Source organism: Desmodus rotundus, chromosome X (genome assembly GCF_022682495.2).
Source record: "Desmodus rotundus isolate HL8 chromosome X, HLdesRot8A.1, whole genome shotgun sequence".
Taxonomy (NCBI): domain Eukaryota; kingdom Metazoa; phylum Chordata; class Mammalia; order Chiroptera; family Phyllostomidae; genus Desmodus; species Desmodus rotundus.
This window is the reverse complement of record NC_071400.1, coordinates 39,074,472-39,146,560: the sequence shown is the minus strand read 5'-3', so window position 1 is coordinate 39,146,560 and position 72,089 is coordinate 39,074,472. Positions and strand designations below refer to the sequence as shown.

At 38.1% G+C, this 72,089-nt stretch overlaps 1 non-coding gene across 1 annotated transcript; it reads left to right on the top strand.

Moving 5' to 3' along the window:
• Positions 1-26,829: 26,829 nt before the first annotated feature.
• On the top strand, positions 26,830-26,955 carry LOC112321384 (U6atac minor spliceosomal RNA). The gene has a single exon (XR_002976529.1). It is a non-coding gene; the product is annotated as a U6atac minor spliceosomal RNA (small nuclear RNA).
• Positions 26,956-72,089: the final 45,134 nt, after the last annotated feature.

Here is a 72,089-nt window from a genome sequence, read left to right as displayed (position 1 = left end):
GGTACAATATTCACAAATCAATAAATGTAATACATCACATAAACAAAAGGAAAGACAAACATTACATGATCATGTCTAAAGATGCAGAAAAAAGCATTTGATTAGGTACAGCACCCATCTGTGATTGAAACACTCAGCAAAGTGAAATAGAGGGAACATTCCTCAACATAATGAAGGCCATGTATGAGAGACCTACAGCCAACATCATACTCAATGGACAAAAACTAAAACTTCCCCACTAAGATCAGGAACAAGACAAGGGTGCCCACTCTCACCACTTCTATTCAACATAGTATTGGAAGTCCTAGCCACTGCAATCAGATAAGAAAGGGAAGTAAAAGGCATCCAAGTTGGAAAGGAGGAAAGGAAACTGTCATTGTTTTCAGATGACATGATAGTGTACATACAAAAATTTATTAAGTGGAACAAAAAATGCTCGAACTTCTAAATGAATTTGATAAAACAGCAGGATACAAAGTCAATATTCAGATGTCAAAGGCATTCTTGTACACCAACAATGAATATTAGAAACAGAAATCAGGGAAAAAATCCCATTTGATGTAGCAATAGGAAAAATAAAATACCTAGGAATAAACCTAAAGGTAAAAGATCTGTATTCAGATAATTACACAACACTGAAGAAAGAAATTAACTATGACACAAACAAATGGAAGCATATTCTGTGTTTATATATTGGAAGAATTAACACCATCAAAATGTCCATACCATACAAAGCAATTTATAGATACAACAAAATCCCTATTAAAATACAAAAGACATATTTCACAGATATAGAACAAACACTTCAAAAATTTATGTGGATCCATAAATGACCCCAAATAACTGAGGCAATTTTGAGAAAGAAGAAGAAGGTAGGAGGGATCACAATAACTGATATCAAAATGTAATGCATGGCTACTATAATAAAAGCAGCCTGGTACTGGCATAAGAACAGACACATAGACCAATAGAACAGAATAGAGAGCTCAGAAATAAATCCAAGTCTCTACAGTGAATTAATATTTTACAAAGAGGGTAGCAGTATAAAATGGAATAAAAATATCATCTTCCAAGAAATGGTGCTGGGCGATCAGGATAGCTACATGCAAAAAAATGACTTGATCACCAACTTACACCATACACAAAAATAAATTCAAGGTGGATAAAGAACTTAAATATAAGTCATGGCACTATAAAAGTCCTTCAGGAGAACATAGGCAGGGAATTTTGACCTGGCAATTCGAGTGGTCAGATTATATCCTAAAAACCCTGAAACACCAATACAAAAGAACCTACGCACCCCAAATGTTCATAGCAGCAAAATTTGCAATAGCCAAGAGCTGGAAGCAACAGAAGTTCCCATCAGTAAATGAATAGATGAAAAACTGTGGTACATTTACGCAATGGAATACCATGCAGGAGAAAGAAAGAAAGAGCTCCTACCCTTTGTGACAGCATGGATGGAACTGGAGAGCATTATGCTAAGTGAAATAAGCCAGGCAGTGAAAGATAAATACCGTATGGTCTCACCTTTAAGTGGAACCTAATCAACAAAACCAAACAAGCAAGCAAAATATCACCAAAGACATTGAAATTAAGAACAAACTGACAGTAACTAGAGGGGAGTTGGCAGGGGATAATGGGGGGGAAAGAGTGAATGGTTTTCAGGAACAACTATAAAGGACACATGGATAAAAGCAAGGGGGAGTGGAATAAGGGGAGGGAAGAGGGGATGGCTGATGTGTGGTGAATAGGTAGGAGGAAAAGGCAGACAACTGTACTTTAACAACAATAAAATAAAAATAAAAAAATAAATGTTAAAGTGTATTATTTATAAAGAAAAAAGAAAAAAGGATCATAGTATCAATTAATAAAATGGCAATAAATAGGTACCTATCAATAACCATTTTAAATTTAAATTGCTTAAGCACTCCAGTCAAAAGAAATAGGGTAGCCCTGGCTGGTGTGGCTGAGTGGATTGAGTGCTGACTTGTGAACCAAAGGGTCACTGGTTCAATTCCCAGTGGGGGCACATGCCTGGCTAGCAGGCCAGGTCCACAGTAGGGGGCACATGAGAAACAACCACAGATTGATATTTTTCTTTCTTTCTTCCTCCCCTCCCATCTCTCTAAAAATAAATAAAATAATTAAAAAAAAGAAATAGAATAGCTGAACCAATAAGAAAAAAGTCCCATACATATGCTATCTCCATGAGACCCACCACAAAACCAAAGACACACATGTTGAAAGTAAAGGGATGGAAAAAGATATTTCATGCAAATGGACTTGTAGGGAAAATCATGTAGTAATACTAATTTTCATAAAAATAGACTTTAAAACCAAAGCTATCATAAGAGATAAATAATCCCTGACAAAATATTAGCAAACCATATGCAGCAATATAATAAAAAGATCATACAGCGTGATCAAGTAGGATTTATTGCTGGGACACGCGGTTGGTGAAATGTCTGTAAATCAATTAGCATGATACATCATATAAACAAAATCAAGGTTAAAAACATTTAATAATAACATTAAATGCATAAAAAGCTTTGGACACAATCAACATACATTTATGATAAAAAAAACTTTCAGAAAAGTGGAAATAGAAAGACATATCTCAATGTGAGAAAGGACATATATGACAAATGCACAGCTAACAAAACACTAAATGCTGGAAAAAATGCAAGGGTTTTCCTTAATAGCAGGAAGAAGATGGATATCCACTTTCACCACTCTTAGTCAATATATTACTGGAAGTCCTAGCCATAGCAATTAGATAAGAAGAAGAAATAAAAAGCATCCAGATTGTATAAGAATAAGTAAAACTATCATTAATTGCAGATGATATGATACTTCATATAGAGAACCCTAAAGATTCCACAAAAAAACTACTGGAACTGAGAAATAAATGTTTAAAAATAGCAGGATACTAAATAAATACAGAAATTGGTTGAAATGTTATATACCAATAATGAAGTAACAGAAAGGGAAAGTAAGAAAATAATCCCATAGACAATTGCATCAAAAAAGTCCTAGGAATACATTTAAATAAGAAGGTAAAGGAACTGTTCGCCAAAAATTATAACACAATGGGGAAAGAAATTGAAGACAATACAAATACATGAAAGCATATATTGCATTTATCGATAAGAAGAATTAACATTGTTAAAGTGTCCATATTGTCAAAAGCAATTTATTGATTCAACATAATTCTTTTTTAAAATTTTTATTGTTATTAAATTACAGTTGTATGCCTTTTCTCCCCATCCCTCCACCCCACCGCAGCTGAACCCACCTCCCTCCCCCACCTCCATCTTCCCCCTTGATTTTGTCTATGTGTCCTTTATAGTAGTTCCTGTAATCCCCTCTCCTCACTGTCCCCGGGCCACTCCCCACTGACTATTGTAAGATTATTCTTAACTTCAATGTCTCTGGTTATATTTAGTTTGCTTTTTTCTTCTGTTGATTAGGTTCGAGTTAAAGGTGAGATCATATGGTATTTGTCCCTCACCCCCTGGCTTATTTCACTTAGCATAATGCTCTCCAGTTCCATCCATGCTGTTGCAAAGGGTATAAGCTTCTTTCTCTCTGTTGCATAGAATTCCATTGTGTAAATATACCACAGTTTTTTTATCCACTCAGGTTGCTTCCAGTACTTGGCTATTGTAAATTGTGCTGCTATGAACATTAGGGTGCACAGGTTCTTTTGGATTGGTATTTCAAGGTTCTAAGGGTATAACCCAGCAGCGGAATTGCTGGGTTAAAGGGCAGTTCCATTTTTAGTTTTCTGAGGAAATTCCATACTGTTTTCCACAGTGGCCTCACAAGTCTGCATTCCCACCAACAGTGCACTAGGGTTCCCTTTTCTCCATATCCCCTCAAAAATTTGTTTCTTGATTTGTTTATGTTGGCCACTCTAACCGGTGTGAGATGGTACCTCATTGTGGTTTTAATTCCATCTCTCTGATGGCTAGTGATGCTGACAATCTTTTCATATGTCTCTGAAACCTCTGTATGTCATCCTTGGAGAAGTGTCTGTTCAAGTCCTTTGCCCATCTTTGAACTTGGTAGTTTGTCTTCCTGGAGTGCAGTCCTATGAGTTCTTTATATATTTTGGAGATGAGACCCTTGTCTGAGGTATCATTGGCAAATATGTTTTCCAATACTGTGGGTTCTCTTTGTATTTTAATGCTGTTTTCTTTAGCCCTGCAGAACGTTTTTTTTTTTTTTGATGAGGTCCCATTTGTTTATTCTTTCCTTTATGTCCTTGCATAAGGGGATGTGTCTGTGACGATGTTGCTGCATGGAATCTCTGATATTTTCCTGCCAATGATTTCCTCAAGGACTTTGATGGTGTTACGGCTTATATTTAAGTATTTTATCCATCTTGAATTTATTTTCGTGTATGGCATAAGTTGGTGATTGATTTTCATTTCTTTGCACATAGCTGTCCATATCTCCCAACACCATCTGTTGAAGAGGCTGTTTTTGCTCCATTTTATGGTCCTGTCTCCTTTGTCAAATATTAGTTGACCATCAAGACTTGAGTTTATTTCTGGGCTCTCTGTTCTGTTCCATTGGTCTATGTGCCTGTTTTTATGCCAGTACCAGGCTGTTTTGATTACAGTGGCCTTGTAATACAGTTTGATAAAAAGTGTTGTGATCCCTCCTGCTTTGTTCTTCCTTCTCAAAATTGCCGTAACTATTCGGGGTCATTTATGGTACCATATAAATTTCTGAAATGTTTGTTCTCTATCTGTGAAATATGTCATGGGTACTCTAATAGGGATTGCAGTGAACCTATAAATTGCTTTGGGTAGTATGGCCATTTTCATGATATTAATTCTTCCAATCCATGAGCATGATACATACTTCCAATTGTTTGTGTCTTCCTTAATTTCTTTCTTCAGTGTTGTGTAGTTTTCTGAGTACAGGTTTTTTACCTCCTTGGTTAAGTTTATTCCTAGGTGCTTAATTTTTCTTGTTACTATATCAAATGGGATTTCTTTCCCGATTTCTGTTTCTGCAGTTTTGTTGTTGGTACACAGGAATGCCTTTGATTTCTGAGTATTGACTTTCTATCCAGCTGTTTTACCAAATTCATTTATTAGGTCGAGTAGTTTTTTGGTGGAGTGTATAGGATTTTCCATGTACACTATCATGTCATCTGCAAACAGTGACAGTTTCATTTCCACCTTTCAAATTTGTATGCCTTTTATTTCTTTTTATTGTCTCATTGCTGTGGATAGGATTTCCAATACTATGTTAAATGAGAGTGGTGAGAGAGGGCATCCTTGTCTTGTTCCTAATCTTAGTTTGAAAGCTCTACGTTTTTGTCCATTGAGTATGATGTTGGCCGTAGGTCTCCCATATATGGCCTTTATTATGTTGAGGAATGCTCCCTTTATTCCCACTTTGCTGAGTGTTTGTATCAGAAATGGATGCTGTATCTTATTAAATGCTTTTTCTGCATCTATTGATATGATCATGTGATTTTTGTCTTTGCTGTTGTTTATGTGACGTATTATGTTTATTGATTTGCGAATATTGTACCATCGTTGCATACCGCGGATGAATCCCACTTGGTTATGGTGTATGATCTTTTGAAAATATTGTTAGATGCGGTTTGCCAATATTTTGTTGATAATTTTATTGCCTATGTTCATCAGCGATATTGGCCTGAAGTCTTCTTTCTTCATTGTGTCTTTATCTGGTTTTGGGATTAGGATGATGCTCATTTCATAAAACGAGCTTGGGATTTTTTAATCAGTTTAGATTTTTTCGAATAGTCTGTCAAGGATAGGGGTTTGCTTATCCATAAATGCTTTGTAGAATTCTCCTTTAAAACTATCTGGTCCAGGGCTTTTGTGTGTTGGGCGTTTTTTAAATTACGGCTTCAATTTCATCTGCTATTATTGGTCTGATCTGGTTTTCTGCTTCTTCTTCATTCAGTTTTGGAAGATTATATTTTTCTATAAATGTGTCCATTTCACCTAGGTTTTCACATTTCTTGACATTAAGTTCTTTGTAGTAATTTCTTACAATCTTTGTATTTCTGTGGCATCAGTTGTAATGTCTCCTCTTTCATTTCTAATTGTGTTTATTTCGATCCTCTCTCTTTTTTTCTTGATGAGCCTACTTAGAGGTTTGTCGATTTTGTTTATCGTTTCAAACAAACAGCTTCTGGATTCATTGATCCTTACAATTGGTCTTTTAGTGTCTATATCTTTTAACTCTGCTCTGATCTTGGTTATTTCTTTCCTTCTACTTTATCTGGGATGTTTTTGTTGTTGTTCCTCGAGTTCTTGCAGGTGTAGGGTTAGGCTGTTTGTTTGAAATGTTTCTATCTTTTCAAGGTAGGCCTGTATTGCTATGAACTTCCCTCTCAGGACTGCCTTTAGTTTGTCCCATAGGTTTTGGGTTGTTGTGAGTTCATTTTCATTTGTTTCTAGAAAGTTGTTTGATTCTTCCGTAATCTTGTTATTGACCCATTTATTGTTTAATAGCATGCTATTCAGTCTCCATGATTTGGAGAGGTTTTTTTTTTTTCCTTTGGGGTTGGTTTCTAGTTTCAGTCCCTTGTGGTCATAGAAAAATGCTTGATATGATTTGAATTCTCTTGAATTTGTTGAGGCTTGCTTTGTGTCCTATCATGTGGTCTATCTTTGAAAATGTTCCATGTACACTTGAAAAGAATGTGTATTTTGCTTCTTTGGGATGAAAATCTCTCTATATATCAGTGATGTACATTTCATCTAGGGTATTGTTAAGTGACACAATATCCTTGTTGATATTTTGTTTGGAAGTCCTGTCCATTTTTGACAGTGTGGTGTTAAAGTCCCCTAGTACAATTGTGTTGCTGTCAATATCTTTCCTGCAGTCCTCTAAGATTTTCTTTGTGTATTTGGGTGCTCCTATGTTGGTTGCATGTATATTTAGAATGTTTATGTCTTCTTGGGTGATTCTTCATTAAGTACTGTGAAGTGACCTTCTGGGTTTCTCTTCATGGCCCTTTTTTGAAGTCTACTTTGTCTGATATGATTATTGCTACCCCTGCTTTTTTTTCCTGTCTGTTTGCTTGGAAAATTTGTTTCCAGTCCTTGACTTTCTGTCTGTGAGATCTTTTGCCCTGAGATGGGTCTCTTGTGGCAGCATATGTGTGGGTCATGCTGTCTTATCCATTCAGCTATTCTATGACTTTTGATTGGAGCATTTGATCCATTTACCTTTAAAGTTATTATCGATAGGTATTTATTCATTGCCATTTTTTCCTACCTGTGTTCTTCTCTCTTTTTCTTTTCCTTCCTTTCCTTAAAGCTGTCCCTTTAGTATCTCTTGCACAGCTGGTTTGGTGGATGTTTATTCTTTTAGACTTGTTTTGTCTAGGAAACTCTTTATTTAGCCTTGTATCTTGATTGAGAGCCTTGCTGAGTAAAGTAGCCTTCATTGCAGGCCTCTGGTTCTCATTACTTGGAATATTTTGTGCCATTCTCTTCTGCCTTGGACTGTTTCCATTGAGCAGTCAGTTGCTAACCTTGTTGTGGCTCCCTTGTATGTTACTTCCTGTTTTTCCCTTATTGCCTTAAGATCCTTTCTTTGTCTTGGAATTTTGCCATTTTAATTATGATGTGTCTTGCAGTGGGCCTCTTTGTGTTCCTCTTGCTTGGGACTCTCTGTGTTTCCTGGATTTGGGTGACTTTTTCTCTCATCAGATTAGGGAAATTTTCCATCATTATTTTTTTCCAACAGGTTTTCTATTCCTTGCTCATCTTCTTCTCCTTCTGGTATTCCTATTATACGGATATTATTACGTTTCATGTTGTTCTGCATTTCCCTTATTGCCTCTTCATTCTTTCTGAGCCTCTTTTCCTTTTCTTGCTCTTTCTGGGTGTTTTTTTCTACTTTGTCCTCCAGCTCGCTGATCCGATCCTCTGCTTCATCAAGTCTGCTTTTCATTCCTTCTACTGTGTTCTTCCTTTCAGATATTGTATTCTTCATTTCCTCTTGGTCTTGTTGATAGTTTCTATTTCCTTTTTCATGTTGATATAGTTTGCAGTAACTTCCTTGTAGTTTTCCTGTAGTTTCTGGTAGTTCTCTGTGAGCTCAGTGAACTTCCTGATAACTATTCTTGAACTCAGTATCTGATAGTTGACTTGCCTCTTTTTCAGTTAGCATTCTTTCTGAGGCCTCCTCCTTTCCTTTCATTTCATTTGGGGATTGTTTCTTTGTCTTCCCATTGTTTTTGAGACTCTTCTTGTTAGCTTCTGCCTCTTAAATTGATCTATTCTGACTCCCTGTGTTTATGGTATGAACTTCTATGGTAGAATGCCAATGGGATTCAGTCGTGCTGTCTCCTTAATCTCCTGACCTCACTGGTCTTGAGCTGATATTTATCGGTCTCACATGGTCTAACTCTGGTCTTTTCAGGTCTCCTTGTTTTATTCTTTCACCTGTTGGAAAAGGAGAAATAAGGGGAAAAAAAGGAGATTGGAAGGAAGGAATAGGGAATAGAAAAAGAATGGAAGGAATGAAGGTAGGAAGGAAGGAAGAAGGAAAAAAACAGATCAGAGGAAAGATAAGAAGGAATTTTAACAAAAATTAAAATAAAATAAAAGAGGGCAGGAAGAAGAATAGAAAAGGTAAAGGATGGAAGGAAGAAGGAATAAAGAAAGAAAGAAGGACAGAAAGGAAGAAGGAATTTAGGGAGAAAGGCGAAAAAAAGAGAGAAAAGAAAAAACAAGTCTTCTGCTGGCTTTAAACTGGTGAGGTTAGTTCTGTTGGTCTTCCTGTGTGTAAAATGGGAGGGGGTGGTTGGAGGGATTGCTTTCATTTTTCTCCCTTCCTGAGCTACACTCTTTGCTGTTGTTCAGCCTCCAATCTAGTTCCTCAGGGTCCTTCTTCTTCCCCCTAGGCCTTTAGTTCACCACTTTTTCTGTCCTTGAGTTGCACCCATTAGGGGCAACTCACACTCCCCCTTCTTGGTCTTTGCTGTCTTAGATGCTAGGGGCTGTTGGTGCTCCTTCGGGGTAGTTCAGCCCCCTACTGGGTCACGTCTTTCTGGGGACTGCAGTCTCCCCTATCCCTGCAGTTCCCCTCTGCTGGGGGTTCTACCTTCCTCCTAGAGAGTCAGTATGTCCTGCAGGGCTCTATGTGCAGGGGCTAGGTGGGAGTTGTTTACAACCAGTGCTTTTAGGTGTGGTCACCTGCAGGCAGCTAGGCTGTTAATCGGGTTGCATGGCGGATCCCTGGCTTTGGGCCTGTGGCGGGGGGGGCAGCCAGCTGCTGATCTGGGTGCTCACCCACATGAGGTTTCAGGTGTGGGCACCCAGGGCGCTGATCGAGTTGCCGGCCCACCCAGGCACTTTGGGTCTGTTTGCCCAGGCAGCCAATCAGGTTATCATGGTGCGTGCCCACCCGGGGTTTCAGTTGTGGGGCCTCAGTCATCTGATCTGGGTGCGCGCCAACTGGGCTTCAGGTGTGCTGGGGCTGCTTATCTGGTGTTCACAGTCCAGGGGCTGAAGGGGGAGTGGCACAAGAGGCCACAGCTGCTGCAGAGAGTTCTCTAACTAGCCGCTGAGTACCTCTATTTTCTCTTTTTCTTTTCGCGAAATTCTTCCTATCGAAGCCACCCTGGTCCAAACAAGCACCTGGCCTCTCACACAGCCCAGCCTGGCTCTCTCCCAAGAATCCTGCAGCAGACCCTGCACCCCAGGGGGGATCTTCAGCCGCCCTGGCCCCGTGCTGGTCCCAAGGACCTTATTTTCCTTAAGCACTCTTCTTAGCATCAGATCTTTCAATGTCCTCTATCTTTGGTCTCCGATCTTCATATATGCTGGAATACCGTTGGCTGTTCACTCTGTTCCTCAGATCAGCTAGTTGTTTCACTGGTGCCAAGGGGAAGTGGACTCTGTTCCCACTTATCTCGCCGCCATCTTCCAATCTCGATTCAACACAATTCTTATCAAACTACCAATGGCATATTTCACAGAAATAGAACAAATAATTTAAAAATGTATATGAAATGACAAAAGCACCTGAATGTTGACAGCAACCTCGACAAAGATGAATAGAGTCAGAGGAATCGTGCTACCTGATGACAAACTATGCTACAAGGTCATAGTAATCAATACAACATGGTACTGGCATAAAACTAGACATATAAATCATTGGAATGGGATAGAGAGCTCAGAAATAGACCTACACCAACATGGTCAATTTATATTTGGCAAAAGGGATGAAAACATACAATCATGTAAAGATCGTCTATTTTTAATGGCGTTGAGAAAATTAGCAGAAATATGCAAAAAATGATACTAGACCACCTTTGTATACCATACACAAGCATAAACACAAAATGGATCAAACTTAAATGTAGGACTCGATACAACAAAATTATAAATGTAAAAAATAGGCAGTAAATTCTCAGACATTTCTCTAAACAATATTATTTTTTTCTTTGTTTTTGCTCCTTGAAATTAAAAAAATATTTTATTGTTTATGCTATTACAGTTGTCCCAATTTTTACCCCTTTACCCACCTCAACCCAGCCTTCCCTTTTTGCCATAGTCAATGCCCACACCATTGTTCATGTCCATGTGTCCATAATATACGTACTTTTACTAATCCCTTTACCTTCTTTCAAACAGGGTCCACCTTCCCCCTCCCCTCTTACTACTGTTAGACTGTTCCATGTTCTATGCCTCTGGTTCTATTTGGCTCATTAGTTTATGTTACTCATTAGATTCTTCTTTTAAGTGAAATCATATGACATTTGTCATTTACCAACTGGCTCATTTTACTTAGCATAATAGTCTCCAGTTCCATCCATGCTGTTGCAAAAGATAGGAATTCCTTCTGTCTTTCTGCTGCATAGTATTCCATTGTGTAAATGTATCACAGTTATTTTTTTCTATCCACTCATCTACTCATGGACTCAGGCTGTTTCCAAATCTTGGTTATTGTAAATAACTCTGCTATGAACATGGGGGTGCATAAACTCTTTTGAATTACTGTTTTAGGATTCTTCCTATATATGCCCAGGTGTGCAACCACTGGGTCAAAAGGTAGTTCCATTGTTAGTTTTTTGACGAAATTCCATATTGTTTTTCACAGTGGCTGCACCAGTCTGCATTCGCACCTACAGAGCAGGAGAGTTCCATTTTCTACACACCCTCCCGAGCACTTGTTGTTTGTTGATTTAATAATGATATCCATTTTGGTAGGTGTGAGGTGATATCTCATTGTGATTTTAATTTGCATCTTTCTGATGACTTACTGATGTTGAGCATTTTTTCGTACATCTAAAGGCCATCTGTATGTCTTCCTTGGAGAAGTGTCTATTCAGATCCTTTGCCCATTTTTTAATTGGATTGTTTGTCTTCCTGCTGTTGAGTTGTATAAAATTCTTTTAATATATCTTGGATATTAAAACATTGTCTGATGTATCATTAACAAATATGTTCTCCCATACAGTCAGTTCCCTTGTCATTTTGATGATGGTTTCTTTAACTGTGCAGAAGCTTTTTCCTTTTGCAGATATAACCTCTAGGGCAAGGGAAATAAAGGGAAAAAAGATAAGCAAATGGGACTACAACAAAATTGAAAAATATCTCTTAGTAATATTTTTTTTCTGATATATCTTCTCAAGCAAGGGAAACAAAGGAGGAAAAAGTCATTAAATTGGAGTATATCAAACTAAAATGTTTTTGCACTTCAAAGGAAACCATCAACAAAATTAAATGATGACCCACTGAATGGGAGAACATATTTAGCAATGATACATTTTATAAGGGGTTAATATCCATGCTTTATAAAAACTCAAACAACTGAACAGTGAAAAAACAAACAATTCAATTAAAAAATATGCTAAGGACCTAAGTAGATGCTTCCCTAAAACAAACATACAGATAGCCAAACATACATATGAAAAAATGGGCAATGCCACTAAGAATTAGAGAAATGCAAAGTAAAACCACAGTGAGATATCACATCATACCTATTAGAATGGCTATCATAGATAAATCAATAAATAACAAATGCTGGTGGAGATGTGGATCAAGGGGAATCCTCTTGCACTGTTGGTGGGAATGTAGATTTGTGTTATCACTATGAAAAATTGTATGGAGTGTCCTTAAAAATTGAAAATGGAACTGTCTTATTATGGTGCAGCAATTCCACTTCTGGGTATATATCTGATGAATCCCAAAACACTAATTCAAAACAATATATGGTCCTTTTGTTTATTGTAGCACTTATATTTTTGTTTATTAGCTAACCTATGGAAGCAACCCAAGTACCCGTCAATAGACAAGTGGATAAAAAGCAATGGTAAATATATATTACTTGGCCATAAAAAATGAATGATGTTTTTCCATTTGTGCTAACATGGATGGACCTAGAGGGTATTATGGTCAGTGAAATAGGTCAGTCAGAGAAAGGCAAATACCATATGATTTCACTTATACATGGAATTAAAAAGAAAACAATGTAAACAAACAAAATAGAAACTGACTTATAGATATAGAGAACAGAATGATGGTTCCCAGAGGAGCAGGGGTTGGAGCACTGGATGTAAGATTGAAGGGATTGAGAAGTACAGATTGGTAGTTACAGAATAGTCATAGAATGTAAAATACAGCATAGGAAATAGAGTCAGTAATATTGTAATAACTATGCATGGTGCCAGTTGGGTACTGGAAATAATAGGGTGAACACTTTGTAAAGTATATGCTTGTCTACTATGCTGTTCAATTGCAACTAATACAAAATAATACTGAATGTAAACTCTAACCGAAAAAGGAAAATAAAACATAAATAAATATTATGTTATATTATTTTTTTTGCTTTGAAATAGAATAATTTTTTACTTCTCCATTGTCTATGGGAAGTATGTACATGAATTATGAGCACACAGGGAAATGGTGAATTGTTGTGCCCTCTTCTTTTAAGAAAGTCAGATAGTGTGCGAGATCATTGAGGCTTTTAAAAATTCTATTTACCTTAAAATAAGTAAGTCTGTGTCATCCAGTGTGACAACGAACCACTTATCTTTTACGAGAATTTCAGTATGTATTGTGCTTTTACTCTTGGTATATTGAAACAAATTTCATCATTATTGCTGTTTCTAAATCAGGTGGTTTGAACAATGTACCTAATTTCCATCACTGCACATTTAAATGTATCCTCTAAGTCCCTAAGAAGCAGATGAGTTATATGTTTTGGGTATGTGAGAGCTGCTAGATCTTTGAAAACAATCCCTTTTCCTTTCTCCTTTCCAGTCAAAAAAGGATTTTCTTTTAACAAGTTACTTTTATGGCCCATGAAATCTAGTGATAAAAAGGAGACTATTATTAAGCTCATTCTAAAAGGAGATATAAGACATTTGCTATTATTTTATATAGAAGCAATGATTTTTTGGCTGAAATCATCATAATTATCAATGTACTCATCTTCCCACTCCTTATAAACCATATTCCCTCAAGCCACAGTCAAGTACTGGAGAATAATAATTTTCATAAATGAAGTTGGTGGTTTTATGTGAATGAATATCATTTAGGTAATTTCCCTAAAAATCAACCTGTCCTCAGCCTGATAAATGACCTTGTTGTCAAATGGTATTAACGAACTCCTTAGAGGTAACATTGGTAACAGAAATTATAGATTTTTTCTTTCTGCAAATTTTGTCATAAAGTCCCACAATTTTGCCTGCACAATGTTCAATATAATATTCTTTTGTTCAGTCTAGATAATTATTTTTCCATAGCTGGCTCCAGGTACATGTTAACATTTTTTGTCTATATTCACAAATTGTCTTATCTGTAAATGAAGCCAAGGGTCTTATCCTAATATGATGAAATATCAGGGACTATTTAAATCTTTCATCACAGTTGGTTTTAATTTCAGATAAGCAGGCCAAAGAACCCCTTACTCCAAAAACAAAATCATCTACTGTTTTGATTTCTCTAGTGAACTTGGAAAAAGTTCTCAAATTTTAGTTATCTAAGGTGTCATTGAATGTGTTGCATCGTGTTGTTCAACATTCCTAATAACCTCAACTCTGCATTATTAGTAGGCCATTTTAACAAGTATTGACATTCAAGTTGTTACTGGGTTAATAATTTTCTACATTTCAGCTGGACTCCCTGAAAATAAGCTAGTTTCCTCAAAGGGGCTTTTGGTAGTGACTGCAGACTTAACTCTCACCTTAGTAATTAATGACTCTAATGTCCTTTTCCCCTGCTTCTCACATACTTATCTCTTTTTGTGTGTGTGAGAACGTTTATGTTCTTCTCTCTTAGAAAATTTCAATTATATAATACAGTGTTATCAACTACAGTTACCATGTTTTTATATTAGATCCTCAGATCTTAGTCCTCTTATAAGTGAAAAGTTTACACCCTTTTACCAAACTCTCTGTGTTCACCACCCCCAACTCCTGGCAACCAATATCTTAAAAAAGAAATATATTCTGTATGAGCCTATCTACCTCATTGAACTGTGTTAGTGATTAACATGAGAATGTCCTGGCATATGATGAGTAGTTATTAATTGGTAGGCATTATTTTTATTATTGTAGCTTCAAACTGGCCTCACACAAAATACTTACCATTAGTTCTACTACATGAAAGATAAAAGCAGGTATTTTTTTATTCCTGGAAAATTGGAAGGGCTAAGGTGTTCAGCATGCAGAATTAATAAAACTCTTCACTGGGTTTCATATCACAGAAGGAGTACTGCAGCTCCTCAGTAAGACAGACACCCATATCCTCGGCCCACCAACACAAAGCAATAAAGCTAACAGGACTGTGTGACTATAGGTTGAGCACATCAAGTGAATCATGCTTTTTACTCATTACTAATTTCAAATGCATGGAGTATTTTGTTTTGTTGGTTGTAAAGTCGTGGCTCAGAAAGAAATAAAATAAAATAAAAATGAAAGCAAATCCCCTACAAATCCATTAAAATACTGCAAGTAGTAGTGATGGCTAGCAGTGTCTAATAATCCATTATAGGGTCCTACCTATCAGCCTTAAAACTGTCATCATTAAAAGGTTATTATTAGCACACAAATGTGGTAAATTGTTTACAGTACTGTGTTAAAGTACTCTCAGGACTGGAGTATTTGGGAAGCACACACAAATAAGATGTCCTGTTCATACTAATGGGGTAAGGCATTTTCATAGGACTTTGAGTATTGTTATAACTTGAGAAAATAAAACAAACGTGTGTGTGTAAGAGAGATTGATTTTCAATGAAAAAAATCAAAATATGAGGATTGATCATGTAAGAGACCTCTAAAGGCTAGGGGCAGAGTCTTATTAACTGTTTTATTTTCCATCATATTACTAGAACCAAGCTCAGTGCTCAGTTCATAGTAGATAGGTAATATGGGTCAAGTTGAATTTTATAGAAAGCCTGACTAATACACACACACAATGTTTCCTTTTGTCCAGGCTGTGGGACAGAGACATAAACAGAACTCTTCCTACTGACATCTTTGGAATGTATATTTCCTTACTAGTCTTCTGTCCCATGGGAGGGATCAACACTGCAGTTGTTTGACAAGTCATGTCCACTATCAGCATTTTGTAGGTCTTAAAATTCACAACTTTTACCCTGACTGGTGTGGCTCAGTTGGTTGGGCATCAGCCTGCAAAGCAAAAGTTTGCCAGTTCTATTCCTAGTCAGGGCACATGCCTGGGTTGTGGGTTTGGTCCCTGTTCCAGGTGCATACTAGAGGCAACCAATCAATGTTTCTCTCACATATTGATGTTTGTTTTCCTCTCTTTCTCCCTCTCTTCCCCTCTTTCTAAATATGAATAAATAACTTTTTTAAATAAATAAAATTCACAACTTTTAAAAATTATATTTTATTGATTATGCTATTACAGTTATCCCAATTTTCCCCCTTTCACCTCTTCACCCAGCAGCACCCCTTACTCCTTCAGGCATTTCCCCACTGTTGTTCATGTCCATGGGTCATGCATATAAGTTCTTTGGCTATTCCATTTCCTATACTGTACTTGACATCACCATGGCTATTCTGTAACTACATATTTATACTTCTTAATCACCTCACCTCTCATCCCCTCTCCTCCTCTCCCCTCCCATCTGGTAACTATCTGGTAACTAACTTCTTTTCTCTTGCTGCTTTTAAGAGTCTCTCTTTATCTTTAACCTGTGACCTTTTAATTATGATGTGTCTTGGATGGGGCCTCTTTGTGTACATTTTGTTTGGGACTCTCTGGACTTCCAGGACTTGCATGTCTATTTCCTTTGCCAAATTAGGGAAGTTTTCTTTCACTATTTTTTCAAATAAATTTCCAATTTCTTGCTCTTTCTCTTCTCCTTTTGGCACCCCTATGATGTGAATGTCAGACCCCTTGAAGTTTTCCCAGAGGCTGTTTATACTATCATCATTTTTTGGATTCTTTTTTTCTTCTTCTTGTTCTGATTGGTTGTTTTTTTTTTTTGCTTACTTATGTTCCAAATCATTTCTTTGATTCTAGGCATCATCTACTCTACTGCTGTTTCCCTGTAAATTGTTCTTTATCTCAATTAGTGTCTTTTTCATTTCTGACTGGGTCTTTTCTATGCCGCTGAGGTCCTCACTAAGTTCCTTGAGTATCCTTATAACCAGTTTTTTGAACTCTGCATCTGATAGATTGCTTGTCTCCATTTCATTTAACTCTTTTTCTGGAGTTTTGATCTGTTCCTTCATTTGGGCCATGTTTCTTTGTCTACTAGTTATAACAGCCTCTCTGTTTGTTTCTATGTACTAGGTAGAGCTGCTTTGACTCTGTGTCTTGGTAGTGTGCTCTAATGTAATAGGTGTCCTGTAGGGTCTAGTGGCACAGCCTCCCCTATCACTCAAGCTGGGTAATAGAGGTTTGCCTTCTGTGTGGGCTGAGTACACCCTTATCTTGTAGTCGAGGCTTGGTTGCTTTTGGCAGATCAATAGGAGGAATTTAACCAGGCAAGTCAGCTGCAAGGGCTGGCTGTGACCACTGACCACCAACCTCTGCCCTCCATGAAGGATCAGTTGTGTGGGGGCAGGGTGATGGTGCTCCAATATGTCCTGTAGCTGTCTACTGGGTGTGCTTGCCCTGGGGTTTCCCAGGTGGTGCAGGCCAAGGTCAGCACCCACATGTGTTTTTCCTGGGGCACCATTCCTGACCTATAAATCAATCTGAGATGGCTGAGACTTTTACTGGGCTTGGAGATTCACACAGTGAAGCCAAGCTGTGACTCTAATCTGGCTTTAGCTAGGGCTCACTGAAGCAAGCTGTTGCTTGTTTGACAGGATTTAGGAGCCAAGACCAGCCATTCTTATGGAAGGCAGCTTGGGTGGGCCCATAAATTGGGTGGGCAGAGCCTCTGGTGATCCCCAAGGTGGGTCAAACAGTATTAGCCATGTTGATAGAGTCTGAGATATGACACCAGCTTACTGGCTCTGTAGGGGGAGGGTTTAGAAAAGGGACAATGGCCTCTGCTTGCCTTGATTCTATATACTACAGTTTCTCTCTGTATACCACTAGTGCTTTTCAAGCTGCCACCCCAGTGCTGGAGCTCAGAGGGAGTGAGTCTGAGTAGGTGAGTCCATGTGTGGGTTCTTTAAGAGATACTGCTTTGGGCTCTAGAAGTTTCTTCCACCAATTTAATCTCTGCTGGTTTTTGTAACCAGAATTATAAAGACTTATCTTCCTGGCACTGGAGTCCTGGGCTGGGAGGCCTGGTGAGGATCTGTGACTCCTTACTCCTGAGATGTCCTTCCTGAATTTTTATCCACATGGATGTGGGACCATCTCATTCTGGGTCTGTGCCCCTCCTACCAATCTGGGTGAATGTGGTTTCTTTAATTCTGTAGTTGTCAGACTTCCATTCAGCTAAATTTCTGATGTTCCTGAGCGAGGGTTTTTCTACATTTTAGCTGCAATTTTGATGCAGTAATGCAAAGAGATGAGCCATGTCTGCCTATGCCACCATCTTGACCAGATGTACCAAATTCAAAACTTTAAATATCAGAAAAAGAAAAGAAAAAGAAGCTAAAATCTGAGATAGAAGCTCTTCCATACACATTTTATAGATGCAATATTTAGTGTTTTAAATTAAACATGCCAAAAATCTTATTCCAGAGAGGCTTTTGCAAGCATCCTGCTTACAGAGCTCTAACCTTGGAACAGAATCTGCATATAAATCAAGGTCAGCCTGTTAGAATTTCTCTAACCAAAGTCCAAATTTGAAATCTCAACCTCAGGGAAATAGCAGGGGCTTTGGTAGAAGGTGGGAGTAGGGAACACCAGGGGAATGACACTTAGGGGACTAGTGCAAAATCTGTATAATATTTGGAGTTGATAAATTATTGTTCCTTCTATCCTGGATTTTTTAAAATTCAAATCAGGCCATTGTAAATTAAAAATAATCATTTTTAGATGCTGCTGAACAAAGTGAATCAAAACTTAACCTGCATTCATATACATATAGTGTCCATTTTAAATAAATTCATGGTCTTACTCTGAAGTTGGTCAGCTTATATTTTTAGTGTAGTGTTCTGTTCTAGGTATCATATTTTATGTGGTGTATTTATCAAGAAGTATGTATTCTGATGAGGGGGACCAGGATGAGGATGGGTTTGGAAATTAGAGGAACTATTAGGCATAACAAAAATCATTCACTGTGTTAACACTTTTAAATGTTTTTTATTGTATTTAGATAAAGATCAAAATAAAAATCTCACTAGTCCTTAAATGTAGAAAAGAAAGAAAACAAAAATGCAAGTTTTTTTTTTCCTAACAAGGCATTTCTCTTCCACTGTCCTACCTACTTTTATTCGCACATTCCTCACCCAATGCCACACCCTACATGCAGTCTGCTTGGCAAACTTAGAATGCAAATCAATGTGATACAATACAATACAATACAATACAATACAATACAATACAATACAATATAAACTTACCTTTGCATGATCTATTTCCTTTGCTAATCTCTTTCCAGTCACTCTCTCATATGTTTTAGTCACACTGTTTCTGTCCTTTCCATGTATCAAGCTTTTACTTGCCTCAGGAGAAAGGTTTTTATTATTGTCTCTAGAATGTTCATTTGGAAGTCAGCTGTCAGGAGCAATATTTGCTCTTGTGAACTCAATAATGTTCTTCCTCCCTCTCCCCTTCTTTGGCTGCTTTTACTCCTTTCTATTTGTCACTGCTTTTTTTTTTAATTAAACATTTTTTTATTGTTGTTCAATTACAGTTGCCTGCATTTTCTACCCACCCCTCCACCCCACCCCAGCCAAACCAACCTCCTTCCCCCGCCCCCACCCCCCTTGGTTTTGTCCATGTGTACTTTGTAGTAGTTCCTGAAAACCCCTCTCCCCACTAACCCCTCTCCATTTCCCTCTTGTTATTGTTTAGATTGCTCTTAACTTCAATGTCTCTGGTAATATTTTGTTTGTTTTTTTCTTTTGTTGATTATGTTCCAGTTAAAGGTGAAATCATATGGTATTTGTCCCTCACCGCCTGGATTATTTCACTTAGCATAATGCTCTCCAGTTCCATCCATGCTGTTGCAAAGGGTATTTACTATTACTTTATAATGCTTAGGTGTGGTTTTCTTTGTATTTATACTTTTGGGATTCAATGAGCTTCTGAATCTGTGAATAGTTTACCAGCTTCCGAAAAATTTTAGCGAAATTTTTCTGTCTGACTTTTCCTTTCATCCCCTTTTTGGGCCTCCTAGCCTCATGTTATACAATTTGCTCTGGAAAACTCAGACTCCATTTTTGTCTTCCCAGCACATGAGATCACCAAAAGTCTTTGTTGGCATCTTTGACTCTTACCCACGGTTTTCTGCTCAGCTTATCACTCTCTTGTCTTTTATGAAAAATTGCCAAATGCCCTTATGAGGAAAACAGTGTACAAGAGTGGGCCCCATCTTGGTGAGCTTTCTTTCTGGGATGTTAACACTTATTTACTGATTTAATTGCTTAAAACTGAACTTTGCCTAAAAAAAATTTGTTTTGATGTTTTATCCTGTTTATTTTTCTATAGCTTGTAAAGTTTTTGTTCATTTGTTTGTTTGTTTTGCAGGTGTGTTGGTTGGCAAAATGTTTCTCCTGAAATTCATAGCTGAAAATAGAATCATATTGTTATTATTGGTATTATTATTAGTTTAGATTTAATTTTTGCTGGCATAATGGATCAATATATGTGCATTTTAAGTAGGTTGAAGGATTCTAAAAGTTTTACTGCCTTAATATATTTTCTTTGTGACAGGTGCCATGATATTGTTATGGTGCCTGAAATCTTCCAGGATGAGAACATTCCTTTAGTTTTAATTCACTATGATTTCAGTTTTTCCTTTTTTGTTGTTGTTTTATATATTTTGAAAATACTTTTAATTACAGTTTATATTTAATATAATTTTGTGTTAGTTTCAGGTATATAGCATAGTGGTTGGACAATCACATACTTTACAAAATATTACCTCTGATATTTCCAGTACCCAATTGATACCATACATAGTTATTACAATATTATTGACTATAATTCCTATGCTGTACTTTACATCCCCGTTTTTTTATAGCTAGTGAGGTTGAGAACCTTTTCATATATCTGTTGACCATCTGTATCTATTCCTTGGAAAAAAATGTATATTTAGGTCCTCCACTCATTTTTAATCAGATTGCTTTTTTCTTGTTGAGTTGTATGCATTATTTATATATTTTGGGTATTAGCTTATTACCGGAAATATCATTTGTAAATATTTCTCCCACTTAGCTGTTTGTCTTTTTGTTTTGTCAATAGTTTTGTCTGCTGTACACAAAGAAGCTTTTTAGTTTGATGTCATCCCATTCATGTATTCTTTGCTTTTCTTTCCCTTGCCTTTGGAGTCAAGTTCATATGGTATTTGTCCCTCACCCCCTGGCTTATTTCACTTAGCATAATGCTCTCCAGCTCCATCCATAAGATTAATAATGTCCATAAGATTAGTGCCTATGTTTTCTTCTATTTTATAATTTCATGTCTTAAATTCAGGGATGAAATAGAGACAAGTGTACTTGGACAATAATAAAAAAAGAGCAAGGGAAAAATTAATTAAAAATTCAAAAATTTATCTATTTTGAGTTAATTTTGTGTATGGTGTAAGATAGTTGTGTACCTTTATTCTTTTGCATTTAGCTGTTCAGTTTTCCCAACACCATTTATTGACTTTCTTTTCTCCATTGTGTATTCTTGGCTCCTTTATTGAAAATTAGTTGCCCACATATGTGTGGGTTTATTTCCGGGCTCTCAATTGTGTTCTATTGGTCAGTGTGTCTAGTTTTCTAACAATATCATACTTTCTTGATTACTATAGCTTTGTAGTACAGTTTGAAGTCAAGGAATGTGATACCTCTAGCTTTGTTCTTTTATTCCTCAGGATTGCTCTGGCAACCTTTTGTGGTTCCATACAAATCTAAAGTTTTTTTTGTTCTATTTCTCTGAAAAATGTCCTTGGGATATTTGATGGGGATTGTATTAAATCAATGGATTGCTTCAGATAAAATGAACATTTTAACAATATTGATTCTTCCAATACATACACATAGAGTATATTTCCATTTCTTTGTATCTTGAATTTTTTTCAAAAGTGTCTTTTAGTTTTCAGTGTACAGGTCCTTCACTTATTTTATTAAGCTTATTCCTAGGTATTTTATTCTTTTGTTGTGATTGAAAATGGGGTCATTTTCTTTGTTTCTCATTCTGATAGTTTGTTGTCAATGTATAGTAACATAAAAGATTTCTGTAAATTGATTTGTACTCTAAAACTTTATGACATTTGTTTATTGTTTCTAGTAGTTTTTGGTTGGAGTATTTAAGGTTTTCTATATATAAAAGCACGTCACCTTAAAAAAGGGACAGTTTAATTTGTGTGTTAATTTTTTGTATTGATTTGTAAATGTTCTTCCAGTCTAAAATATTAACTTCTATGTTACAAAATTTATCCACATTTTCCTTTCCCTTTTAGATTTATTTAACCTGATTTAAAATGTGCAGTTATCTGTACTATAAATTTTGTAAAACATGTTATACTTCTTTTAAAGATTCTGTACTTTTGTAAAATGTGCTTAGATAGCTTTCAAACTCTGAATTCAAATGACATTGATCTAATAGTTTTTTTAGTAAAAATTTCCCAAATAATGAACTAAATTTATGGAACAATCTACATGTTACTAATGTTTGGGGATGGAAATACGGGGTTGCTTACAAATGCGTGGGTAACTGGATGTAAAAATGGAACTATTCTTTTTTTCTAAAATGAGCTTTTATATCATGTATACAGGACTTTTTAAAAAGACTTTATTTTATTTATTTTTAGAAAGAGGGAAAGGAAGGGAGAGAGGAAGAGAAGCATCAATGTGTTCTTGCCTCTCATGTGCCCCCCATTGGGGACTTGGCCCACAACCCAGGGATGTGCCTTGATTAGGAATTGAACTGGTGACTCTTTGGTTCACAGGCCAGCACTCAATCCACTGAGCCACACCAGTGGAGGCATGTATCATGTATAGAGGACTTTTAATGGTGCTATCTTGAACTTGATTGCATTATCACTTAGCTCTTCACTTAATTGTACATAAGTGTTAAAGTTGATAAAGTTAGAAAAGTTAGGAATTGGAGGATTTCTTCAGAGTTTTGTCAGTGTGCAAAGGGGTAAGTAGGAATAATGGCTGGTGCACAGTGTGTGATACTATATATGAGTAATTATTCCTGTTGTTTTCTTAAGAGTTGGACCTTGGTAGGCAATACATTTTTTTTTTTACTTTAAGCTCGGTGGGACAATCTCCAACTATACTACTCAAAATGCTTGATAAGCATCCTATGTCACTTGAAGGAACAGAGGGTACTGACAACTGTTTGATACCTGAGAAATCTAAATGGTGAAATATTGGCAGAAGAGACTATGCCAGAAGAGTTGAGATATGCAAATTGGGAAATAACTGCACTCCTGAAAAAATAAAATAGAAAGTCTATATGTTAGTGGACAAGATATGAAACATGTATGAGAAAAACCCACAAACACAAGGACCTCCAATGCCAATTTAATATAGTATCATTCATATGATATATCCTGCACCCTTACCTCTTTACTGTTCAAAGACTTAAGCACTTAGTACCAGAGTTAATAAGTTGTGAGAGAAAATTTTGGAGCTCAAAACATTAGAATGAGGGAAAACCAATAATATGTCCGCATTGGTCAAACTAAGCCAACTTGTTTTAAACAATCCCTAAAACTCAGTTGATTAATACAATCAAACTTTGTTTCTCAATAACACAAAGTCTGATGAAGATGTTTTTGGTTTGGGTGTTCTGGTCCCCTCTCCTTCAGGAAGGTATCTTAAAGATTAAGTTCCTTCAACCTTATTGTTCTGCCATCTGAAATCCCTTTGTTTACAGGCTTGGAAATGGCATATATCACTTGTACCTGCATTTCAATGGCTTCCAGTCAGATGATTGCACCCATATAAAAAAAGGGTAGTGATTGAATAACAATAAAAATTTTTTAAAAATTAAAAAAAATAAAAAAATACTTTAAAAAAGGGTAGTGATAAATGAAGTTTACTAAGGGCAAAGGAGTACATTGAAATGATTTGTGAACATATGGCATCATCACTACAGGAACTTTCTTTTCCACTGCAGCTACTATTTGGTAGAGGGGAGAACATTCAGGTTTAAAGTAATTTTGGAGTTTAGAAAATTACATTTAACTAAACATATAAATTAAATGAGACTTTTGATGAGAGGAACTAAGGTGATCAGAGGACTTAACCTTGGGGAGTGACCCCAAAATGTTTGACTCATCCTCTTGAGATTTTAAGTACAGGGCAGAGAAAATATCAAAATCATTATATTAAATAATAATAATAATATTAATAAAATAATATTAAATAGAATAATATTGTTTTCTTTTACAGCCATTGAGTCCTGCTCTTTCAAACACTGTGTGTATGTCTTTCTAGTGATCACCCTGTACCACTATCACACTGTTCTAAATGCTTGCCTTGTCTTGTTACTACATTTTAATAGGTGACAGTGAACATTCTCCATCATAAAGACATTTTTATAAAAATGTCTATAACTACTCTCACTTGTCCTTTTACACACAGTTTAGAATATACTTTTTGTTTTAAAAATGCCATTGAATTTTTATTAAAATCACATTTATTCATGTATTAAGTTGGAAATAACTGGCATTTTCTATAATAATTATTTCAATTTTATATAGGCATTTTTAATCAAGTTTTTTGTTGTTCAGTTAATATTTTCTTCATTTAGTACTGAACATTTTTAATTAAATAAATTCTTAGATATTTTAAATTATTAATGTAAATAGTATTTACAGGATAGTATTTAGTTTCAGCTGTTCTCTGAACTATAGGAATGGTATCTGTATATTTATTATACAATCACCATTTTTGTGTTAATTTTTTCAGTTCATTTTCTGTTTTTTTTATTCTAAATAATGAATGCTTCATTAGTTTTTTTTTCTCATAGATCTTTAAAAGAATACTATTTCAACTTGTAGTTTTAGGACTTGTTCATATGCTTACTTAAACTTTTAGTATTACTTTATGGTTTTATTGTACTGTAGTGAAAATATGTGACCTCAAAATATCTGCTTCCTAAGTTTTTGTATACTTTATTTTCAACTTATAACATAATTAGTTTTTGGAACTACTTTATGAAAACTTAACCAAAAGAAGGTAATTCTTGAAAGATTGTTATTGGAGTGGAAACATAGATTTTAGATCTTCCTGAATCCTAGCATGAAAACAAACAACAAAAAAACCCAAATACCAATATAGAACATCCATGGGTGATATTACAAGTAAACTGTGTGAAAATCTTTTCCCTCTAATTCTGAAGTTCAGGTTGTTAAGAGAAAAACCACCAACAAACTTGAAAACTTAATATTATCAGTAATATGTAGGAAGCAGTAGAAAGAAACAGAATGTCTTCCAACAAACTTGGAATAGAAAAATTCAAGCACAGCCAAGAGAGACATTAGCTGAGTATTCTAGTGGGCTATTTTGAAAATAGAAGTATTAATTGCCAGGAATTTTTGCCTACTCAAATAATGGTTATGTGCAAGAATCCTATGGTAATTTCTGAGGAGCAACAACAATCTAATCCCCTATACTCTTAGGCCAATGAACAAAATAGAAAAAGAGGAATGGGTACATGGAACACAATGACAGCTGTCCGAGGGGAGGTTGGAGGGGACACTAAATGAAAGAAGTGGAGAGATTAATCAAAGAGCATATATGCATAACCCATGGACACAGATAACAGTATGGTGAGGACTAGAGGGAGAGAAGGGAAGGGGTTGGGTGGAGGTGGACAAGTGGGAGAAATAGGAGGAAATCTGTAATAGTGTCAACAATATAAACAAACAAAAAAACAAACAAATAAATAAAATAAACAGGTCTGCCACATCTCCCTTCCATGGACGGCTATCTACTGAGGAAAAACGGCTGGAAATGAAACTAAAATTCATCCAGAAAATCACAACAAAGACAAAGAAAATAGAAGGTCCAGATAAAATGGAAGAGAGGAACAAAGGCAGTCAGTGTTTCAATAGAAGTATACATGTTTTTAACACTTCACAAAATCAACAAAAGCATTGTTTTTGCAGTGTTGGAAAAACTATTGTCAACCATGTTTCCTTCTATAGGTTTAGGAAAACTGTATTTAAATAAGAAACAGTAAAGTCATAATATCAAATACTATACAAAATTTTTACTTAATAAAATAGAAAAATAATCTCATATTTATATAATGTCCCCATTTTCTGGATGATGTAGACCCCAGGCATCTATATCAAAAGGAAGCGCAGAAATAAGGGTCTTGTTACATTCTTGCAGGTGGGTTATATTTTTCGAGGTTAATCTTTGATATATGACTCACATGATAATGGTGTATGATCGTCTATCAGTATCTTAACACTTATTTTAATGGTAGTATACAATGCATCTTTCAAGGGCTATTGCACACTAAAAGAAGTAACACTTTAGATTAGTTATTTAAGGCACAGGAGAAGTAGAATTTTTTTTAATTATGCAAAGGTTTTTAATGAAATTCATCCAGTCAACTAGTCAGTTTCCATCTTCCTTAATGTCAATTCTTATAAACTAATCAAAAGTTATATGTTTAACAAATGGGTTCAAGATCCACTGAAGCTCTCTTTTGGAAAAAAAATAAATAGGTTAGAAACTGTTTCTAAGTTTTCTTTTCTATTTTAATTTTTTATTGTTATTCAATTATAGTTGTGTGCCTTTTCTCCCCATCCTTCCACCCCACCCCAGCCAAACCCCCCTCCCTCCCCAACCTCCACCCTCCCCCTTGATTTTGTCCATTTGTCCTTTATAGTACTTCCTGTAATCCCCTCTCCTCACTGTCCCCTCCCTACTCCCCCCTGTCCATTGTTAGATTGTTCTTAACTTCAATGTCTCTGGTTATATTTTGTTTCCTTTTTTTTTCCTATTTATTATGTTCCAGTTAAAGGTGAGATCATATGGTATTTGTCCCTCACCATCTGGCTTATTTCACTTAACATAATGCTCTCCAGTTCCATCCATGCTGTTGCAAAGGGAACCCTGAAACACCAATCCAAAAGAACCTGTGCACCCCAATGTTCATAGCAGCACAATTTACGATAGCCAAGTACTGGAAGCAACCTAAGTGCCCATCGGCAAACAAGTGGATCCGAAAACTATGGTATATTTACACAATGGAATTCTATGCAGCAGAGAGAAAGAAAGGAGGAGAAGTAGAATTTAAGCTCATGGTTTTGTATGAAAGGAGAGAAGGTTAAAGCTCCCCTTGACAAGGATGAAAGAGGCCCTTCAACCTAAGAACATGCACACAGTTAAGGCATTGACAACTACTTCAAGTCATCTAACCATTATTTTAGAGATGCTAAACAAACTGCTTTAAGGAAAAGAGATACAAAGAGAGAGGAACACAGGTACAAAGAGAAAAATAGCAATAAATAAGTACCTATCAAAATAACCTTTTTTAAATTATATTTTATTGATTATGCTATTATATTTTTCCGAATTTTCCCCCTTTATCTCCCTTCCACCCTGCAACCCCCAACCCTCCAGCTTTCTTCCCCTTAGTTCAAGTCCACGGGTTGTACACATAAGTTCTTTGTGTTCTGTATCCTATACCATTTTTGACCTCTCCCCATCTATTTAATGCCTACCAATTATGCTTCTTCCCTGTACCTTTCCCTCCTATTCCTCCCCTCCCCCTCTCCACTGCAAACCCTCCATGTGATATCCATTTCTCTGATTCTGTTCCTGTTCTAGTTGTTTGCTTAGTTTTTGTTGTTTTCTTTCTTTTATTTTTTTAGGATCATTGTTGATAGCTGTGAGTTTGTTGTCATTTTACTGTTCATGTTTTTCATCTTCCTTTTCTTAGATAAGTCCCTTTAACATTTCATATCATAATGGCTTCATGATGATGAACTCCTTTAACTTGACCTTATCTGAGAAGCACTTTATCTGCTCTTCTATTCTAAATAATAGCTTTGCTGGATAGAGTAATCTTGGATGTAGATCCTTGCCTTTCATGACTTTGACTACTTCTTTCTAGTCCCTTCTTGCCTGCAAGCTTTCTTTCGAGAAATCAGCTGATAGCCTTATGGGCAGTCCTTTATAGGTAACTCTTTCCTTTCCACTTGCTGCTTTTAAGATTATATTTTTGTCATTAATCTTGGGTAACTTAATGATGATGTGCCTTGGTGTGTCCAACTTCTTTGGGACTCTATGGGCTTCCTGGACTTCCTGGAAGTGTATTTCTTTTGCCAGATTGGGGAAGTTTTCTTTCATTATTTGTTCAAATAAGTGAACAAATTTTCAATTTCCTGCTGTTGTTCTTCTCCTTCTGGCACCCTTATAATTAGGATATTGGAAAGTCTCAGGTTGTCCCAGAGGTTTGTACGACTCTCTTCACTTTTTTAAATTCTTGTTTCTTCATTATGTTCCAGTTGTATTATTATGTCTTCCTTTTGTTCCAAATCATTGATTTGAGTCCTGGTTTCTTTCCTGTCACTGTTGCTTTCCTGAATGTTTTGCTCTATTTCATTTTGGGTATCTTTCATTTGTTCTTTCATTTGGTGACCAAGCTCAATCAGTTCTGTGAGCATTTTGATTACCAGGGCTTTAAATTCTCCATCAGATAGGTTGGCAATCTCCTCATCACTTAGTTCTGAAGTTTTGCTCTGTTCTTTCATTTGGGCCATATTCTTTGTCTTGGCACAGCTGACAACCTGTAAGGGGGCGGAGCCTTAGGTATTCACCTGGGTAGGGTTACCCTCTTTGCTGTGCTGTGGCTCTGCCAGTGGAGGAGGGGCCAGAAAGGGAACAATGCAACTCATTTGCTTGTCTCTAGCACAGTTTTTGAAGGACTCTCTTGTGAGACTGAGAGTTTCTCCCACTGTGGTAACTGCCATAGTCCAGAGCCACCTCTGAGTCTCAGCTTCCCCTAAGTCAGCCCCTCTTGTGCAGTCTGCTGCCTTGCCACAACCATCCCCACCCCACAGTCCACTGCCTCACCTCAATTTCTCTCTGTCCATTGCCTTACTGGTCTGCTTGTTCTGTATGACTTCTTTAATTCTGTGGTTGTCGGAGTTCCATGCAGTTTGATTTTATGGCAGTTCTGGTTGTTTATTGACTTTAGATTGGTTGTTATCCTCCTTTTGGTTGTGCAAGGAAGTGAAGGGTTTCTACCTATGCCTCCATCTTGGCCAGAATTCTATCAAAAATAATCTTACATGTAAATAAATTAAATGCCCCAATCAAAAGATATAGAGTAGCTGAATGGATAAGAAACATGACCTGACTATATGCTGTCTACAAAAGACGGACCTCAGAACAAAAGATTTACACAGACTGAAAGTGAAAGGATGGAAAAAAATATCCCATGTAAATGGACATGAAATAAAAACCTGGGGTGGCAATATTTATATCAGACAAAATAGACTTCAACCCAAAGGTCACTATAAAAAGAAACACAGAAGGTCACTACATAATACTTAAGAGAGTAGTCCAACAAGAGAAGAATATAGCCATTGTAAACACATATACAGTCAATATAGGAGCACATAAATATATAAAGAATATCTTGGAGGATTTTAGAAAAGGGATTCACAGCAATACACTCATTGTAGGAGATTTTAATACCCCATTTCCAACAATGAACAAGTTTTCCACTCAAAAACTCAACAAGGATATTGCAGCACTAAACGACACTCTAGATCAAATGGACTTAATTAATATTCGCAAAACATTCTGCCCCAAAGAAGTGAAATATACATTCTTTTTAAATGCATATGGATCATTTTCAAAGATAGACCATATGGTAGGACACAAAACAAGCCTTAATAAATCCAAGAAATTTAAAATCATATCAAGCATTTTCTCAGATCATAATTACTTGAAATTAGAAACCAACACCAAGGAGGGAGCAAGATGGTGAAGGAGTGAATGGAAGCCACACTAAACTTCTCCCAGGACCAATCTGGAATTACAATTACATCGTGGATAAATCACATGGAACAAACAACTGAGCATAGAGAGAAGCATTATAACCTTGGTCAGACAGAAGAATGAGCCTCAACACAACCTGACTTGTGAAGAGTGTGGTGGAGACTCTAGAATGCAGGCTAGGCACCCACAGGGGGCAGCACCAGATGGATAATTAAGCAACCGGTTGGAGCCCCAAAAAGGCTAACAGCAGACTTCCCAATGGAAGCACTATAAGCCTGAAGGGAATGGAAATAAATATTCGAAGTGATGAAAAACAAAGGCCTTCAAACAAGATTACTCTAACCAGCAAGGCTCTCAATTAAAATGAAAGGCAATATAAGGAGATTCCCAGACCAAAGAGGGCTAAAAGAATACACATCCACCAAACCACACTGCAAGAAATGTTAACAGGAGTGCTTTAAGAAGAGGAAGAGACCTACATCCAAGATTACTGTATCCAGCAAAGCTATCAGTTAGAATGGAAGGGAAGATAAAGTGCTTCTCAGATAAGGTCAAGTTAAAGAAGTTCATCATCACCAAGCCCTTATTATATGAAATGTTAAAGGGACTTACCTAAGAAAAAGAAGATTAAAAATGACAGCAAACTCACAGTTATTAACAACCACACCTAAAACAAAAACAAGAGCAAACTAGGCAAACAACTAGAACAGGAACAGAACCATAGAGATGGAGATCACATGGAGGGTTGTCAATAGGGGAGTGGGAGGGGGAGAGAGGAGGGAAAGGTACAGAGAATAAGTAGCATAGATGATAGGTGGAAAATAAACAGGGGGAGGGTAAGAATAGTGTAGGAAATTTAGAAGCCAAAGAACTTATAAGTATGACCCATGGACATGAACTATAAGGGGGGAATGTGGGAGGGAGGGGGTGGGCAGGATGGAGTGGAGTGAGGGGGGCGGGAAATGGGACAACTGTAATAGCATAATCAATAAATATATTAAAAAATATGTTTGCCACAAGCAAAAAAAAAAGAAGAGGAAGAAAAAGAGTGAAACAGAGAGGAACACAAGTATAAATGGGGTAAAATGGCAATGAATAAGTACCTACCAGTGGTAACCTTAAATGTAAATGGATTAAATGCTCCAATCAAATGAGATAGTGTAGCTGAATGAATTAGGAAATATGATCCAAACATATGCTGCCTACAAGACACCCACTTCAGAAAAAAAGACCTACACAGACTGAAAGTGAAGGTTGGGAAAAATATTCCAAGCAAATGGACAGGAAAAAAAGTGGGGGTAGCCCTGGCTGTTGTGGCTCAGTGGACTGAGCACCATACTGAAGCAAAGGGATGCTGGTTTGATTCCCAGTCAGGGGACATGCCTAGGTTGCAAGCCTGGTCCCTGGTGGGTGGCATGTAAGAGGAAACCACACATTGATATTTCTCTCACTCTCTTTCTCCCTCCCTTCCCGTCTCTAAAAGTAAATAAATAAAATCTTTTTTAAAAAGTTAAGGTAGCAATATTTATATCAAAGTAGACTTCAAACCAAAGACCATAAAAACAGACACAAAAGGCCATTTCATAAAGCTCAAGGGAAGAATATTTTAAGAAGACATGAACATTATAACCACATATGTGCACAAAATGGGATCATGGAAATATATAAGGAAAACCTTGGAGGACTTTAAGAAAGAGATATACAGCAACACACTTATACTAGGAGATTTTAACACCCCACTGTCAAAATACCCTTTGCAACAGCATGGATGGAACTGGAGAGCATTATGCTAAGTGAAATAAGCCAGATGGTGAGGGGCAAATGCTATATGATCTCACCTTTAACTGGAACCTAATCAACAAAAGAAAAAAGGAAACAAAATATAACCAGAGACATTGAAGTTAAAAACAATCTCACAATAGCCAGAGGGTAGTGGGGAGGGGGTAGTGGGGAGATGGGTTTTCAGAAACTACTATAAAGAACACATGGACAAAACCAAGGGGGAGGAGGGAAGCAGGGGAGGGAGGTGGATTTGGCTGGGGTGGAGTGGACAGGTGGGGAGAAAATGCAGACAAATGTAATTGAACAACAATAAAAAATGGATAAATCTTCCAAACACACATCAACAAGGATATAATGATATTGAGTCTTTAAACAATGTCCTAGATCAAATATACTTAACAGATTATATATACATATACATATATATGTTAAATATATATCTATCAATCTGTTAAATGTCTCTGTGTGTATAAGCGTGTGTATATATATATATATATATACACATACTTTTCTCCCACAGAAGCATAATACATATTCTTTTCAAATGTACATGAAACATTTTCAAAGGTAGACCACATGATAGGACAAAAAACATACCTCAAGAAATTTAAGAAAATTGAAATCATATCATGCGTTATCTCAGACCACAAGGGCTTGAAACTAAAAACCAACCTCAAGGAAAAAACTCAAAAACCCTCACTCATAGAGATAGAAGAGGATGTGTTTAAACAATGAATGGATTAATAATGAGATCAAAGACAAAAAAAATTCTGGAAACAAATGAAAATCAACACACAACAGTCCAAAACTTATGGGACACAGCAAAAGCAGTCCTGAGAAGGAAGTTCATAGTGGTACAGGCCTACCTAAAAAACATAGAAACATTTCAAATAAACAACCTCACCCTACAACTACAAGAACTGGAGAAAAAACAACAAAGCCCAGAGCAAATAAAGGAAAGGAAATAATCAAGATAAGAGCAGAATTAAATGATAAAAAGAATAAAAGAACAATTCAAAGAATCAACATACCCAGGAGATAAGTCTTTGAAAAGATAAACAGAATTGACTAGGTGTTAACCAGATTCATGAATACGAAAATGAGAAAGGAACCAAATAAATAAAATCAGAAATGAAAATGGAGATATTATAACTGATACCATACATATACAAAGGATTGTAAGAAATTATTATGAACAACAATATGCCAAGAAATTTGAAAACCTGGGTGAAATTAATAAATATATAGAAAAATATAATCTTCCAAAACTAAGTCAAGAAGAAGCAGAAACCCTGAACAGAACAATAACAGCTCATGAAATCGAAGCAGTGATCAAAGAGATCCTGGCATACAAATGCCCTAGACTGGATGGTTTCAAGGAGAATTTCAGAAAACATTGAAGGAAGAGCTAACCCCTATACTTCTCATCCCTTTCCAAAAAATCCAAGAAGAGGGAAGACTTCCAAACTCTTTTTATGAAGCAAGCATCACCATAAACCCCAAACCACATAAAGGCATAATGAAGAAAGAAAACTTCAGGCCAATATCGCTGATGAACATAGATGCTAATTCCTCATCAAAATATTGGCAAACCGCATCCATAAATACATTAAAAAGATCATAAAACATAATCAAGTGGAATTCATGGTGAGAATCAAAGATAGATTAAAATTCACAAATCAATAAATGTAATACATCACATTAACCAAAGTAAAGACAAAAATCACATGATCATATCAACAGATGTGGAAAAAGCATTTGATAAAGCACAATGCCCATTTCTGATAGACATGCTCAGCAAAGTGGGAGTAGAGGTAGCATACATGAACATAATAAAGGCCACATATAAGAAACATTCAGCAAACATCATACCCAAAGGGCAAAAATTAAAAACTTTCCCACTAATATTAGGAACAATACAAGGATCAATAAAAGTGTTGCTTTCACCACTTCTTTTCAACATAGTATTGGAAGTTCTAGCCATAGCTATGAGACAAGCAAAAGAAATGAAAGGCATCCAAATTGGAAATGAGGAAGTAAATCTACCACTGTTTGCATGTGACATGATAATGGACAAAGGAAACCCTATAGACCACCAAAATATGCTTGACCTAATAAGAGAATTTGGCAAAACAGCTTGATACAAAGTCAATATTCAGAAATCAAAAGCATTTTGAACACCAACCAAATATCAGAAACAGAACTCATGAAAAATTCTGTTTGCAAAATATAACCAGAGACATTGAAGTTAAGAACAATCTAACAATAGCCAGGGCGGGGGTGGGGGGTGGGGGCGGGGATAGTGGGAAGAGGGTATTACAGGAACTACTATAAAGGACACATGGACAAAACCAAGGGGGAGGGTGGAGAGGGGGGAGGGAGGTGGGTTCACCTGGGGTGGGGTAGAGGGATGGGGAGAAAAGGCATACAACTGTAATTGCATAACAATAAAAAAAATTAAAAAAAAAACAAACAAACAAACAAAAAAAATATGAAGGATCAGATAAGAAAAAAAAAAAAATTCTGTTTGCTATAGAACCAAGAATAATAAAGTACCTAGGAATAAGCCTAACCAAGGAGGTAATAGAAATTACTTTACTCAGAAAACTCGACAACACTGAGGAAAGAAATTAAGGAAGACACAAATAAATGAAAGTATATATTGTGTTCATGGATTGGAAGAATTAACATCATCAGAATGTCCATACTACCTCAACCAATTTATAGATTCAACACAATACTGATTAAAATACCAATGACATATTTCACAGATATAGAACATATATTTCAAAAAATTTTATGGAACCAGTGAATACCTTCAGCAATTTTGAGAAAGAAGAACAAAGTAGGACGCATCACAGTACCTGATATCAAACTATATTACAAGGCCACAGTAATCAAAACAGTCTGGTAGTGGCATAAGAACTGACACATAAACCAATGTAACAAAACATAGAGCCAAGAAATAAACCCAAACCTCTACGGTCAATTGACAAAGTGGCCAATAGCATAAAGTGTAGTAAAAATAAGCCCTTCAACAAATGGTTCTGGGATACCTGGACAGCTACATAAAGAAATATGAAACATGACAACCAACTTACAGCATACACAAAAATAAACTCAAGGAGGATAAAGGACTTAAACTTAAGTCGCAACACCATAAATGTTGTAGAGGAGAACTTAAGCAGGAAAATCTCAGATATTCCACACAACAATATTTTCACTGATATGTTCCCTAGAGCAAGGGACATAAAGGAAAGAATAAACATATGGGACTTCATCAAAATAAAAATGCTTCTGCATGGCTAAAGAAAACATGAACAAAATGAAAAGGGAACCAAACATATAGTAAAATATATTTTCAAATGATATCTCAGACAGATGTTTGATCTCTAAAATATATAAAGAATGTGCACAACTACACACCAGGAAGACAAACAACACAATTAAGGAAATGGGCAAAGGATCTGAACAGACACTTCTCCAAAGAGGACATACAAAGGGTCTAGAGACATATGAAAAGATGCTCAGTGTTAGTATTTATCAAAGAGTTGCAAATTAAAACCATAATGAGATACCACTTTACACTGGTCAGAATGGCCATCATAACCAAATCAAAAAACAACTGCTGATGAGGATGTGGAGAAAAGGGAACCTAGTACACTGGTAGTGGGAATGCAGACTGGTGCAGACACTCTGGAAAACAACGTGGAATTTCCTCAAAAAACTAAAAGTGGAACTGCCTTTTGACCCAGCAATTCCACTGCTGGGATTATATCCTATGAATCCTGAAACACCAATTCTAAAGAACCCATGCACCCCAATGTTCATAGCAGCACAATTTACAATAGCCAAGTGCTGGAAGCAACGTAAGTGCCTATCAGTAAATGAATAGATCAACAAACTTTGCTACCTTTACACAATGGAATACTATGTAGCAGAAATAATGAAGGAGCACTTACCTTTCAGAATAGCATGGATGGATCTGGAGAGCATTATGCTAAGTGAAATGACAGGTGGTAAAAGAAAAATACCTTATGATCTCACTTATATGTGGAACCTAATCAACAAAAAGAATAAGCAAACAAAATGAATAAGCATACAAAATGAATAAGCATACAAAACATAACCAGAGACATTGAAATAAAGAACAAACTGACAGTAACCATATGGTTTGTGGAAAATGCATAATGGAGGAAAATAAGGGAATGGTGATCAAGGAAGATATATAAAGGACACATGGACCAAGCCAAAGGGGGTAGGATCAAAGGTGGGAGGTGGGGTGGGTGTGACAGGGTGTATGGTGGGAGGAAATGGAGACAACTGTAGTTGAACAACAATAAAATGTAAAATAAAATAAAATATTAACTTCAAAAAAAAAAGAAAATTTCCCTAATTTCATGAAGGAAATAGTCATGCAAGTCCAGGAAGCACTGAGAGTTGCAATCAAGTTGGATCCAAAGACAACCACACCAAGACATATTGTAATTAAAATGCGTTAAAGATCAAGAGAGAATCTTACAAGTAACAAGAGAAAAGCAGAGAGTTCCCTACAGAGTTCCCATAAGACTGACAGTTGATATCTCATCAAAAACTTTGCAGGCAAGAACAGGCTGGCAAGAAGTATTCCAAGTGATGAAAAGGAAGGCCCTACAACCAAGATTACTCTATCCAGCAGAGCTATCATGTAGAATGGAAAGGCAGATAAAGTACTTCTAGACAAGGTAAAACTAAATAAATTCATCATCACAAAAACATTATTACATGAAATGCTAAAGGGACTTATTTAAGAAAAAGAAGATCAAAACTATTAACTTTAAGTGACAACAAACTCGCAACTATCTACAACTGAATATTAAAAAAAAAAAACAAAAAAAAAAACAAAAAAAACCACCCCACAAGAACAGGAACAGAATTAAAGGTACGGGGATCATTTGGAGGGTTACCAGTTGGGAGGGGGGAGGGGGAGAATGGAGAAAAGGTCTAGGGATTTGGAAACATAATTGGTAGGAACAAAATACAGAGGAGGATATTAAGAATAGTATAGGAAAGGGAGAAGTCAAAGAACTTACACATACAACCCATGGACATGAATTAAGTGGGCAAGTTGCTGGAGGGAAGGGGGATAACAGTCAGAGAAATCGAAGGTAAAAGAGAAAATTGGGACAACTCTAACTGCATAATCAATAAAATATACTAAGAAAATAATAGTACTTCTGAAGTGGAAAAGGACAAAAATTTTTTAACACTAAAGAAGTCCATTTTCTAAAAAAACACAAAACTGAGGTCATATCATACCATTTAAAGAGACCCTTATGAAGTAAAATATAAAAATTTTGTTGTAGAAATTAGAAATGTGGTCATCATTTAACTTTTAAAGAATAACAATAGTGTAGATGAATAGGAGAAAGATTCAACCAAAATGTGTAAAGATATGTAGAAAATAAAATAGAAGTGCATTATCCAGAATGCACTAAAAAGGATGAGTGCGAGAAAAGAACAGCTTTTTAAAAATTAATTAATTTTAAATTAATTAATTTTTATTCAGTTACAATTGTCTGCATTTTCTCCCCTTCCCTCCACTACACCCCAGCTAGTAACACCTCTCCCTCTCTTCTACCCTCCCCCTTGATTTTGTCCTTGTGTCCTTTATAGTAGCTCCAACAGACCCCGCTCCCAACTATTCCCTCCCCACTACCCTGTGGCTATTGTTACAATGTTCTTAATTTCAATGTCTCTGGTTATATTTTGTTTCCTTTTTTCTGTTGTTGATTATGTTCCAGTTAAAGGTGATATCATATGGTATTTGCCCCTCACCGCCTGGCTTATTTCACTTAGCATAATGCTCTCCAGTTCTATCCATGCCATTGCAGAGGGTATAAGCTCCTTCTTTCTCTCTGCTGCATAGAATTCCATTGTGTAAATGTACCATAATTTTTTGATCCACTCATTTACTGATGGGCACTTTGGTTGCTTCCAGTATTTGGCTATTGTAATTGTGCTGCTATGAACATTGGGGTGCATAGGTTCTATTGCACTGGTGTTTCAGGGCTCTTAGGGTATAATCCCAGCAGCGGAATTGCTGGGTAAAAGGGCAGTTCAATTTTTAGTTTTCTGAGGAAATTCCATACTGTTTTCCACAGTGGCCTCACCAGTCTGCATTCCCACCAACAGTGCACTAGGGTTCCCTTTTCTCCGCATCCTCTCCAACATTTGTTTGTGGATTTGTTTATGTTGGCCACTCTAACCAGCATGAGATGGTATCTCATTGTGGTTTCAATTTGCATCTCTCTGATGGATAGTGATGCTGAACAACTTTTCATATGCCTCTGAGCCCTCTGTATATCTTCCTTGGAGAAGTGTCTGTTCAAGTCCTTTGCCCATTTTTTAATTGGGTTGTTTGTCTTCCTGGAGTGCAGTCCTGTGAGTTCTTTATATATTTTGGAGATCAGGCCCTTGTCTGAGGTATCATTGGCAAATATGTTTTCCCATACTGTTGGTTCTCCTTGTATTTAAATGCTGTTTTCTTTAGCCCTGCAGAAGCTTTTTATTTTGATGAGGTCCCATTTGTTTATTCTTTCCTTTATGTCCCTTACTTTATGGGACATGTCTGTGAGGATGTTGCTGCATGGAATGTCTGAGATCATACTGCCAATGGTTTCCTCTAGGACTTTTATGGTGTTATGACTTATATGTAAATCTTTTATCCACCTTGAATTTATTTTTGTGTATGGCGTAAGTTGGTGATCGAGTTTCATTTATTTGCATGTAGCTTCCCAGATCTCCCAACACCATCTGTGGAAGAGGCTGTTTTTGCTCCATTTTATGCTCCTGCCTCCTTGGTCCAATATTAATTGACCATAAATACTTGGGTTTATTTCTGGGCTCTCTGTTCTGTTCCATTGGTCAATGTGCCTGTTTTTATGCCAGTACCAGGCTGTTTTGATGACAGTGGCCTTGTAATACAGTTTGATATCAGGTATTCTGATCCCTCCTGCTTTGTTCTTTTTCTCAAAATTGCTGCAGCTGTTCAGGGTCGTTTATGGTTCCATATAATTTTCTGAAATGTTTGTTCTCTATCTTTGAAATATGTCATAGGTATTTTAATAGGGATTGCATTGAATCTATATATCGCTTTGGGTAGTATGGCCATTTTGATAATGTTAATTTTTCCAATCCAGGAGCATGGTACATGCTTCCATTTGTTTGTGTCTTCCTTAATTTCTTTATTCAGTGTTGTGTAGTGTTCTGAGTACAGGTCTTTTACCTCCTTGGTTAGGTTTATTCCTAGGTACATAATTGTTCTTTTTGCTATATCAAATAGGATTTCTTTCCTGATTTATATTTCTGCAGTTTCATTGTTGGTATACAGGAATGCCTTTGATTTCTTAGTATTGACTTTGTATCCAGCTGTTTTGCCAAATTCATTGATTAGGGCAAGTAGTTTCTTGGTGGAGTCTATAGGATTTTTCATGTACACTATCATGTCATCTGCAAACAGTGAGAGTTTCATTTCCTCCTTTCCAATTTGGATGCCTTTTATTTCTTTTTCTTGTCGATTGTTGTGGCTAGGACTTCCAGTACTGTGTTGAATAGGAGTGGTGAGAGAGAGCATCCTTGTCTTGTTCCTAATCTTAGTGGGAAAGCTCTAAGTTTTTGTCCATTGAGTATGATGTTGGCTGTACGTCTTTAAGATATGGCCTTTATGATGTTGAGGAATGCTCCCTCTATTCCCAATTTGTTGAGGGTTTTTATCATAAATGGTAGTGTACCTTATCAAATGCTTTTTCTGCATCTATTTGTATGATCAAGTGGTTTTTGTCTTTGCTTTTGTTTATGTGGTGTCTTACATTTATTGATTTGCGAATATTGTACTATCCTTGCAACCCTGGGATGAATCCCACTTGTTCATGGTCTATGATCTTTTTAATGTATTGCTGGATGCGGTTTGCCAATATTTTGTTGAGGATTTTAGCATCTATGTTCATCTGTGATATTGGCCTGAAGTTTTCTTTCTTTATTATGTCTTTATCTGGTTTTGGGATTAGGATGATGTTGGCTTCGTAAAATGAGTTTGGGAGTCTTCCATCTTCTTGAATTTTTTGAAATAATCTGTAGAGGATGGGTGTTAGCTCCCCCTTAAATTCTCTGTAGAATTCTCCTGTGAAACCATCTGGTTCAAGGCTTTTGTGTGTTGGAAGCTTTTTGATTACTGTTTCAATTTCATCAGGCATTACTGTTCTGTTCATGCTTTGTGCTTCTTCCTCATTGAGTTTTGGAAGGTTATATTTTTCTATAAATTTGTCCATTTCATCTAGGTTTTCAAATTTTCTGGCATACAGTTCTTCATAGTAGTTTCTTACAATCCTTTATATCTCGGTGGTATCCGCTGTAGTCTTTCTTCTTTCATTTCTGATTGTGCTTATTTGGGTCCTCTTTCTTTTTTTCTTGATGAGCCTGCTTAAGGGCTTGTCGATTTTGTTTATCTTTTCAAAGAACCAGCTTCCTGATTCGTTGATCCTTACAATTGTGCTTTTAGTCTGTATATCATTTAATTCTGCTCTGATCTTGGTTATTTCCTTCCTTCTCCTTGCTCTGAGTTGTCTTTGTTGTTGTTACTTGAGTTCTTGTAGGTGTATGGTTAGGTTTTTTATTTGAGCTCTTTCTTTTCTTTTTAGGTAGGCCTGTATTGCTATAAACTTCCCTCTCAGGACTGCCTTTGCTGTGTCCCATACCTTTTGGATTGTTGTGATTTCATTTTCGTTTGTTTCCAGAATCTTTTTGAGATCTTCTCTGATCTCATTTTTTCACCCATTCATTGTTTAATAGCATGCTATTCACTTTCCATTTTTTTGAGCCTTTTGGGGTTTTTTTCCTTGAGATTTTTTTCTAGTTTCAGTCCCTTATGGTCAGAGAAAATGCTTGATATGATTTCAATTCTTGAATTTGTTGATGCTTGTTTGGTGTCCTATCATGTGGTCTATCTTTGAAAATCTTCCATGTGCATTTGAAAAGAAAGTGTATTTTGCTTCTTTCGGATGAAAGTCTCTATATATACCAGTTAAGTCCATTTCACCCACGGTCTTGTTCAGTGCCACAATATCTTTGATGATGTTTTGTTTAGAAGATCTGTCATCTTTGACAGTGGTGTGTTAAAATCCCCTACTATACTTGTGTTGCTGTCAATATCTTTCTTGAAGTCCTCCAAGATTTTCTTTATGTATTTGGGTGCTCTTATTTTGGATGCATATATATTTACAATGTTTATATCTTCTTGGTAGATTCTTCCTTTGAGTATTATGAAGTGACCTGCTGGGATTCTCTTTATGGCCCTTTTTTTGAGTCTAATTTGTCTGATATGAGTATTGCTACCCCGTCTTTTTTTTCCTGTCCATTTGCTTGGAATATTTGTTTCCAGCCCTTTACTTTCAGTCTCTGTAGGTCTTCTGTCCAGAGGTGAGTCTCTTGTAGGCAGCATATGTGTGGGTCATGTTTTCTTATCCATTCAGCTATTCTATTTCTTTTGATTGGAGCATTTAATCCATTTACATTTAAAGTTATTATTCATAGGTATTTATTCATTACCAATTCTTTGTACCTGTGTTCTTCCCTCTTTCTCTCTTTTCCTTCCTTTCCTTACAGCAGCCCGTTTAGAATCTCTTGCAGAGCTGGTTTGGTGGAGGTATATTCTTTTAGACTTCTTTTGTCTAGGAAACTCCTTCTTTGGCCTTCTATCTTGATTTAGAGCCTTGCTGGGTAAATTAGTCTTGGTTGCTGGCCTCTGGTTCTCATTACTTGGAATATTTTTTGCCATTCTCTTCTGGCTTGGAGTGTTTCCATTGAGAAGTCAGTTGCTAACCTTATCAGGGCTCCCTTGTATGTTACTTCCTTTTTTTCCCTTGGTGCCTCTAAGATTCTTTCTTTGTCTTGGAATTTTGCCATTTTAATATGACGTGCCTTCCATTGGGCCCCTTTGTGTTCCTCTTGCTTGGGACTCTCTGTGTTTCCTGGATTTGTGTTACTTTTTCTCCCATCAAATTAGGGAAATTTTCCATCATTACTTTTTCAAACACGTTTTCTATCCCTTGCTTTCTCTTCTCCTTCTGGTATCCCAATTATACGGATATTATTGTGTTTCATGTTGTTCTGCATTACTCTTAACTCATCTTCATTCTTTCTGAGCCTCTTTTCCTTTTCTTGCTCATTCTGGGTGATTTTTTCTACCTTGTCCTCCAGTTCGCTGATCTGGTCCTCTGCTTCATCAAATCTGCTTTTGATTCCTTCTACTGTGTTCTTCAGTTCAGAAATTGTATTCTTCATTTCCTCTTGGCCTTTTTTGATAGTTTCTATTTCCTTTTTCATGTTGATATAGTTTGCAGTAAGTTCATTGTAATTCCCTGTAGTTTTTGGTAATTCTGTGTGAGCTCATTAAGCTTCCTCATAACCAATTCCTTGAACTCGCAATCTGATAGTTGACTTCCCTCTTTTTCATTTAGCATTCATTTGTAGGTTTCCTCCTTTCTTTTCATTTGGGGATTGTTTCTTTGTCTTCGCATTGTTTGTAGGATTCATCCTGTTAGCCTCTGTTTCTTAAGTTGCTCTGTTCTGACCCCCTGAGTTTTTGGTGTAAACTTTTGTGGTAGAATACCTGTGAGATTTTGTTTACCGTCTCCTTGATCTCCTGATGTTATTGATCTTGGGCTGTGGTTTCTGTGGGATCTGTGTATGTCTTCGGTTTTTGGTTCTTGTTGGGTCTTTCTTTGGTGGGTCTTTCCCACCAGCTGGTTATCTGAGGGTCAGTCTCTCCCCCATCTCTTGTCTTCTGTTGTGCAGGTGTGGGCAGGTTGTGTTGAAGCTGGTTTTTCCATGTTTACAAGGTTTTGAGGCTTTTCTCTTGCTCTTGTTCAGTTGTTTGTTCTCACTATTTAGTTGTATCTCCAGATGTGTCCTGGGTTGAGTTAGTGTGACTTCCACTCCCTCTTTCACCTTCTTCTGTGGTTATCTGTTGGTGATTCCTTTGTTGGTGTGTTTCCTCTTCCAGGAGGAATCCTGGTGTTCTCAGCTTCTACCCACTCTTTTTTTATGGTAGGCCTTCTCTGGGCTATGGGAGTGCGTGCAGAGCCTTTCTTGATTCGCACTCTCCCTGGTTCCTGTGGACTCAGTTCCCTCTGAGTTGAGGTGCAGACACTCCCATTTGCTGGGCACCCTGCCCCGGGTGGTGCATATAGTCTCAGCTCCCTCCGAGATGAGGTTTGCGCACTCCCCGGTGGATAGTCACACTCCCGGTTGCTAGGCACCCTGCCCTGGGTGGTGCCTGTAGTCTCAGATCCCTCCGAAATGAGGTGCACACAGTCCCCTGATGGGTGGTGGGGTGGAGAGGAGACTAGAGCTGTTGCTGCAGGGGAATTCCCCAAAGTGCCCCAGAGGGTCTTTTTCTTTTGGGGAAAAATCCTCCTGCTGGATCATTGGCTCCCTCTGCACAAGGAAGGGCCTGACCTCTCTCACAGCCCACCTCTCTAGCTCAGCGGGGAGCTGTCCGGGTCAGGATCGCAGGCGGCCCAACTTTCAACTCTCCTCAGCCAGCACCAGTGGGCTCCCTGGGTTTTCCACTTTGTCCTTATTCCCCTCCCTGTGACTTTAGGCAACCAGGTCTCTCACAGTGTTGATCAGGCCTTGTTTGGCAGAGGAGGGGGCCATTAACCCGGCTCTCTCGCAGGAGCCCTGCAGCAGGCCCCGCACAGGCGGGCCTGGGGCTGTAGCCACCCTGGTCCCTGCGTTGGTCCCAGGGACCTTTTTGTCTTGAAGCAATCTCCTTACCTTCTGTTTTCTCAATGTCCTCTGTACTTTTTGGTCTCCTATTTTCATAAACACTGGGTTGCTTTTGGCTGTTCACTTTGTTTCTCAGTAGAGTGGGTAGGTGTTTTACCCAGGTGCAGGGGGAAGTTAACTCCGCTCCCACCTATCTCGACGCCATCTTCTCTGAGGAAAAAAAAGAAAAATAAAAGAACAGCTTTTATGCCAGTTCTCATATAACTAGTACTTCTGTAAAGAAAATATAAAGGGGTGAAACTTCAAATAACAGGAAACAATTTGGCACTACTGTAGATAATTATAGGCCTTTTAACTTTTTTTGTTTGTTTCTCACATTAAGTTCATCAACCAGTTGCCTGTCCAATCTCCACATAGCGACCCAAGTAATTTTTAAGTATAACTTCTAACATTAAATCTTTTATTAAGCCACTTATGGCCTCTCATTCCATATAGAAAAAATCTATATTCTTCATTTGACTTAATCCCTACCTCTCAAAGTTACTATCATTCTACTCTTCCTTCCTTCATTATACACCATTACAGTCATCACCAAGTGCTTCTCAGAAAATATCCAGATATTTCATGTATCTAAACCTTTGACCTTTCTGCTAATCTTGCCTAGATTACTCTCTCCAGTTTACACCCACACTTTCAAAAATTTGCTTCCTTGTCATTCTTTTGACTAATGTTATATACCATTTTCCTTAAGGAGGCTTGCCCTAATACAATAACTATTTAAGTCTTTTGGCTATTCTTCATCATAGCTTGCTGAGCATTTCCTTTATAAATTTTTTAAAAATTATTTTATTGTTGTTCAATTACAGTTGTCTGCATTTTCTCCCCATCCCTCCTTTATAAATTTATTAGGATTTATAGGTTAAAAATTTTACATGGTTGTTGTCTAACAGTGAAATATGTTTTCCAGGAGAAAAAGGGATTTCTCTCTCTGTTTTCACATTGTATTTCCAGCATTTGGCACAGTGATTAGCTTAGCACAAGATAAGTGCCAAAGATATTTGTTACACAAATAAATGTGTTATATCATTTGGAAAGGTACATTAAGGGTTCAACAGAATTCATTATAAAGGACATGAATCTTTTCTTAGTTAAGGTGGATTTTGAGAATTCAAATGGAAAATATAGCATATTTTTAAAATCACAGAGAAGGAATGATGTCACAGAAAATGTTAGAATTGGGCAATTGAATAATTGGTCTCTCCACTAAGACAACGATAAAACAGTAAAACTTTGAAAAAGTAAATTTTTATAACACTGAAATATAAACAAAATTTTATGACAACTAGAAAGCTTCTTAAAAGATAAAAGACGGCTAAATATTGTAAAGACAGCACCTACATATTACACATTTTTCTTCAAATTACATATATAACATAAAATAGTATATTATATACATGTATGTATATACACACACATTATATTATGACAAACTGAATGTAAATAACATATAAGAAGGCTAAAACCAATTAAAAAATTGGCAGAAAATACACTAAAATTGGAAAAATATGTAGAATTATTATCCCTTCTCATTCAAAGGATACAAGTAAATACAGAAAGCATTTCATATTTAGAATAATAAGAATAAATTGAATAACAAGGGTGAGCAAAACCAAATAAAATTATATATAAATTAATATCAGAAAAATGAGATTCAAGGTGAAAATTATTTAGGAGAACAAATATGAATATTTTATATAATGTAAAACAGATTCTACCAAGAATATATGAGGAAAATGAATCTTTATGTACCCAGCAACACAGCTTTGAATTATATAAACACTACACTGTTCAAAATATAAGGAACATAAAATACACATTTTTAAACATTACTGAAATACATTTTAATATTTTTCTATTATGATACAAAGAAACTCAAATTTTCAAAAGAAATAAAAAGACACATACACATATAGCGGTACAATAAAATAATAAATACATAACAAAATGAGAATGTCTTAATATAACTCAATAGAAAGTTAAGGCCAAAAGCAATTCTTCTAAATAATTGTTTCAATAAAAGGGAAATCAAATCTGAAGAAACCTTTACTTTAGACACCAACAACCAGGGTTAGTCATACCAAAAGCTGTGGATCTGACAAAAAATGTTCATATAAAGTGTATTAATATATTCATTTATGAAATTTGCATTAAGCAGCAGCTATGAGCCAGAAATAATTCTAGTTGCTGGAATAGAGTTTTAAATAATTCAGGTAAAATATGCCAACAATAAAATGCACATATTTTACATATGCAGTTAGATGACTTTTGATAAATGATTTCCATTTTGATTTCTCCTTTGACACATAGGTTGTTCAGGAGAATGTTATTTCATCATATATTTGTGAATTTTCCAGCTTTCCTTCTGTTATATACCCATGTAACCATCACTACAATAATGGTAAATAACATTTTCTTTTTTTTGGAGAGGTGTAAAATAAGTTTTTAATCATGGTATTATATGATATATATCAAATTATGTCCAAGTGATTTTTTTTCATTGTTCAAGTACAGTTGTCTCCATTTTCCCCTCGCCACTATCCCCTTCGCACCCACCCCCACCTCCCACCCTCAATTGTACCACCCTTTGGCTTTGTCCATGGGTCCTTTATACATGTTCCTTGATGACCCTTCCTCTTCTTTCCCCCATTATTCCCTCCCCTCTCCCTGCTGGTTACTGTCAGTTTGTTCTTTATTTCAATGTCTCTGGTTATACTTTGCTTATTTGTTTGTTTTATTGATTTGTTTCCACTTACCAGTGAGATCATATGGTATTTGTCTCTCACTGCCTGGCTTATTTCACTTAGCATAGAGTTAGTTCTTCATTTTCATCCATGCTGTCATGAAGGTTAGAGATTCCTTTCTTTCTGCTTCATAGTAGTCCATTGTGTAAATGTACCATTTTTTTTTTTTTGATCCACTCATTTACTGATGAGCACTTAGGCTGTTTCCAACACATGGCTATTATAAATCTCCCCCCCACCACTCTCCTGTGCCCCCACCACCACCACCTCCAACATTTAATCCTACACCCCTGTTGCCTTTGTCCATGGGTTCTATTTTTGTGGTGAGTACATTTAATATCTACTCTCTTAGCAACATTCAAATATAAAATACATTGTTATTAGTTATAGTCACCATACTGTACATTGGATCTCCAGCATTTGTTAATCTTATAACTGGAAGTTTGTATGCTTTGATGAACACTTCCTCATTTCTCCTATCCCCCAGTCACTGGCAACCACCACTCTATTTTCTTTGTCTCTGAGTTTGGCTTTCTTTAGATTACATATATATGTGATATACAGCATTTGTCTTTCTCTGTCTGACTTATTAGATGTTGCATAATGCCATACAGTTTCACTCCAGTTGTCACAAAAGGTAGGATTTTGTTTCTTCTTATGGCTGAATTTCTAAACCACATCTTATTTATATATCATCTGTCAATGGACAATTAGGTAGTTTTTATATCTTGGTTATTGTGAATAATGCTGCAGTAAATATGGGAGTGAAGACATCTCTTTGAGATCTTTATTTTATTTCATATATATATGAACTATAGATATAAATATATATATATATGAAAGAATAGAGTCCAAGTAGAGTGAACTGCAATGTGCATGTGTGAACAATGACAACTTCACTGTTCTAGTTGGTGGAGGTGGTAGAGGCCATTAAGTGAGCTTGTGTACAGTGTGGCCATTACATTCAAAATGACTTACTGGCCTGCAACCCAGGCATGTGCCTTTACCAGGAATCAAACTAGATACCCTCTGGTTGGCAAGCCAGGACTCAGTCCACTGAGCTACACCACCAAGGGCAAAATCATCATACTATTTTTATGTTTTATCATATTACTGTGGCAAATCACGTATGATTTGCATCTGTTAAATATTTTTAAATTTTTTATTGCTGTTCAATTACAGTTGTCCTCATTTTTCCACATTATTCTCCCCTGCCTTGATATCCTCCTCCCAATATTGACCCTCACCCCTCCATTATCATTCTCCATGGTTTCTTTATGCATATTTATTGACTTGACCTTTCCTCTTCTTTTCCGTGTTAACGCCCTCCCTCCTACTCTCTAGTCACTGCCAGTTTGCTCTTCATTTCAATATCTCTTGTTATATTTTGCTTACTTGTTTGTTTTGTTGCTTAGGTTGCATTTAAAGGTGAGATCATATGGTATTTGTTTTTCACTACCTGGAATATTTCAATTAGCGTACTACTCTCCAGTACCATCCACGCTGTCAAAGGGGGAGGAGTTCCTTCTTTATTTCTGCTGAGTAGTATTACATTCTGTAAATGTATCATAGGTTTTTTTGATATATTTATTGATTATGCTATTATAGTTGTCCCTTTTCTGCCCCTTCACTCAACTCCATCCTGCCCACCTCCTCCCTCCCACATTCCCCCCTATAGTTCATGTCCATGGGTCATACTTATAAGTTCTTTGGCTTCTACATTTCCTACACTATTCTTACCCTCCTCCTGTCTATTTTCCACCTATCATTTATGCTATTTATTCTCTGTACCTTTCCCCCCCCCCCGAATTCCCAATTGATAACCCTCCATGTGATCTCCATTTCTGTGGTTCTATTTCGGTTCTGTGGTACTGTTCTAGTTGTTTGCTTAGTTTTCTTTTGTTTTGGTTTTAGGTGCGGTTGTTTATAACTGTGAGTTTGCTGTCATTTTTACTGTTCATATTTTTTATCTTGTTTTTCTTAGGTAAGTCCCTTTAACATTTCATAGAATAAGGGCTTGGTGATGATGAACTCCTTTAACTTGACCTTATCTGAGAAGCACTTTATCTTCCCTTCCATTCTAAGTGATAGCTTTGCTGGATACAGTAATCTTGGATGTGGGCCCTTGCCTTTCATGACTTGGAATACTTCTTGCCAGTCCCTTCATGCCTGTAAGGTCTCTTTTGAGAAATCAGCTGACAGTCTTATGGGAACTCCTTTGTAGGTAACTGTCTCCTTTTCTCTTGCTGCTTCTAAGATTCTCTCCTCTTTAATCTTGGGTAATGTAATCATGATGTGCCTTGGTGTGTTCCTCCTGGGGTCCAGCTTCTTTGGGACTCTCTGAGCTTCCAGGACTTCCTGGAAGTCTATTTCCTTTGCCAGATGGGGTAAGTTCTCCTTCATTATTTGTTCAAATAAGTTTTCAATTTTTTGTTCTTCTTCTTCTCCTTCTGGCACCCCTATAATTCGGGTGTTGGAACGTTTCAAGATGTACTGGAGGTTCCTAAGCCTCTCCTCATTTTTCTGAATTCTTGTTTCTTCATTCTTTTCTGGTTGGATGTTTCTTTCTTCCTTCTGGTCCACAGTGGTGACTTGAGTCCCAGTTTCCTTCGACTCACTATTGGCTCTCTGTACATTTTCCTTTGCTTCTCTTAGCATAGCCTTCATTTTTTCATCTAGTTTTCAAACAAATTCAACCAACTCTTTGAGTATCCTTATCACCAGCATTTTGAACTGTGCATCTGATAGGTTGGCTACCTGTTCGCTGCTTAGTCGAATTATTTCTGGAGCTTTGAAATGTTCTGTCATTTGGGCCTTTTTTTTTTTTTTGTCTTGGCGCTTCTGTTACTTTAAGGAGAGGAGCCTTAGGTGTTCCCAGGGGGTGGGGTAACGCTGGTTGCTGTGCTGCGATGCTGTACATGGGGGAGGGGCTGAGAGGGAGCAATGGCGCCCGCTCCACTCTCCACCTGATTTCAGCCACTCCCTCCCCTACCCACAATCAAATTGGGCCCCTCTGGTGCTGGTTCCCAAGTGGGTAGGCTTGTGCACACTCTAGGCCCCTGTGGGTCTCTCCAACGACCTCTCCTGTGAGGCTGGAAGTCTCTCCTGCTGCCGCCCCAACCCCCACGGGTGTTTTCAATCAGAGGTTTGAGGCTTTATTTCCCCGCGGTGGAGCCCTGGGTTAGGTGGTCTGCTCTGCTCCCCATTGTTCGTCCAGGTTTATCTGTGTGGGAGTGTGGGGCTGCAGGGTGCTACCTGTGCTCTGCCTGCCCTGTTCTCCGCCACTCTGAGTCCGGCCCTCTCGGTTTATCTGTGCGCTAATGTGGGGCCACAGGGTCTGCCAGTGGTCACACTGCCTGCCCTGTTGGTCCCACACTCCACCAGTCTCGGTTCTGCCATGGCCACGTGAGTCCTCTCTGCCCCGGTGCTTGTCTCCGCTCCTCCTACCGGTCTGGAAGTATGTTTCTTTTTTATCTACTTGGTGTTGGACTTCCTTGCCATTCCATTTTCTGTCAGTTCTGGTTGTGCAAGGAGGCCCAGTGTGTCTACCTACACCGCCATCTTGGTTGTATATATCATAGTTTTTTTATCCACTCATTTATTGATGGTTATTTAGAATGCTCCCAGAATTTGGCTATTATAAATAACACTGCTGTGAACATAGGGGTTCATGAGGGCTTCTGAATTGGTGATTTGAGATCTTAGATTATAATACCAGCAGTGGGAATGCTGGATCAGAAGGCAGTTCCATCTTAAGTTTTTTGAAGAACTTTCATACTGTTTTTCACAGTGGCTGCACCAGTCTGCATTCCAACCCACTGTGTACTACAGTTCCCTTTTTTCCACAGCCTCGCCACCACGTGTTTGTGTGTTTGTTGATTTGGTTATGATTTTCATTCTCACCAGTGTGAGGTGGTATCTCATTGTGGTTTTAACATGCATCTCTTTAGTGATGCTGAGCATTTTTTCATGTTTTTGTGGGCCCTCCATATCTCATCCTTGTACAAGTGTCTGTTCATGCCCTTTGCCCATTTTGTAATTGGATTGTTTGCATTCCTGGAGTGGAGTCATGTGAGTTTTTTATTTATTTTGGAGATCAAACACTCATCTAAGATATTATTGGCAAATATATTTTCCCATACAGTAGGTACCCTTTTAATTTTGTTGATGTTTTCTTTAGCCATGCAGAATGTTTTTCACTTGATGAAGTAGCATTTGTTTATTTTTTCCTTTATATTATTAACTCTAAGGGACATATCAATGAAAATATTGCTCTGTGAAATATCTGGGATTTTCCTGCCTGTTCTCCTCTAGGACTTTTATGGTGTCATGACTAATATGTAAATCTTTATGTATATTGAGTTTATTTTTATGTGGTGTGTAAGCTGGTGGTCGAGTTTCATTTTTTTGCATGTAGCTGTCCAGATCTCCCAATAGCATTTGTTGAAGAGGCTATTTTTATTCCATTTTATACTTCCTTCCTCTTTGTTGAATAGTAACTTGCCAGAGACACTTGGGCTCATTTCTGAGCTCTCTGTTTTGTTCCATTGATCTATGAGTCTGTTATTATGCTGGTACCAGACGATTTTGATTAGTTTGATATCAGGGGTTGCTGTTTCTCCTACACTGTTCTTCCTCCCCACCACCATTTTTTTTTTTAATGTCGTTCAAGTACATTTGTCTCCTGAAAATTACTGAGGCTAAATGTACCATAATTTTTTGACCCACTTATTTGCTGATGGGCACTTAGGTTGCTTCCAGTACTTGGCTATTGTAAATTGTGCTGCTATGAACATTGGGGTGCATAGGTTCTTTTGGATTGGTATTTCAGAGTTCTTAGGGTATAATCCCAGCAGCGGAATTTCTGGGTCAAAGGGCAGTTCCATTTTTAGTTCTCTGAGGAAATTCCATACTGTTTTCCACAGTGGCCTCACCAGTCTGCATTCCCACCAACAGTGCACTAGGGTTCCCTTTTCTGTGCACCCTCTCCAACATTTGTTTGTGGATTTATTTATGCTGGCCACTCTGACTGGTGTGAGATGGTACCTCATTGTGGTTTAATTTGCATCTCTCTGATGGCTAGTGATGCTGAGCATCTTTTCATATGTCTCTGGGCCCTCTGTATGTTCTCCTTGGAGAAGTGTCTGTTCAAGTCCTTTGCCATTTTTTAGTTGGGTTGTTTGTCTTCCTGGAGTGCAGGCGTGTGAGTTCTTTATATATTTTGGAGATCAGGCTCTTGTCTGAAGTATCATTGGCAAATATGTTTTCCAATACTGTTGGTTCTCTTTGTAATTTGGTGCTATTTTCTTTAGTCTTGCAGATGCTTTTTATTTTGATGAGGTCCCATTTGTTTATTCTTTTCTTTATATCCCTTGCTTTAGGGGACATGTCTGTGAGGAAGTTGCTGCATGGAATGTCTGAGATTTTTCTACTAATGTTTTCCTCTAGGACTTTCATGGTGTTACGACTTACATTTAAGTCTTCTATCCATCTTGAGTTTATTTTTGTGTATGGCATAAGTTGGTGATCGAGTTTCATTTTTTTGCACGTAGCTGTAAAAAAACCATTTGTTGAAGAGGCTGTTTTTGCTCCATTTTATGCTCCTGCCTCCTTTGTCAAATATTAATTGACCGTAAAGACTTGAGTTTATTTCTGGGCTCTCTCTTCTGTTCCATTGGTCTATGTGCCTGTTTTTATGCCAGTACCAGGTTGTTTTGTTTACAGTGGCCTTGTAATACAGTTTGATATCAGGTATTGTGATCTCTCCTGCTTTGTTCTTCTTCCTCAAAATTGCTGCAGCTATTCGGAGTCGTTTATGGTTCCATATAAATGTCTGCAATGTTCATTCTATATCTGTGAAATATGTCATGGGTACTCTAGTAGGGATTGCATTGAATCTATAAATTGCTTTGGGTAGAATGGCCATTTTGATGACGTTAAGTCTTCCAATCCATGAGCATGGTATATGCTTCCATTTGTTTGTATCTTTCTTAATTTCTTTTTTCAATTTTGTGTAGTTTTCCGAGTACAGGTCTTTTATCACCTTGGTTAGGTTTATTCCTAGGTACTTTATTTTTCTTGTTGCTATATCAAATGGGATTTTTTTCCTGATTTCTGTTTCTGCAGTTTCGTTGTTGGTGTACAGGAATGCCTTTGATTTCTGAGTATTGTCTTTGTATCCAGCTGTTTTGGCAAATTCATTTATTAGGTTGAGTAGTTTTTTGGTGGAGTCTATAGGATTTTCCATGTACACTATCATGTCCTCTGCAAACAGTAACAGTTTCATTTCCTCCTTTCCAATTTGGATGCCTTTTATTGCTTTTTGTTGTCTGATTGCTGTGGCTAGGACTTCCAATACTATGTTGAATAGGAGTGGTGATAGAGGGCATCCTTGTCTTGTTCCTGATATTAGTGGGAAAGCTCTAAATATTTGTCCATTGAGTATGATGTTGGCTGTAGGTCTCTCATATATGGCCTTTATTATGTTGAGGAAAGCTCCCTCTATTCCCACTTTGCTGAGTGTTTTTTATCAGAAATGGGTGCTGTATCTTATAAAATGCTTTTTCTGCATCTATTGATATGATCATGTGATTTTTTAAAAATTTTTTATTGTTATTGATTTTTGTCTTTGCTGTTGTTGATGTGATGTATTATGTTTATTGATTTGCGAATATTGTACGATCCTTGCATCCCTGGGATGACTCCCACTTGGTCATGGTGGATGATCTTTTTAATGTATTGCTGGACGCGGTTTGCCAATATTTTGTTGAGAATTTTAGCGACTATGTTCATCAGAGATATTGGCCTGAAGTTTTCTTTCTTCATTGTGTCTTTATCTGGTTTTGGGATTAGTATGATTCTGGCTTCATAAAAAGAGTTTGGGAGTCTTCCATCAGTTTGGATTTTTTCAAATAGTCTGTGAAGGATAGGGGTTAGCTCTTCCTTGAAGGCTTGGTAGAATTCTCCTGTAAAACCATCTGGTCCAGGGTTTTTGTGTGGTGGGAGTTTTTTCATGACTGCTTAAATTTCCTCTGCTGTTATTGGTCTGTTCAGGTTTTCTGCTTCTTCTTCATTCAGTTTTGGAAGATTATATTTTTCTAGAAATGTGTCCATTTCACCTAGGTTTTCAAATTTCTTGGCATATAGTTTTTCATAGTAATTTCTTACAATCCTTTGTATTTCTGTGGTATCAGTTGTAATCTCTCCTCTTTCATTTCTAATTGTGTTTATTTGGATCCTCTCTCTTTTTTTCTTGATGAGCCTACTTAAAGGCTTGTCGATTTGGTTTGTCTTTTCAAAGAACCAGCTCCTGGATTCATTGATCCTTACAATTGTGCTTTTAGTCTCTATGTCATTTAGTTCTGCTCTGATCTTGGTTATTTCCTTCCTTCTGCTTGCTCTGGGCTGTCTTTGTTGTTGTTCCTCCAGTTCTTGTAGGCGTAGGGTTAGGTTGTTTCTTTGAAATGTTTCTATCTTTAAAGGTAGGCCTGTATTGCTATGAAATTCCCTCTCAGGACTGCCTTTGCTGTGTCTCATAGGTTTTGGGTCGCTGTGAGTTCATTTTCATTTGTTTCCAGAAAGTTTTTGATTACTTCCCTAATCTCATTCTTGACCCATTCATTGTTTAATAGCATGCTATTCAGTCTCCATGATTTTGAGTGTTTTGGGTTTTTTCCTTTTGGGTTGGTTTCTAGTTTCAGCCCCTTGTGGTCAGAGAAAACTCTTGATATGATTTCAAATTTCTTGAATTTGTTGAGGCTTGCTTTGTGTCCTATCATGTGGTCTATCTTTGAAAATGTTCCATGTACACTGGAAAAGAATGTTTATTTTGCTTCTTTGGGATGAAAAGCTCTATAAATATCAGTTAAGTCCATTTCCTGTGGGGTATTGTTAAGTGACACAATATCCTTCTTGATATTTTGTCTGGAAGACCTGTCCCTATTTGATAGTGGGGCATTAAAGTCCCCAACTATAATTGTGTTGCTGTCTATATCTTTCTTGAAGTCCTCCAAGATTTTCTTAATGTATTTGGGTGCTCCTATGTTGCGTGCATATATATTTACAATGTTTATGTCTTCTTGGTGGATTCTTCCTTTGAATATTATGAAATGACCTTCTGGGTCTCTCTTTATGGCCCTTTTTTGGAAGTCTATTTTGTCTGATATGAGTATTGCTACCCCTGCTTTATTTTCCTGTCCATTTGCTTGGAAAATTTGTTTCCAGCCCTTCACTTTCAGTCTGTGTAAGTCTTTTGTCCTGAGATGGGTCTCTTGTAGGCAGCATATATGTGGGTCATGTTTTCTTATCCATGCAGCTGTTCTATGTCTTTTGATTGGAGCATTTAATCCATTTACGTTTAAAGTTGTTATCGATAAGAAGTTATTCATTGCATTTATTCCTACCTGTGTTCCTCTGTCTTTCTGTTTCCCTTCCTTTCCTTAAAGCAGTCCCTTTAGCATCTCTTGCAGAGCTGGTTTGGTGGAAGTGTATTCTTTTAGATTTCTTTTGTCTGGGAAACTCTTTATTTGGCCTTCTGTCTTGATTGAGAGCCTTGCTGGGTAAAGTAGCCTTGGTTGCAGGCCTCTGGTTCTCATTACTTGGAATATTTTTTGCCATTCTCTTCTGACTTGGAGCATTTCCATTGAGAAGTCAGTTGCTAACCTTATTAGGGCTCCTTTGTACGTTACTTCCTTTTTCTCCCTTGCTGCTTTTAAGAACCTCTCTTTGTCTTGGAAATTTGCCATTTTAATTATGATGTGTCTTGCAGTGGGTCTCTTTGGGTTCCTCTTGCCCAAGACTCTCTGTGTCTCCTGGATTTGGGTGACTTTCTCTCCTCACATTCGGGAAATTTTCCATCATTACTTTTTCAAACCGGTTTTCTATTCCTTGCTCTTCTTCTTCTCCTTCTGGTATTCCTATTATATGGATATTGTTATGTTTCATGTTGTCCTGCATTTCCCTTATTGCCTCTTCATTCTTTCCGAGCCTCTTTTCCTTTTCTTGCTCTTTCTGGGTGTTTTTTTCTACTTTGTCCTCCAGCTCGCTGATCCAATCCTCTGCTTCATCAAGTCTGCTTTTCATTCCTTCTACTGTGTTCTTCAGTTCAGAAATTGTATTCTTCATTTCCTCTCGGCCCTTGTTGATAGTTTCTATTTCCTTTTTCATGTTGATATAGTTTGCAGTGAGTTCATTGTAGTTTCCCTGTAGTTTCTGTTAGTTCTCTTTGAACTCAGAGAGCTCAGTGAGGTTCCTGATAACCATTGCTTTGAACTCAGTATCTGATAGTTTACTTGCCTCTTTTTCAGTTAGCATTCTTTCTGAGACTTCCTCCTTTCCTTTCTGTTGGGAATTGTTTCTTTGTCTTCCCATTGTTAGTGAGACTCTTCTTGTTAGCTTCTGCTTCTTAAATTGATCTATTCTGACTCCTTGGGTTTATGGTATGAACTTCTATGGTAGAATGCCAATGGGATTCAGTGGTGCTGTCTCCGTAATCTCCTGTGCTCACTGGTCTTGAACTGACGTTTATGGGTGTAACATGGTCTAACTCTAGTCTTTTCAGCACTCCAGGTTTTGTTGTCTCACCTGTGGGAAAATGAGAAAGGGGGGAAGAAAAAAAAAGGGAAGGAGGGAAAATGGAAATAGAAAAGGAGGAATGGTAGGAAGGAAGGAAGAAGGAATAAAGAAAGATCGGAGGAAGTTAAGAAGGAATTTTAAGAAAAATTAAAACAAAGGAATAAATAGAAGAAGGCAGGAAGAAGGCATAAAAAAGGTCAAGGATGGGAGGAAGAAGGAATGAAAAAAAAAAGAAAGGAAGAAGGAATTCAGGGGGAAAGGAGGAAAGGAAAAAAAAATCTTCTACTGGATTTAAACAGTTCAGGTTAGTTCTGCTGGTCATCCTGTCTGTGCAACCGGAGGGGGTGGTTGGAAGGATTGATTTCACTTTTCTCCCTTCCTGGGCCACACTCTTTGCTGTTCTTCATACTGCAGTCTCTCCTAGCCCTGCAGCTCCCCTCTGCTGGGTGTTCTGCCTTTGTCCTAGAGAGCTAGTAGGCCCTGCAGGGCTCTGTGGGCAGGTGTTAAGTAGGCGTTGTAGGTGTGGTCCCTGGCAGGCAGTCAGGCTGTTGATCAGCCAATCTAGCTGCTTTGGGCTTGGGTCTCCAGCAGCCTGCAGATCCAGATGCTTTGTGTTTGGGAAGCGTGCAGCTGGCTGATCCAGCAGCCCTGGGCTTGTGTCTCTTGGGCAGGCGGGGCCGCCCTTGGACTGAGTCACTGGGTACTGGGGTCAGCCATTTTGGGCCTGTGGGTGGAGCAGCTAGGTTCTGCCCCAGGTGTTCTCCCACCTGAGATTTCAGGTGTGGCCCCCAGTTCGCTAATCTGCGTGTGCGCAGCCAGGCCTCAGGTGAGCACTGGGGCTGCTTATCCTGCCCTCACAGTCCAGGGACGGAGGGGGGAGGGGCGCCAGGGGCCACGGCTGTTGCCGAGAGTTCTCTAACTAGCCCCTGAGTGCCTCTATTTTCTTTTTCTTTTTGAGAAGTTCTTCCTATTCAAGCCCCCCTGGTCCAAACAAGCACCTGGCTGCTCACAGCTCAGCCTGGCCCTCTCCCAAGACTCCAGCAGCCCCTGCGCCTGGGCTGGGGCTTCTGCTGCCCTTGTCCCGCGCGGTTCCCGGGTCCCAGGGACCTTATTGTCCTTAAGCACTCTTCTTAGCATCAGATCTTTCAATGTCCTCTATGTTTGGTCTCTGATCTTCATATATGCTGGAATACTGTTGGCTGTTCGCTCTGCTCCTCAGATCAGCTAGGTATTTCCCTGGTGTTGAGGGGAAGTGGACTCTGCTCCCACCTATGTTGCCTCCATCTTCCTCATCTCTTCATGTTCAGTTTTATAATAAATCATATGTATATTGTATGGTATATTCACAACTCAAAGGCCAGTCTACTTCTGTCATCATTTAACTTCCTTTCTTTCTTCTACTTTTGCCATCCCTCTTTTCCTCTGGTGATCACCATGCTCTTTTCTGTGTCTTTGAGTTTTTTTCTTAATCCCTTTACCTTTTTCAGAGCCCCCCATTTTGGAAGATTCCTTTTCTTAGGAGTTTATTCATTCTAGGTCATCCAGTTTGTTGGAATATAGTTATTCATAGAAGTCTGTCATGATTCTTAGCATTTCAGTGGTATCATTTGTAATGTCTTATTTTTCACTTATAATTTTATTCCTTTGAGTCCTCCGTCTTAATCTGAGATTCTCTAACTAAAGGCTTGTTGATTTTTTATCATTTACAAAATCCACCTCTTAGTTTTATTGATCTTTTAAATTATTTTTCTGGCCTCTATTTTAGTTATTTCTAATCCAATCTTTGTTACTTCCTTCCTTTTGCTAAATTTATACTTATTTTGTTCTACTTATGTGAAGAATAAAGGGGGGTTGTTTATTTGAGTAATTTTTTTTTGTAATGTAGATCCATATCATTACAAAGTTCCCTACTAGAACTGATTTTGCAGCATCCCATTGGTTTTGGGATGCTATGCTTCTAATTTTCATTTGTTTTAAGATATTTGTTGATTTTCATTTTAATTCTTTGACCCATTGCTTTTTCAGGAGCATGCTGTATAATCCAGACACTTATGATTTCTCCAGATTTCCTCCCATTGTTGATATGTAGTTTTATATCTTTGTGGTAATAACAGATCCTTGGTATAATTTCAATCTACTTAAATTTTGAGACCTGTTTTTTCACTTACATATGATCGGTTCTGTGTAATATTCTGTGTGAACTTGAGAAGAATAGGTAGATAGATTGTGTGTATGTGTGTGTTAATTCCATTTGGTCTTAAGTATGATTCAAGTCCAACATTACCTTTTTAATTTTCTTTCTGGGTGATCTATCCATTGTTGAAAGTAGGGCATTTAAGTCCTATGTTATTATTGTATTGTTTTCTATTTCTCCAGTCTGTTAGTATTTGATTAATATTTAGGTGTTCTGATATTAGGTATGTGTATATTTATGATTCTTATATCTTCCTGACAAACTGAGCACTTATCATTCTATAATGACATTCTTTGTCTATTTTGACTATTATTGGCTTAAAATCATTTTGTCTGATATAGCTACCCCTGATCACTTTTGGTTTCTACTTGAATGTAATATTTTTTCCATGTCTTCACTTTGAACCTACATATGCTCTTAAAGCTGATGAGAATCTCTCATTGGCAGCATATAGTTGGGTCATGTTTTTTGATTCATCCATCCATTCTGTGCCTTTTGAATGGGTAATTCGGTGTATTAAAATTTAGAGTAATTATTGATAGGTATGACTTTACTAATGCCATCATATAAGTTGTTTCCTGACAGCCTTGTAGTTTCAATTTGTCTTTTCTTACCTTTTCACTTTCTTTTTCTTCACCTTTATAATTTTCCTTAGTTGTATGCATTGTCTTTTCATTTTTATTGTGTATGCATTGTAAATTTTTTACTTTGTTGTTCCCATGTGGCTTACGTGTATGTCTATTTTATACTAATAACAACTTAACTTCAATTGTACACAAAATTTTATCTTTTAAAACTTCTTATTTTTGTACTATCACTTATTGTTTAATTATAGATGTCCCCACTTTTCCCCCATTACTCTCCCCTGCCCTACCCACCTCCACATCACACATTCAATCTTTCTCCCATTGCTTTGACCATGGGTCCTTTATATATGTTCCTTGACACTCTTCCCCTTCTTTCCTCCATTATACCCCTCTCCCACCCCCTCTTGTTACTGTCAGTTTGTGCTTTATTTACATGTCTCTGGTTCTATTTTGCTTGCTTCCTTGTAAAACATTTAGGGAAGAGCCAACTCCTATCCTTCTTCAAACTATTTTTAAAAATCCAATAAGAGGGAAGACTCTCACACTCTTTGTATCAGGCCAGCATTATCCTAATCCCAAAACCAGATAAAGACACAACAAGGAAAGAAAATTATAGGCCAATCTTGCTGATGAACATAGACGCTAAAATCTTTAACAAAATATTGGTAAACTGCATCCAGAAATACATTAAAAAATCATATAGAACATGGAAGATGGCAGCAAGGTAGGTGGAAGCAGAGCCCACTTCCTCCTGCACCCAGCTGGAACAGCAGATGATCCTTCTGAGGATCTTCAGAGTGAAAAATCGATGGAATCCCAGCTTATATGAAGTTTGGAGGCCAAAATTGTAGAGGAGATTGAAAAACAGATGGTAAGGAGATTGTGTTGTGTTAGGAACCGCCCTGCCTGGTTTCAGAGGCTGTAACCCCTCATGGTTAAGGCTGAGTCAGAGTTGGGACCATAAGCCACTAAGGAGACAAAGCTTATCTCCCTGGCAGGTGTGCCACTTCTGCCCACTTCACCCTGCTTGGCTCTGAACTTGGCCAGTTAGCCAGTGATGGGTAAGAATCCTCAAGGGAGGATCAACCTAAGACAGGCATGGTCACAGAAGAGGCCCGCAGGGAAGGACTCGGGGGGCTGTGGAAAAAGGGGGTGATGGACCCTCGCCCCTTGGCTTTGAAATAGCCTGAGTCCTCATTCTGTCTGTAAGAAGTCTCCTAATCTCTTGGCTGCCTTACTTCCCTTGCCTGACTTAAGCCTGAAACAATGACAGAGGGCAGTGCAGTCCTGTGCTGGGAGGGGCGGATTCCCTGGGGAATCAGGCCTAACAAAAATACATACATTCCTGTGAACCTACTTAATTTGTACCCTCAGTTTAAGAGATAAGGGTCCAGACCTGAGATGAGTCTGGCGCCTAAAGTTTTATGGCCCTCTAACTAATTGGCTGTAACTCAGAATAAGCCCTCAGAGTTCTCTGTAAATCTTGTATTGTTTAACCCTTACTGGCTAACAATGATTGATGAGCTTTATCTGTATTCCTATGCGAATGAACCTAATAAAAGCCCCTGTAGAGAGAGGCTCTGGGCCCTTCTCCTTTGAGAGAAATGGCCACCTTTTCTCCCCAAGCAGATCATGTCTTGGTAGTCTTTTTCTTCATCTGTGGCGGTCCAGAGGGCTGTGTTAAAGTCCCCCGACAGTGTTGCGATGGTAAGGTCCCTGGGACCTTTGCGGGGACCAAGGCTGCAGCAGCCCCTGGCCTTGCGCCCACTGCAGGATCCTTGGAGGAGAGCCAGATCAGCAGCTCCATCCCCTATCAAAGCCAGCACTACAGCGTGGCATCAGGATGGACCTGGATGCTTGAAGTTGCTGGGGGAAATAAAGGTGAAGTGGAAAGGCACAGAGGCAGTGATCACCTGCTGGGACTGTGGACATCAGCCAGGTCATTACCAGAAAAATTAAGGAGCCAGGTAACACTTGGATAAGGGAGAAGAGTTGGGCCGAGTGGGACCCTGGCACAGAGAGCCTCTGGTATGGTTAGAAAGTTGACCTGTGTGAAAAGTCGGGCACTTGTTAAGAATTGTGGGCTTAAACAAGAGGAATTTCCTCAAAAAAAAAAAAAAAAAAAAAAAAAAAAAAAAAAAAAAAAAAAAAAAAAGCTCTTAGCTGCTGTTTAAGGAACTCTGGCACAGCGGCTGGATTGTGAGCTCCAGTTGGCTTACGCCCAGGCTGTATCACATGCAGCAGCTGGCTTACACCAAGGCTGGATCACACGCCACAGCTGGCTCAAGCCAAAGCTGGATCATGAACTGCAACTGGCTCAGGGCTGGCTCACAAAGGAAGGATGAGGCTCCTTGCAGGACCATTCAGAGGAGGGAAACAGGGCTAGCTCAGGGAGTTAGCAGTCCCTAGAGAGACAACTTAGTGGGGGAGCTGAACTGCCATGAAGAAACTTTGAGAGTGCCTAGCACCTAGGCCAGGAAAGAGGGAGAAAGTAGTGTGTGAGTTGCCCCTAATTAGTGTACCTCACTCCAGCACAACTGGTGGATTAAAGGAGCTGGCTTGGCACAGATGGGCAGTGGGGGCCCAGCAGCACAAGGAAGGCCAGGACTGGAGGCTGGGCAACTGTGAATATTGCAGCCAAGACCTGCCACCCATCCTCACAAAACCATGGAAATGGAGAAAAGCAAAGCCCGACTTCCCTCTGCCTGTAGCCTCCAGGAAAAACAGCAATCATTTGGCGTATTTAAAGTCAGCAAGAGGCAGCTCTGGCTAGTATGGTTCAGTGAATTGAGTGCCAGCCTCCAAACCAAAGGGTTGCTGGATTGATTCCCAGGCAGGGCACATGCCTGGGTTGCCAGCCAGGTCCCCAGTGGGGAACAGGTGAGAGGCAACCACACATTACTATTTCTCTCCCTCTCTTTTTTCCCTCCCTTCCCCTCTCTCTAAAAATAAGTAAATAAGCTTGAGAACCAAGACGGAGGTGTAGGTAGACACACTGCGCCTCCTCGCATAACCAGAACTGACAGAAAATCGAACAGCAAGGAAGTCCAACACCAAGGAGATAAAAAATAAACATTCATCCAGACCAGTAGGAGGGGTGGAGACAGGCAGCAGGGGCAGAGAGGACTCGAGTTGCCGTGGCTGACCGAGACTGAGACTGGCAGAGTGTGGGACGAACAGGCCAGGCAGTCTGACCACTAGCAGACCCTGCGGCCCTACATTCGCGCACAGATAAACCTAGACTGCCGGAATCAGAGTGGCAGAGAATGGGGCAGGCAGTGGGGCAGGTAGCACCCCATGGCCCCACTTTCGCACATAGATAAACCGGGACTAATGGCGGGGGAACAAAGCAGACCCTGTAACCCAGGGCTCCAGTGTGGGGAAATAAAGCCCCAAACCTCTGACTGAAAACACCAGCGGTGGTTGGGGCAGCAGCAGGAGAAACTCCCAGCCTCATGGGAGAGGTCGTGGGAGAGATCCAAAGGGACCGAGAGAGTGCACAAGCCCACCCACTCGGGAACCAGAACCAGAGGGGATCAATTTGATTGTGGGCAGTGGAGGGAAAGACTGAAATCCAGTGGAGAGTGGAGCAAGCACCATTGCTCCCTCTTGGCCCCTCCCCCACATACAGCATCACAGAGGAGCCACCAGCCTTACCCTGCCCCAGGGAACCTGTAAGGCTCTGGACCTATACATAACAGACACGCCAAGACAAAAAAAAAAAAAAAAATGGCCCAAATGACAGAACACTTCAAAGCTCCAGAAATAATTCGACTAAGCAGCGAACAGATAGCCAACCTATCAGATGCACAGTTCAAAACGCTGATGATAAGGATGCTCAAAGAGTTGGTTGAATTTGTTCAAAAACTAGATGAAAAAATGAAGGCTATGTTAAGAGAAGCAAAGGAAAATGTACAGGGAGTCAATAATGAGTCGAAGGAAACTGGGACTCAGATCAATGGTGTGGACCAGAAGGAAGAAAGAAACATCCAACCAGAAAAGAATGAAGAAACAAGAATTCGGAAAAATGAAGAAAGGCTTAGGAACCTCCAGGACATCTTTAAATGTTCCAACATCCGAATTATAGGAGTACCAGAAGGAGAAGAAGAAGAACAAAAATTTGAAAACTTATTTGAACAAATAATGAAGGAGAACTTCCCTAATCTGGCAAAGGAAATAGACTTCCAGGAAGTCCAGGAAGCTCAGAGAGTCCCAAAGAAACTGGACCCAAGGAGGAACACACCAAGGCACATCATAATTACATTACCCAAGATTAAAGAGAGATAATGTTAGAAGCAGCAAGAGGAAAGAACACAGTTACCTACAAAAGAGTTCCCATAAGACTGTCAGCTGATTTCTCCAAAGAGACCTTACAGGCAAGAAGGGGCTGAAAAGAAGTATTCCAAGTCGTGAAAGGCAAGGGCCTACATCCAAGATTATTGTATCCAGCAAAGGTATCATTTAGAATGGAAGGGCAGATAAAGTGCTTCTCAGATAAGGTCAAGTTAAAGGAGTTCATCATCACCAAGCCCTTATTCTATGAAATGTTAAAGGGATTGATCTAAGAAAAAGAAGATAAAAAATACGAACAGTAAAAAGGACAGCAAACTCATAGTTATTAACAACCACCTGTAAAACAAAAACAAAAGCAAACTAAGCAAACAACTAGAACAGGAACAGAACCACAGAAATGGAGCTCATATGGAGGGTTATCAATAGGGGAGCAGGAGGGGGGTAGTGGGGGGAAAGGTACAGAGAATAAGTAGCATAAATGATAGGTGGAAAATAGACAGGGGGAGGGTAAGAATAGTGTAGGAAATGTACGAAACAAAGAACTTATATGTATGACCCACGGACATGAACTATAGGAGGGGAATGTTGGAGGGAGGGGGTGGGCAGGATGGAGTTGAGTGAAGGGGCAGAAATGGGACAACTGTAATAGCATAATCAATAAATATATTTAAAAAATAATAAATAAATAAATAAATAAAATCTTTAAAAATAAATTAAGTGAGTAAGAGGCTTGCTTTTATCTTTCCTTTTTTTGCCTAGAGGGAGACAATAAGGTCTGGAGCTTTGAAAGATCTAGTAATAGATCCAAAGAGGCAGTGCAAGACTAACCCGAACAACCGAGAAACTGAGACAAATTTCACTGCGCTATCCTATACAACTTGCATTATATTGTTTATTTGTATTTTTTGCATTATTTTACTTCTTTTATTACCAATTTTTTATTTCTATTCTTTAAGTTTAGTTTTCTTCACTTTATTTGTTTAATTACATTGTTTGATTGGTTTTTGCTGTTCTCACTTTCATATTGTGTTTGAATTTTCCTTCTATCACTTCACTCCTGTTCCAATTACACACTACTCATGGTCGTGTACTTTCTATTCTTACTATTCAAATCATATATTTCTTGTCATATAATTGTTGCTTCAGTAATATTATAAATAACTGTTGTTCCATATACGGTTAAACACTACATGACACCCCTCTCAGATATTAGCGCATTTCACTATCTTCATGAACTTCATACTGTGGTGGTTCAGTCTTTTCTCTTGTGAACTATGCCTAGTTTCTATCCTTTACTCTTTCTTTAATAATTTTTATTGTTATTCAATTACAGTTTTATGCCTTTTCTCCCCATTGCTCCACCCCACGCCAGGTGAACACACCTACCTCCCCCACCTTCACCCTCCCCCTTGATTTTGTCCATGTGTCCTTTGTAGTAGTTCCTATAATCCCTTCTCCTCACTGTCCCCTCCCCACCCCCTCCTGGCTATTGTTAAATTGTTCTTAACTTCAATGTCTCTGGTTATATTTCTTTTGCTTTTTTCTTTTGTTGATTAGGTTCGAGTTAATGTGAGATCATATGGTATTTGTCCCTCACCACCTAGCTCATTTCACTTAGCATAATGCTCTCCAGTTCCATCTATGCTGTTGCAAAGGGTATAAGCTCCTTCTTTCTCTCTGCTCCATAGAATTCCATTCTGTAAATATACCATTGTTTCTGGATCCACTCATTTGCTGATGGGCACATAGGTTGCTTCCAGTACTTGGCTATTGTAAATTGTGCTGCTATGAACATTGGGGTGCATAGGTTCTTTCGGATTGGTGTTTCAGGGTTCTTAGGGTATAATCGCAGCGGTGGAATTGCTGGGTCAAAGGGCAGTTCTATTTTTAGTTTTCTGAGGAAATTCCATACTGTTTCCACAGTGGCTGCACCAGTCTGCATTCCCACCAACAGTGAACTAGGGTTCCCTTTTCTCTGCATCCTCTCCAACATTTGTTTGTTGATTTGTTTATGTTGCCCAGTATGACTGGTGTGAGAGGGTATCTAATTTTGGTTTTAATTGGCATATATCTGATGGCTAGTGATGCTGAGCATCTTTTCATGTCTCTGGGGCGCTGTATGTCTACCATGGAGAAGTGTCTGTTCAAGACCTTTGCCGTATTTTGATTGGGTTGTTTGTCTTCCTGGAGTGCAGTCCTGTGAGTTCTTTATATATTTTCAAGATGAGACCCTTGTCTGAGGTATCATTGGCAAATGTGTTTTCCCATACTGTTGGATCTCTTTTTATTTTAAAGTCATTTTCTTTAGCTATGCAGAAGCTTTTTATTTTGATGAGGTCCCATTTGTTTCCATTCTGTCCCTTGCTTTAGCGGACATGTATAGGAGGATGTTACAGCGTGGAATAGTTTGATATCAGGTATTGTGATCCCTCCTGCTTTATCTTTTTCTCAAAATTGCTGCAGCTATTCGGGGTTATTTACCGTTCCATATGAATTTCTGAAATATTTGTTGTATATCTGTGAAATATGTTATAGGTACTTTAATAGGGATTGCACTGAATCTATAAATCGCTTTGTGAAGTATGGCCATTTTGATGATGTTAACTCTTCGAATCCATGACCATGGTACATGCTTCCATTTGTTTGTGTCTTCCTTAATTTCTTTCCTCAATGTTGTGTAGTTTTCTAAGTACAGGTCTTTTACCTCCTTGGTTAGGTTTATTCCTAGGTACTTTATTTTTCTTGTTGCTATATCAAATGGGATTTTTCCCTGATTTCTGTTTCTGCTGTTTTGTTGTTGGTGTACAAGAATGCCTTTGATTTCTGAGTGTTGACTTTCTATCCAGGTATTTTGCCAAATTCATTTATTAGGTAAAGTAGTTTTTGGTGCAGTCTATAGGATTTTCCATGTACACTATCATGTCATCTGCAAACAATGACAGTTTCATATCCTCCTTTTGAATTTTGGATGCCTTTTATTTCTTTTTCTTGTCTGATTGCTGTGGCTAGGACTTCCAATACTATGTTGAATAGGAGTGGTGAGGGAGGTCATCCTTGTCTTTTTACTGATCTTAGTGGGAAAGCTCTAAGATTTTGTCCATTGAGTGTGATGTTGGCTGTAGGTCTCTCATATATGGCCTTTATTATGTTGAGGAATGCTCCCTCTATTCCCACTTTGAGCAGTGTTTTTTTTTTTTTTTTTTTTTTTTATCAGAAATGGATGCTGTATCTTATCAAATGCTTTTTCCGTATCTGTTAATATGATTATGTCATTTTTGTCTTTGCTGTTTTTTATGTGATGTATTATGTTTATTGATTTGCGAATATTGTACCATCCTTGCATCCCTGGGATGAATCCCACTTGGTCATGGTGTATGATCTTTTTAATGTATTGCTAGATGCAGTTTGCCAATATTTTTTTGAGAATGTTAGCTTCTATGTTCATCAGCGATATTGGCCTGAAGTTTACTTTCTTCGTTCTGTCTTTATCTGGTTTTGGGATTAAGATGATGCTGGCTTCATAAAAAGACTTTGGGAGTCTTCCATCATTTTCAATTTTTTCGAATAGTCTGTGAAGAACGGGGGTTTGCTCTTCCTTAAATGCTCTGTAGAGTTCTCCTGTGAAACCACCTGGTCCAGGGCTGTTCTTTGTTGGGAGTTATTTGATGACTACTTCAATTTCATCTGCTGTTCTTGGTCTTTTCAAGTTTTCTGCTTTTTCTGCATTCAGTTGTGGAAGATTATATTTTTTTAGAAATATGTCTATTTCGCTGAGGTTTTCAAATTACTTGGCATATAGTTGTTCATATTAAATTCTTACAATCGTTTCTGTCTCGGTGGTATCCGTTGTAGTCTCTCCTGTTTCATTTCTAATTGTGCTTATTTGGATCCTCTCTCTTTTTTTCTTGATGAGCCTACTTACCGGCTTGTTGATATTGTTTATCTTTTCAAAGAACCAGCTCCTGGATTCATTGATCCTTAGAATTGTGCTTTTAGTCTCTAAGTCATTTAACTCTGCTCTGATCTTGGTTATTTCCTTCCTTCTGCTTGCTCTGGGTTGTCTTTGTTGTTGTTACTCCTATTCTTGTAGATGTAGGGTTAAATTGTTTGTTTGAAATGTTTCTATCTTTTCAAGGTAGGCCTGTATTGCTATGAACTTCCCTCTCAGGACTGCCTTTGCTGTGTCCCATAGGTTTTGGGTTGTTGTGAGTTCATTTTCATTTGTTTCCATAAAGTTTTTGATTGCTTCCCTAATCTCGTTCTGGACCCATTCATTGTTTAATAGTATGTTCTTCAGTCTCCACAATTTTGAGTGTTTTGGTTTTTTTCCTTTGTGGTTGGTTTCTAGTTTCAGTCCCTTGTGGTCAGAGAAAGTGCTTCATATGATTTCAATTTTCTTGAATTTGTTGAGTCTTGCTCTGTGTCCTATCATATGGTCTCTCTTTGAAAATATTCCATGAACACTGGAAAAGAATGTGTATTTTGCTTCTTTGGGATGAGAAGCTCTGTATATATCAGTTAAGTCCATTTCATCTAGGGTATTGTTCAGTGACCCAATATGCTTGTTCATTTTTTGTTTAGAAGTTCTGTCCATTTTTGACAGTGTGGTGTTAATGTCCCCTACTATAATTGTGTTGCTGTCAATATCTTTCTTGAAGTCCTCTAAGATTTTCTTTATGTATTTGGGTGCTCCTATATTGGGTACATATATATTTACAATGTTTATGTCTTCTCGTGTACTCTTCATTGTAGTATTATAAAGTGACCTTGTGGGTCTCTCTTTATGGCCATTTTTTGAAATCTATATCATCTGATATGAGTATTGCTTCCCATGCTTTTTTTTCTTCTCCATTTGCTTGGAAAATTTGTTTCTAGCCATTCACTTTCAGTCTGTGTAGGTCTTTTGTCCTGAGATGGGTCTCTTGTAGGCAGCATATGTGTCGGTCATATTTTCTCATCCATTCAGCTATTCTATGTCTTTTGATTGGAGCATTTAATCCATTTACATTTAAGGTTATTATCGATAGGTAGCTATTCATTGCCATTTTTTCCTACCTGTGTTCCTCTCTCTCTTTCCCTTCCCTTCCTTAAAGCAGTCCCTTTAGCATATCTTGCAGAGCTGGTTTGGTGGAAGTGTATTCTTTTAGACTTCTTTTGCCTGGGAAACTCTTTATTTGGCCTTCTATCTTGATTGAGAGCCTTGCTGGGTAAAGTAGTCTTGGTTGCAGGCCTCTGGTTCTCATTACTTGCAATATGTTTTGCCATTATCTTCTGGCTTGGAGCATTTCCATTGAGAAGTCATTTGCTAATCTTATTGGGGCTCCCTTGTATGTTACTCCCTCTTTCTCCCTTGCTGCCTTTAAGATCCTGTCTTTGTCTTGGAATTTTGCCTTTTTGATTATTCTGTGTCTTGTAGTAGATCTCTTTGTGTTCCTCTTGCTTGGGACTCTCTGTGTTTCCTGGATTTGGGTGACTTTTCCTCACATCACATGTGGGAAATTTTCCATCATTACTTTTTCAAACAGGTTTTCTATCCCTTGCTCTTCTTCTTCTCCTTCTGGTATCACTCTTATATGGATATTATTACATTTCATGTTGTCCTACAATTCCCTTAATCCCTCTTCATTGTTTCTGAGCCTCTTTTCCTCTTCTTGCTCTTTCTGGGTGTTTTTTTCTACTTTGTCCTCCAGCTCGCTGTTCTGATCCTGTGTTTCATCAAGTCTGCTTATGAATACTTCTACTGTGTTGTTCAGTTGAAAAATTGTATTTTTCATTTCCTTTTGGTCTTTGTGGATAGTTTCTATTTAATTTTTCATGTTGATACTGTTTGCAGTGAGTTCATTGTAGTTTCCCTGTAGTTTATGGTAGCTCTCTGTGAGCTCACTGTCCTTCCTGATAACCATTGCTTTGAACTCAGTATCTGATAGTTGACTTGCCTCTATTTCATTTAGCATTCTTTCATAGGTTTCCTCCTTTCCTTTCATTTGGGGATTGTTTCTTTGTCTTCCCATTGTTTCTGCGACTCTTCTTGTTAGCCTGTGCTTCTTAAATTTATTTGTTCTGACTCCTTGGGTTTATGGATGATCTTCTATGGTAGAATGCCAGTGGGATTCAGTGTTGCTCTCTCCTTAATCTCCTGCACTCACTTGTCTTGAGCTGGTGTTTATGGGTCTAACAGGTTGTAACTATGGTCTTTTAGGAGCTCTATGTTTTATTGTCTCACCTGCGGGAAAAGGAGAAAGAAGAAAAACAAAAGGAGAATGGAAGGAATTAAAAAGGGAATAGAAAAGGATTGGAAGGAAGGATGGGATGAAGGAATAAGGAATAAAAACAATTGGAGCAAAGATAAGAAATAGGAATTTTAAGAAAATTAAAATAAAAAATGAATAAAAGATGGCAGGAAGATGGAATGGAAAAATATAGGCTGGAAGGAAGAAGGAATAAAAAAAGAAAGAAGGACAGAAAGGAAGAAGGAATTTAGGTGGAAAGGTGGAAAAAAAAGAAAGAGAAAAGAAAAAAAAATGTCTTTTGCTGGCTTTAAATCAGTCAGGTTAGTTCTGCTGGTCTTCCTGTCTGTGAAACGGGAGGGGGTGTTTGGATGGATTGATTTCACTTTTCTCCCTTCCTGAGCCACACTCTTCACTGTTGTTCAACCTCCAGTCCAGTTCCTCAGGGTCTTTTTGCTTCCTCCTAGGCCTTCAGTTCACCAGTTATGCTGTCCTTGAGTTGCATCAATTAATGGCAACTCACACTCCACCTTCTTTGTGTTTGCTGTCTTAGGTGCTAGTGTGTCTCGGTACTCCTTAGGAGTAGTTCAGCCCCCCACTGGTTCAAGTCTTTCTGGGGACTCCAGTCTCCCCTACCCCTGCAGCTCCCCTCTGCTGGGCATTCTGCCTTCCTCCTAAAGAGTAAATAGGCCCTGCATGGCTCTGTGAGGATGGGCTAGGTCGGAGTTGTTCAGTTCCAGGTGCTTCCAGTGTGGTCTCCCACGGGCAGCCAGGCCATTGATTTGGTTTCGGTGGCCAATCCCTGGCTTTGGGCCTCTGCGCCCAGGCAGCTGGGCCACTGATCAGGGTTCACTCCCACCCACCGTTTCATTTGTGTGCGCCCAGTCTGCTGATCTATATGCGCACCAACTGGGCTTCAGGTGTGTGCTGGGGCTGCTTGTCCCATGTTCACATTCTAGCGGGTGAGGTTGTAGGGTTGCAAGAGGCCAAAGCTTCTGTGGAGAGTTCTCTAAATAGCTGATGAGTGCCTCCATTTATTTTTTTTTTTTTGAGAAATTCCTCCTAGTCAAGCCCCCCTGGTCCAAACAAGCACCTGGCCTTTCACACAGTCCAGCCTGCCTCTCTCCCAATAATCCTGCAGCAGATCCTGCACCCCATCCAGTGGCTTCAGCTGCCCTGGTCCCCACGCTGGTCCCAGGGACCTTATTGTCCTTCAGCACTCTTCTTAACGTCTGATCTTTCAATGTCCTCTGTCTTTGGCCTCCGATCTTCTTATATGCTGGAATACTATTGGCTGTTCACTCTGTTCCTCAGATCAGCTAGGGTTTTCACTGGTGTGGAGGGGAGGTGAACTCCGCTCCCAACTATCTTGCCACCATCTTCCCAACTCCCCTTTACTTTTGCTATGTCTCACCTTCTAACCTTGCACAAGTGTTCTGTTTTGTAGATCCAGCTGACAACCCTTGTCCCCTCTAATATGAGCCTTATCTCTTTTTACCTTTTTATAAAAAGTGGCTAGCTTTGTGAAATATCACAGATATCACTGTATTTGTCCAAAGGACCACCTATCTGTGCTGTAGTTATTTGTACTTTAAATCCCATAAAATACTCTCCTGCTGTTTTAACCCATTTTGCCTTACCCCTATAGCTGATTACTTACAACAGTATATGGGTACTGTGAACACCAATATACCTGCTGGAGGAGAGAACCCACAAACAGAGGAATTACCAACACATAAAAGTCCAAGTACAACAAGATAGCCTTGACAAATAAAAGAAAGGGCAACCCTACAGCATCCAAACAAGGGGATCAAAAAGACCACACCACTGAATCCCAAAGAATTTCTACCATAAAAGTTCTCTGGACAATGACAGCTAGCAAAGTACAATACCAGGAGGAGCAGATGTAAACAAAGGAATCAGTTAAAATAAAGAACCAAAAAAAGAAGCTGCAGTCAAAAGAAATGGGACACTCCCACAAAAAGAGCTAAAACAAATAGTGGTAAGCAAACTATCTGGTATAAAATTCAAAATAATTATTATAAAGATGCTCAGGGAACTCACAAAGTACATGGAACTGAGTGAGAACTACAACAGTATGAAAAAGGAAATAGAAACTATAAATAAAAACTATGAAGAAATGAACAACATTTCTAGTGTGTTGTTTCTGAAATAAAAAACACACTAGAAGGAATTAAAAACAGGCTGGATGAAGCAGAGGACTGAATTAGTGAGCTGGAAGACAAGGTGGTAAGAAACACCCAGGTAGACCAAATGCACTAAAAAAGACTCAAAAAGTATGAAGAAAGCTCAAGGGAAATCCAAGATAACATGAAAAGCAACAACATTCAAATCATAGGAATACCAGCAGGAGAAGAAAAGGAACAAGTGATAGAAATCCTGTTTGAAAAAATAATGACAGAAAAGTTTCCAAACCTGGAGAGTGAAAAAATAAAAAAAACATGCAAGTTCAGGAAGCCAGAGAGTCTCAATCAAGATGGACCCAAAGAGGCTAACTCCAAGACATATCATAATTAAAATAGCAAGTATTAAAGACAAAGAGAGAATATTAAAAGCAGCGAGGGCGAAACAAGAAGTAACATACAAAGGGGATCCAATAAGGGTAGCAGCTGATTTCTTAACAGAAACAATCCAGTCCAGGAGAGAATGGAAAGAAATATTCCAAGTAATGAAAAACAAAGGTTTCAACCGAGGCTACTTTACCCAGTGAGGCTTTCAATTAAAATGGAAGGTAAAATAAGGATTTTCCCAGACTAAAGAATGCTGAAAGAATACATCTCCACCAAACCAGCACTACAAGATATGCTAAAGGGACTCCTATAAGAAGAGGAAGGAAAAGAGTGAGAGAGATTAATACAGGTACGAATAGGGAAAATGAATAAGTATCTATCAATAATAACCTTAAATGTCAATAGATTAAATGCTGCAATCAAAAGGCATAGAATAGCTAAATAGATAAGAAATCATGACCCACACATATGCTGCGTACAAGAGACCTGATGTGGACACCGGCAAGCAGGGTCCATAGCGTTGTGTCTGAGACAAAACAAATTCACAAATACTACCAGGTTCTGTGGAGGAAAAGGGATGGCACCGCCACTCTCTCAAAGAGAGAGCACCTCAGAGTGCCTCAGCCACTCTCTCAAGAAGAGAGTGCCACAACCTTTACCATGACAGGCTTTTATTGGCTTAATTTGCATATGAGTACAGGGAGTACAGGAAAGCTCATCAATCATTGTCAGACAGTAATAATCAAATAGATAACTTTGAAAGAACTCTGAGGGCTTATTTTGAGTCAGGGTCAGA